Source organism: Pinus tabuliformis, chromosome J, assembly GCF_031772625.1.
Source record: "Pinus tabuliformis cultivar Carrire ecotype Pingquan chromosome J, CPIR1, whole genome shotgun sequence".
Taxonomy (NCBI): Eukaryota; Viridiplantae; Streptophyta; class Pinopsida; order Pinales; family Pinaceae; genus Pinus; species Pinus tabuliformis.
Window position 1 is genome coordinate 1,128,203,622 of NC_142295.1, and position 72,089 is coordinate 1,128,275,710.

Below are 72,089 nucleotides of genomic sequence, written 5' to 3' on the forward strand. Positions count from 1 at the left end.
ACCAACAAATTCCTATTGTCACTCTAAAATCTCTTCATACTCATCTAAGAAAACCCAAGCATTGGCAAACATGGAGTCAGATTCTTCCTATGATAGAAATGAGGAAACAGTCAGTGACTCTTCCAGAGAAATTCATGCACCAAGGAGACCTCATAAGGGTGGAAAACATAACCAGGAGGAGCCTACTTCACTTGCTGAGTTGTTGACCTATCCTCTTATTGTCACATGTTTCCAACATCAATCTTATTACCAATTCTGTGAGATGGTGGAAAGAGTCAAATACTACCATGAGCTTGCTAGACTGTTTGTACTCCATCTTCATAATGGCCAAGTCAATTTGGCAAGTTTGACATTCACCTTGACACCTGAGACTATTGCTCAAGCAACCGGTATTCTGAATGTAGGTGAACAGTGGAATAAGGGGTAGTTGACAGAGATCATTATGAGCCTTATATCAAGGCTGGTTTTCAGAGACATGTCAGTAGGGTCTTCCCCTTCAGGTACCTACAGGATACATATGCTTCCTTGATGAAACTCATAATCAAATATTTTAGCTGTGAGGGCAAATTTTCTCATCTGTACACCTACCATATCAGATTGCTGATGCACTTTACTAGGGTGAGGATGATGAACCTCCCTTATTTAATTTGTTGGAATATTGAGAAGATGACCACATTGGTGTGGAGGAAGCCTCCTCATCAGCAGTATAACAACATCTATTACTTTGCACTAATCAAAATTGTGGTTTTGCATCAGCTTAGTCTACTGAATGTTTCATGGGAAGATTTCATCTCACATGAGGTCTTCACTGGTCCTCAAGTGCCCCCATCAATTTTTCATGAGGCAAGAGAGCCTTCACATTAGCAGGAGGTTCATGAGACACAAACCACTAGTGTGCCAGTGTTTGTCACATAACAAAAGGGCACTAAGAGATTGTTTGCAGCAGCAAAACGAGTACTATCTCCACCCAGGGTGGAAGGGGTCTCGTTTCCTCCATCAGCAGAGTAGGTACAGGACAAGGGTAAGAAGCCCTTGCATGATGAGGGACCTTCAGGAGGTCAAGAGGCAGATTTCATTCTTATTCAGGATGATGACACTTATATTTGAGCTCAAAGCTCAAAGAGATCATCCGGGAGCAACAATATGACATTCATCATTTTTCTCTCAACCTGGAAAGAGCCAAGTGGATAATCAACTATTTGGAGCAGAGAAACAAGAGGATCAGCAAACCATTATGGAGCTCCAAAACATAAAGGCAAAACGGCAAGCTGCCAAGAGAATGAAAACCAAGTTGACAACACTTGAACAAGAAATTCAAGCTGATCGTGAATCTTGGCTTGAGAGGAAAAATTTTCACTTGGAAAAGATGATGGAGAAGGCAAACAAAGAGAAAAGGATGTTGAGGCACATGGCCCACCACTACTTGGTGAGAAACAAGGTGTGTAAAGCGAGAATTAGGATTTTGAAGGCCACGTTGAAGAAAGCATTGAGGAAGAGAAAAGAGCAAGATAGACTCCAGATCTTGGCTGAGGCTTCCTTAACCCAACATAGCACCTGATGAAGGACACTCAGCCCAAATTTCAAGAAATTTGGGAATCTTTTGCAAATTTTGAATTTTTGGCCTAAAAAACAGGTTTTTTTGCCTGGTGCGTTGCGTCACCTGGCGCGCGCTTTTGATACGGAACTCCTTTTGAGGAAAACTAAACATTTTTGGATTTCTCATGGAAAAATATGAATTCCCTCACATGGCCAAGAAATTTTGACAAGTTTTGAGCTTCCAAAAGGGTAAAAAACACCTCAAATTTGACATTTTTGCCCCTTTTTGGCCACACAGGAAGCAGTGTTGGGAGAACTCATTTTTGGAGGGGCAAATGGAGACCAAATTTAGAAATTCCACTTGTTATGGAAAGTAGATAGGCTGACCTTTGCAACATGGCCACTTGGAGAAAATTTGGTGCATGGGAAGGCCTCCAAAATAATCTCCAAAGTAGCGCAGCGCACAGGGACAGGAGCGCAACGCACAAAATGAAATTTTCTCATTTTGGCCAAAAAACTCTGTTTTTCGCCTAGTTTCTTCACAGTTTGACTTTTATATTTATAATAGTCAAAATAATGATGTAATTTGATGTGACTTGATGGATTATGATGTAAATATGCTAAATTTTCACTCATAGAGGTAGATTCATCATCAAAAGGTAGTTTGCAATTGAATGAATCAGTTTCCTAGGGTTTAGAGGCATGTTGTTCCACTACCTACTTTTTAGTTCTTAGTTTATATTTGTTGAAACGGATCATAAACTCATGAATTCTACCCCTAAAGCCTAGCATGGGTTTTTGGTTTCCTATATCTAGTAGTTTTTCAGTCATTTGTAAAGGTTGGACTCTTGTGAATGCTTTGAGAATTATTGTACATTCATTTCAGCAGTTTGGCAAAGGAATAGACCAGGGTTTGTAGCACTTTATGGGATTCTTGTGGCAACTTGATTTGGTATTGTGTTTCCTTCTGTAATTGCAAGTTTACATGTGTTTTATGTATGCCATCATCTCTCTCTATTCATCTTAACTAAATGAAACAAGGATAAAGGTAGAATTCATTGAAGTTGCAGTGCTCTACCTAGGGTTTGTTTAGTTATTTATGTTTTCAGCTGTTTGAAGAGGATACCTGAGACTTTCATGCCCTCTTCAACTCCTCACCAGTCTAAAATCTCTCCATATCACTCAATTTGAAGTGCTAAACCATTTTCCTACCTCGCCCCATAGAGATCTCTGCAACATTGTGCCCATTCCCCGGACCCAAAACTGCCTTTCACATTTGAGCCAACAAACCAACATTAAACTCAATCAAACTCCTTTGTGCACATACCTAGCCTAAAATCAGTCTTTACTTTAGTCATCTCAAGCTTTATTGGCCATTTTTTCTAAGATTGACAAGGAGAGAGCCCTGTCCCGACCTAGTAGCACTAGCTACCAGGTTAAGCGTGGTTTGATGTTACCCTAGATCCTGCCTTTCTCAGCCTGAGGTAGATTTAGGCCCTAAAAAATACAACATGGAAGACAACCACTGTATTTACACCCTATGAGCTGCTCTATGGGAAGAAGGCTTTGTTGTCCAATGAATTTGAATATAACACATTGAGGATGGTAGCCCAACTAGATTTAGATCTCAACCATGTGCAGAAATAAAGGTTGTTACATTTGAATGGCTTGGATGAATTCAGAATGCATGCCCTCCTACATACAGAGATAGTTCAGCTTCAAAGGAAAATATGGCACGACATGCACATCAAGAAGAAGCAATTTCAAGAAGGAGATTGGGCATTGTTATATGATTTGAGGTTTAAAAATTTCAAGGGTAAGCTAAGGACAAGATGGCTCGGACCTTGTGTGGTGGAAAGATGCTATGACAATGGTTCAGTGCAAATCAAAACTATTGATGAAGAATCCATTCCATTACTAGTTAATGGAAACAGATTGAAAATGTACAAGAAGCCTTTATCAAGACAAGAGTTCATTGACAACATTAATAAGACATCGATGATAGTGGAGCAAGTTCTAGCTCCTCCCTCATCCGGTTACTGAAAAAGGAAAAAGAATAAGGATTCAGGTGAAAACCTCTATGAGGTGCCTGAGTCCATTCCTTGGGTTGAAAAAATCATGACGCAGCCCAAGGATGAGAAAAATGAAAAGGATAAGAAGATCCCTCAGTGAAAACCTTCCTAAGGCACCCAGAGCAGATATCTAGGGTTAAAACCTCTCTCAGGCAGCCTAGGTGTTTGTTTATATATATATATATATATATATATAAAGAAAAAAAACATAATTGTTATGTGAAGGTGGGTGAGAAAGACAACTAAGGAGCAAAGAGAATATCCAAAGGGAACCTTGCCTCACATATATTTCATCTCCTCCACTGCTTACCAATGCACCCCTCCATCAATTCTATTGTTTTTTCACTTTATTGCTTCCATTCAGGTGAAGGTTGTGTTTTCTAACAAAATCACCTCAACCATTACCATCATCCTTGCATCCACATACACTCCTACTCCCTCTATCCATTCATTAAAGCATCCTCATAGCACCATCCAGCAACATGATCAAGAATTCTAAAGAAGACACTAAACATTGCCAAGTGGAAATTCAAGAGCTCCACAACAGCAGCAGCATCAAGTCCAAGAGCTCCAAAGCAGCAGCAACATCAAATCCAAGAGCTCCACAGCAGTAGCAACAACATCAGATGTTCAGTCACAGACACCTAAAAAAGCTAATAAGCCATCAGCAGACAGTAGAGGAGGAAGAAGAAGGACCATCAGCAGCTCCTATGATCTTTGACAACTACAACATGGCATTAAGACCATAAGTAAGTATCCTACTCACTCACTCATATGCATCATTTGATCAAAAGTTGTAAAGGTTAAGAGGTAGTTGGTTTACAAGTGAAAATATGGCAAAAAGGAAATTCTTTGTTAAGTCAAAAGAGAATGCAAGAGTCCATAGATACAGTATTGTTATGGCAACCATTTGAGAATGCTTGAAGAATTAAGGTTTGGGGTAGAAACACCAGTTCACCAAAGACTCAACATACCCTATTTCTTAATGCAATAACTCATAGACTCCAACAACAAAGTAAAGTAAGGAAATTCCCAACAGTTAGTTCACCATGGGTTGATCAAAATCCTCATTAAGGATGCCCTCCAAAACCTCAGGATCCCTATAAAATGGCCAGTCTTCAAAGACTTACTAGCATAGGATGACATCAAAACCCTCACCTATGATGATATTCCTCCTGTCAGTGAGGAAGAGGCAAAACAAGAAGAAACTAATAACTTTGAGGCAGTCAAGCGCATCTTACGTTACTTAAAAGAAGGGGTATGGTCTTCGTTTTTGACGAATCACAAATGCTTCTTGCTTATTCTGATGCTGATTGGGCCGGGTGCCCTGATGATCGCCGCTCCACTTCTGGTGGCTGCATATTCCTTGGCCCCAATCTTCTCTCTTGGTGCTCTCGCAAACAGCTGACTCTTTCTCGTTTCAGCAGGAACATGATGAAACAGAACACAAGGAGGATGATCCTAAACTAGAGGAAGAAACTGATGGAGATAAGAAAGAACAACAAAAGGAAGAATATAAGAAAAACAAAGGAGATAGCTACAGAAAAAGGAAATTAGCTAGCATATATGTCCAACCTCTCCATGGAGGCCATCTAGTGTAGGATTACAGTGATCCAGGTGGAGATTGGTGGCCACCTGCCAATTCCACCTGGACCCCCACCATTGTCTTTCTCAGCATTTTCAGTTTCCTTAATTGTAGCACAACTTACTATTTTTAGCAGTTTTTCAGGTCCTGAACTTCCGGAGCCGTTTTGAGGCCCTAAACAACGTTTTTTGGGGAAATCGGGGGCAACAAGGGTCCAAGGAATGGATCAATGTTGCTCGTTCCAACAATGATAGTGCTCGGATAGATCTTTCTAATGAGCTATTGTACGCGTCAAACGGAGATCATATGCCAAAGTTACGACCCTGGGAAGTTGATGTATCAATTTACCCCAAACAGGGCCCACAGTTTGGCGTTTCATCTCCTAGGGTTAGGTTTTGGAATGTTAAGGGTTTTCCATTGTTTCTCAACAATAAATAGGCCTTCGAGCCTCATTGTAACACAGTTCAGAGGCATGTAGCCATCACATCTCTTCTCAGAGATAAGCTACCATCGCCCTAGATGGTTTATTTCTATTTATGGTTGTAAGCATATTTCAGTATTTTCCATTAATGAAATGAAGTATTATTTCCGCTGCATCTTTGTGTATATGGTTATCTCTGTAATTTGTTGCGTTCCTGTTTAAATCCGGACCAGTGGTATCAGAGCGGTTTGCTTTTTCTCTGTTTTTCTTTGCATGTCCCCAACAAGGTCGGGGTATAAGGAGTTAGGGCTTGAACTGGTTGAACCTTTGCAAGACCAGCCTCGCAAATCCCGACAGCCTCCCATGGCGGACGAGAAGAAAGACGAGGGGGCAGGAGATCCCATCAAAATCTTGCTCGAAGAAGCCCTCGAGCGACAAAGGAACGCGATGATGGACAGCTTCGCCCAGATCCTTCAGCGGCTACCCAGAAGCAACGCATCGGCTTCCAGAAGCTACTCTGGAAACACCACACCCTTTAAGGTACAAGTTAATTTTTAAATCCCCATATTCGAGGGTCAGATAGACACAGATGCCGTAGATAAATGGTTAAATCTACTAGAGGGTTATTTTTCTGTTCATGAATTTTCGAGTCGGGAAAATATTGTTTTTACTCTTCTCAAAGCAGCCCCCCATGTCAAGGACTGGTGGGTAACCTACTGCGAGCAGAAGGATGAAAGTACTGGCTCACTATTTTCAGCCGCACCCACCTGGGATTCGTTCCGGGATGCCATCAAGGAGCAGTTCTACCCTGTCGGAAGCTATGAGGATGAATACATAAAGTGGACCACGCTGCGGCAAGGAAGGGACCAAGACGTGCCGGAGTTCACCAATCTTTTCCATACCCTTCGCACAAAGTTGGGTATCAAGGATTCGGAGCAACATTTGATACTCAAATACCGTGGCTGCCTGCACAAGTACATCCAGGAAGAAATACAATTCCTAAACATCCCCTCGCTCGGCACAACAAACCGATATGCCGTCAAGGTCGAGCAGAAGTTTAAACAAAAGAAGCGAGACTTTGGATCTACGAATCCAAAGAAGGGGAAAGGTGCCCCTAAACCACAGAACAAAGGACAAAGCCAAGGCGGGACAACCCAAGACAACCAGCAGAAGTTGCAAGCAAAGAACAGCGCCGCGAAGCCGAGAAAGGACACTGGAAAATGGTGCGAGTTCCATAAGAGATCCACTCACAACACAAGTGAGTGTCGGGCCAAGCATTCATTGGTGGTTGAGCTAAAGGTTTTAGAATCAGATGCATGTTCCGACTCTAAGTCAGAACCCGATAAGGGGTATGAAAAAGGGACGCAGATCATTGATGCGGATCCCAGCGCCACTGTTGCTACCGCAAAGATCCAGAAAAATGAACCCGAAGATCCAGAGGAGGAGGAGCGTCTCTTCCACTCCCAGATGTGGGTAAAGGGCTCCCCAATACAGTTCATTGTTGATAGCGGGAGTTAAAAGAACCTCATTTCGGCAGAGGTCGTGAAGCGGTTGGGCTTACCGACCACAGCACATCCACAACCATACACCATTGGGTGGCTTCACCAAGGACGAGATCTTCGTGTGAGCCAGCAGTGTCGCCTTCCATACAACATCAAGCCCTTCACGGATGAGGTATTGTGTGACATTGCTCCCCTTGAAGTTTGTGATGTATTACTAGGACAACCATACTTGTGGAAGCGACATGCTGTGTATGAATCAAGGCCCCGTGTTGTTATTATTACATTGGGAAAGAAGTTGTTCAGGATACCAGAGGTAGCACCACCTGTCGCCATCTCTTTGATTACTGCAAAAAAATGCCGTAAGATCATTTCTAAAACCAGGAAATTTGTTTTCCTGATGATACGCCCTCAAGGAAAGAAGAAGACAGTGGTTGTGGCCTCCAAACGGGGTCCCTCTGCACGACAACTACAGATGGACAAGGTTGTGGAGGAGTATGAGGACATCTTCACCTCCCCGGCAGGGGTTCCTCTGCACTGTCAAGTCAAGCACTCCATCGATCTGACCCCAGGTGCACCGCTACCCAATGGACCAATTTATCGGTGCTCCGTTCTGGAGAATGATGAAATCAAGAGGCAGATTCAGGAGCTCCTACAGAAAGGTCACATCCCTCCAAGTTCATCGCCCTGTGGGAGCCCGATCGTGTTGGTACAGAAGAAGGATGGGACGTGGAGACTCTGTATTGACTATCGGGCGCTGAACAAGATCACTGTCCGTAATAGGTACCCGATCCCGCGGATTAATGACCTCCTAGACCAACTAAAGGGGGCGAAATATTTCAGCAAGATCGATCTAAAGTCAGGATATCACCAGGTACCAATCGAACCCTCTGATGTGTGGAAGACTGCCTTCAAATCCAAGGAGGGCCTCTTCGAATGGTTGGTCATGCCTTTCGGATTGACGAATGCTCCTGCAACCTTTATGAGGCTAATGGATGACATCGTGCGGCCATTCACCAACTCCTTTGTAGTAGTATACTTGGATGACATTCTGATCTTCAGCCAGTGTTGGGAAGAGCACCTCCACCACATCCGACAGGTTCTCCAAACACTGCGGCAACACAAGCTATGTGCCAATTTGGAGAAATGCACTTTTGGCATGACCCAGGTTCAGTATCTGGGATACATCATTGATGAACAGGGGGTGGATGTCGATCCAGCCAAGATCCAAGTCATTCAGGATTGGCCCTCTCCAACCACTCTAACAGAGCTCCGCAGCTTTCTAGGTCTTGCCAACTTCTACCGCAGGTTTGTGTTGGGGTTTTCTCATATTTCTTGGCCCTTGAGTCAAGTCACCAAGGGCAGGGCGAAAGAAAAATTGTTTTGGTCTGAATCTCAACAGAAGGCATTCAGGGAGTTGAAGGATCGCCTCTGGACGGCACCAATGCTCGCGTTACTAGATTTACAACAACCATTTGAGGTCGAGACAGATGCCTCTGACTATGCTATTGGGGCAGTAGTTACTCAACATGGACATCCAGAGGCATATCACAGTGAAACACTTTCAGACACAGTCCGGAAGTACCCCACTTATGATAAAGAGATGTATTCCATTGTACAAGCCTGCTGACAATGGAAGCATTACATTTTGGGGAAGGAAACGGTCATCCACACAGACCACCGACCTCTGCAGTTCATACAGACCCAAGGGAAATTGCAGAATGATCGCCATCAGAAGTGGTCTACATACCTGCAACAGTTTCACTTGAATATCAAGTATAAAAAGGGCAGCACCAATAATGTTTCAGATTGCCTCAGTCGGCCACTGATCATGGCACTAACCACCGTGCTCAACTCTTGTGGGCACGAGACTTCTGATTGGCCACTTCTCTACAAAAGCGACCCAGAATTCGGCCACACATACCAGACACTCTTGGAGGATCGGCATGTTGCAGATTTTCACCTCCAGGATGCCCTATTATGCCACCTCGGTCACCTTTGTGTTCCTTCAAGCGAGCGTGCCAAGATGATTTGGGAAGCACACTACAGTCGGGCTGCTGGGCATTTCGGGGTCGAGAAAACAGTGGCAGTACTGCAAAATTATTTCTATTGGCCGAATCTTCGACAGGATGTTGGGAAGTACATCCGATCATGTACTGCCTGTGCCATTGCCAAACTGACCATTAAGAAGCACAGCCTCTATACCCCGTTGCCTACCCCTAGTCGACCTTGGGAATCCATCTCCATGGATTACATGTCAGGCCTTCCTTCCACTAAGCATGGAAATGACTATGTTTTTGTGGTCGTCGACAGGTTCTCGAAGATGGCCATTATGATGGCCTTTAAGAAGAATAGCACAGCAGAAGCCACTGCTAAACTCTTCTTTGAACGAGTGTGGGTGCACTTTGGGATCCCACAGTCTATCATCTCAGATCGGGACAGTCGGTTTCTCAGCACATTTTGGTCTAGTCTCTGGTCAATGTTGGACACCAAACTCACGAAGTCCACAGCCTTCCATCCTCAAACTGATGGCCAGACAGAGGTTGTCAACAGGATGATTGTGCACATTCTGCGCATGTATAACTCAAAGCATCCACGCACATGGGACGAGAGCCTCCCCTATGTTCAGCACAACTACAACCGAGCTCTTCACAGCTCCACTGGCCATAGCCCTTTTCAGGTGGGTTTGGGATTCCAGCCACTATGCCCCATTGATGTGGCCATGCCACTTGCAGCTACTCACATGAATTCAGCTCATGTCCAGTCCGAAACAGATAAGGGCACCAGCTTCATTGAGCGCATCCAACATATTTGCCAGCAGGTCCATGACATTCTTGAGAAATTAAATGCCAAGTACAAGCAGCGACATGATCAACACCGGGTGCCACATAAGTTTCAGGTGGGCGACAAAGTCTGGTTGCATTTGCAAAAGGAACGCCTTACTAGAGCCTATCGGAAATTAAGACCACTCCGATATGGTCCTTACACCATTACTAAGGCTATGGGAGACAATGCATTTGAGCTCAGCATTCCCCCATTCCTTGGCCTGCACCCAGTGTTCAATGTGGACCGTCTTCGGCCATCCTTTCCACCATTGCTAGACACATCCGACATTACAGAACAACTCAAACCCACAGAATTAAATCCAGATTGCATGGAACAAGCTGCAACTGATCGGATCATGGACACACAGATCAAGAACACTCGCCAACAGAATATCCAACTGTATCGAGTTGTTAAAGCAGGCCAACTCCTTCAGCAGGGCAAGTGACTCACCAGGGAACAATTTCAGAAGAAGTTTCCTCATCTCATGGAGGAGCTCAACGCAATGGGGACCATTGCTTCTTAAGGGGGGAGGAATGATCCAGGTGATTGGTGGCCACCTGCCAAGTCCACCTGGACCCCCACCATTGTCTTTCTCAACATTTTCAGTTTCCTTAATTGTAGCACAACTTACTATTTTTAGCAGTTTTTCGGGTCCTGAACTTCCGGAGCCGTTTTGAGGCCCTAAACGACGTTTTTTGGGGAAACCAGGGGCAACATGGGTCCATGGAATGGACCGATGTTTCCTGTTCCAACAATGATAGTGCTCGGATAGATCTTTCTAATGAGCTATTGTACGCGTCAAACGGAGATTATATGCCAAAGTTACGACCCTGGGAAGTTGATGTACCAATTTACCCCAAACAGGGCCCACAGTTTGGCGTTTCATCTCCTAGGGTTAGGTTTTGGAATGTTAAGGGTTTTCCATTGTTTCTCAACAATAAATAGGCCTTCGAGCCTCATTGTAACACAGTTCAGAGGCATGTAGCCATCACATCTCTTCTCAGAGATAAGCTACCATCGCCCTAGCTGGTTTATTTCCATTTCTGGTTGTAAGCATATTTCAGTATTTTCCATTAATGAAATGAAGTATTATTTCCACTGCATCTTTGTGTATATGGTTATCTCTGTAATTTGTTGCGTTCCTGTTTAAATCCGGATCAGACAGCTAAATCATATGCTCCCTGCCTTAGAAAGCAATGGATGCAATTACAGATTAAAACCTTAGCACGAAGGAGCACCATGTTATTTCAAGATTGCATATAGTTTGTTAATATTTGTGATCAAAGTGCACTAAAGGATGGGGCCAAAATGGCTAAGTTTTACTTGCATAACATAGCCCTCACAGATATGAATATTTGGGACCCTAATGCATAGCTAGGAGAGCTACAATTAATGGCTTTGGCATCATGGATAAACCATGAGAAGTCAAGGGCTACGGAGATAAAAGAATATTGGCCAGAGAGCAAAATGAACCTCTTTTCATCAGAGCTGAATAATCAAATCCCATGGACCTAATCAACACCCATAATCTAATTGCAAATGATCCTCTGCTGGCAATTAGATATCTTGCTGCCCAAGGGCAAGCAATTTCACATTTTGAGGATATAGTTAAGCTGCTAAGAGATGATAATATACATGCCTACTAAAATGGAACACACTACCACACAGTTTGAATATCAGAGAAAAAAAGAGGAAAAGAGGCAGTGGGAAGAAGCAGAAAGGAAAGTAGGCTTCTATGAAAAAAAATAAGAGACCACAGCAGAAGCATGGGATGTCAAAGAGGCTACTAGAGCCACTAAGTTTCTCAGAGGATGAGCAACACTTTCAGTAGGGGGGTGATGATGAGCCTCATTATTGAGTAATTATATGGGCCTTAATTGGCCTTAATTCACCTCCTAGCTTAGTCAAACCAACTATTCTCACAACTTATTGCATACTTTTGATTATATTTTGTTAATGAAATGAGTTAGAGTTTGATATTTGGCTTTGTGCTCTAAAGTGCATATAATGCAGGAATAAAGGATAAAATCAAGGAGAAATGCAAGTATAAAGGATAAAAGCAAAGAACTATAGCAAAGACCTTGGTTAAGGCTCGAATGGGACAAGGTAGAGGAATTATAGGAGGTTAATCCTCCTCATTTACTACCCCTCCATTCAAATATTCGTCCACCAGCTCGGAGTGCCAACAACCGCATCATGAGGACTAAAAGACAACCAAGCAAGTGAAAAGGACAGAAAACAATTTATTTTGAGTTGGGAGCCAAACCACCCTAATTTGAGAGGAAGTTGTTGGAGATTTCATATGTATAAATAGAGAGGCTTAGGACCTCACTAGGATTCATTTGTAAAACTCTATTTTATTTTTTAACTGGAAAGACTTGTGAATTTGCTTTTTAATCCATGGTTTCTATAATGAAGATGAGTTCTGTTTAAGCCATCTCTAAGTTAAACTTTGAGGGCTGAAACTCTTGGGTTAGGGCCCGATCCAAACAGCCACAACTCCTCTTTACTATATTTTTATTCTAGCATATTGTTCTATTTTGTTTATTTGTTAAGTAGTTTCATGGTTTGTTGATGCATTTTCTCAAGAAGTTTCTGGTTTTAATTCATTTGGTTAAGCAGCTTTCTGGTTCTGTTCACTTATTTGAATAGCTTCATGTCTCTGTTCATCTGTTTCTGTAGTTGCATCTGTTGTAGGTTACTTTCATTTGTGTTTTTAATTCATAGGTTGGATTAGAGGAAAATATTACTATTAGGTTGTGCACAAGTGTCTCAGCCTCATCTCCTCCCTCTAGGACCATGACTTGAGGCAGAGACCCTCCAACAACCCCAAAAACACAGTTTCTGGTTCTCACATGGGCCATGGAGTTCACTGTTTAAATACAATTAGTTGTTTACCCGCACTAGAGAAAATGACAGAGAAAACTAGTGTGGGTAAACAACTAACTGTATTTAAATAGCGGACTCCATAACCCATGCGAGAACTAGAAACTGTGTTTTTGGGGTTGTTGCAGGGTCTCTGCCTCAAGTCATGGTCCCAAAGGGAGGAGATGAGGTCGAGACACCTGTGCACAACCTGATAGTAATCTTTTCCTCTAATCCAACCTGTGAATTAAAAACACAAATGAAAGTAACCTACAACAGATGCAACTACAGAAATGGATGAACAAAAACAGGAAGCTATTCAAATAAGTGAATAGAACCAGAAAGTTTCTTAACCAAATGAATCAGAACTATAAACTTCTTGAGCAAGTGCATCAACAAACCATGAAACTACTTAACGAATAAATAGAACATAACTCTATGCTAGAATAAAAACACAGTAAAGAGGAGTTGTAGCTGCTTAGGTCGGGCCATAACCCAAGAGCTTCACCCCTCGAATTTTAACTCAGAGCTCGCTTAAACGTAACTCATCTTCACTATAGAAACCATGGATTACAGAGCAAATTCACAAGTATTTGTAGTTCATAAATAAAATAGAGTTTTACAAATGAAGTCTGAATCCTAGTGAGGTCCTAAACCTCTCTATTTATACATATGAAGTCTCCAACAACTTCCTCTCAAATTAGGGTGGTTTGGCTCCCAACTCAAAATAAACTATTTTCTGTCCTTTTCACTTGCCTGTCTATCTTTTAGTCCTCATTTTGTGGTGGTTTGCACTCCGAGATGGTGGAGAAATATTCGAATGGAGGGGTAGTAGATGAGGAGGACTAACCTCCTATAATTCTTCTACCTTGTCCCATTCGAGTCTTGACCAAGGTCTTTGCTATAGTTCTTTGATTTTATCCTTTATATGTACATTTCTCCTTGCTTTTATCCTTTATTCCTACATTATATGCACATTAGACCACAAAGCCAAATATCCAACTCTAACTCATTTCGTAAACAAAATATAATCAAAAGTATGCAATAAGTTGTGAGAATAGTTGGTTTGACTAAGCTAGGAGGTGAATTAAGGCCAATTAAGGCCCATATAATTACTCAATAATGAGGCTCATCATCACCCCCTACTGAAAGTTTTGCTCATCCTCTGAAAAACTTAGTGCCTCTAATAACCTCTCTAACATCCCATGCTTCTGCTGTGGTCTCTTCTTTTTGTTCATAGAAACCTGCTTTCCTTTCTGCCTCTTTTCCTCTTTTTTCTTTGAACTTCAAACTGTGTGGCAGTGTGTTCCATTTTAGTAGGCATGTATATTATCATATCTTAGCAGCTTAAATATTTCCTCAAAATGTGAAATTGCTTGCCCTTAGGCAGCAAGATATCTAAGTTCTAGCTGAGGATCATTTGCAATTAGATTATGGGTGCTGAGTAGGGCCATGGGATTTAATTATTCAGCTCCAATGAAAAGAGGTTCATTTTCTCTCTAGACAATATTATTTTATCTCTGCAGCCCTTGACTTCTCATGGTTTATCCATGATGCCAAATCCATTAATTGTAGCTCTCCTAGCTATTCATTAGGGTCTCAAATATTCATCTATATATGAGCTATGTTATGCAAGTAAAACTCGGCCATTTTGGCCCCATCCTTTAGTTCACTTTGATCACAAAGATTAAGAAATTGTCTACAATCCTAAAATAGCAAAGGTGCTCCTTTGTGCTAAGGTTTTAATCTATAATTGCAGCCATTGTTTTCTGAGGTAGCGAGCATAGGATTTAGCTATCATCCTACACTAGATGGCCTCCAAGGAGAGGTTGGTCATATATGCTAGCTAATTTCCTTTTTCTACAGCTATCTCCTTTATTTTTCTTATCTTCTTCCTTTTGTTGTTCTTTCTTATCTCCATCAGTTTCTTCCTCTAGTTTAGCATCATCCTCCTTGTGTTTTGTTTCATCATGTTCCTCTATATTAGTTTCTTCTTGTTTTGCCTCTTCCTCACTGACAGGAGGACTATCATCATAGGTGAGGGTTTTGATGTCATCCTTTGCTGGTAAGTCTCTGAAGACTGGCCATTTTATAGGGATCCTGAGGTTTTGGAGGGCATCCTTAATGAGCATTTTGATCAACCCATGGTGAACTAACTGTTGGGAATTTCCTTCCTTTACTTGGCTACTGGAGTCTATGAGTGATTGCATTAAGAAATAGGGTATGTTGAGTCTTTGGTGAACTGGTGCTTCTACCCCAAACCTTAATTCTTCAAGCATTCTCAAATGGTTGCCATAACAATACTGTATCTATGGACTCTTACATTCGCTTTTGACTTAACAAAGAATTTCCTTTTTTCCATCTTTTCACTTGTAAACCAACTACCTCTTAACCTTTACAACTTTTGATCAAATGATGCATATGAGTGAGTGAGTAGGATAATTATCTGTGGTCTTGATGCCATGTTGTAGTTGTCAAAGATCAGAGGAGCTATTGATGATCCTTCTTCTTCCTCCTTTGTTGTCTACTGATGGCTTAGAAGCTTTTGTAGGTAGATTGAAGATCTGATGTTGTTGCTGCTACTATGGAGCTCTTGGATTTGATGTTGCTACTGCTGTGGAGCTCTTGGACTTGATGCTACTATTGCTGTGGAGCTCTTGGACTTGATGTTTCTGCTGATTTGGAGCTCTTGGACTTGATGTTGCTACTACAGTGGAGCTCTTAGATTTCCACTTGGAAATGATTAGTGTCTTCTTTAGAATTCTTGATCATGTTGTTGGATGGTGCTGTGAGGATGTTGTAATGAATGGACAGAGGGAGTAGGAGTGTATGTGGATTCAGGGATGATGGTAATGGTTGAGTTGATTCTGTTAGAAAACACAATCTTCACTTGAATGGAAGCAATGAAGTGAAAAAACAATAGAATTGATGGAGGGATGCATTGGTAAGGATTGGAGAAGATGAAATATATGTGAGGCAAGGTTCCCTTTGGATCTTATCTTTTCTCCTTAGTTGTCTTTCTCACCCACTTTCACATAACAATTATGTTTTTATATATATTAAACAAAACATCTAGGCTTCCTCAGAGAGGTTTTAACCCTAGATATCTACCCTGGGTGCCTCATGAAGGTTTTCACCTAGGGATATTCTTATCCTTTTCATTTTTCTCATCCTTGGGTCGCATCATGAGGTTTTCAACCCAAATATGGGACTCAGGCACCTCATAGAGGTTTTCACCTGAATCCTTATTATTTGTCCTTTTTTAGTAACCAAATGAGGGAGGAGCTGGAACTTTCTCCACCATCATCACTGTCTTTTTAATGTTGTCATTCAACTCTTGTCTTGATAAAGGCCTCTTGTACATTTTCAATGTATGTCCATTAACTAGCAATGGAATGGATTATTCATCAATAGTTCTGATTTTCACTGAACCATTATGGCATCTTTCCACCACATAAGGTCCAAGCCATCTTGTCCTTATCTTGCCCTTGAAATATTTAAACCTAGAGTCATATAAAAATGCCTAGTCTCCTTGAAATTGCTTCTCCTTGATGTGTTTTTCATGTCAGATCTTCCTTTGAAGTTGAACTATCTCTGTATGTAGGAGGGCTTGCATTCTGAATTCATCCAAGCCATTCAAATGAAACTACCTTTCTTTATGCGCATGGCTGAGATCTAAATCTAGTTGGGCTTCCATCCTCAATGTGTTATATTCAAATTCAATGGACAACAAATCCTTATTCCCATAAACCAGCTCATAGGGTGTAAATCCAGTGGTGGTCTTCCATGTTGTATTATAGGCCCAAGTGGCCTCAACTAGTCTTTCTGCCCAATCCTTTCTTTTGTTGTTCACTACCTTGGTTAGGATGTTCTCCAGTGCTCTGTTGGTCACCTCCACTTGCCCATTAGCTTGTGGATGATAAGGAGTGGAGGTCCTATTCTTGATTTTGTGATGCTCGAGCAGTTCTTCAATCATGCTAGAGGTAAATTGGTTGCCTTGGTCTGTGACTAGCTCTCTAGGGTACCCAAAATTGTAGAATATATTCTCCCTTAGGAACTCAGCCAACTTTCTTTTGTTGCTTCCTTAATTGCCTTGGTTTCAGACCACTTAGTTAAGTAATCAGTGCACACAATGATGTGTTTTTTTTGCTTTGAAGGGGGGTTAATAGGCCCAATGAAGTCCATGCCTCACTTATCAAATGGCTCGAAAGTCACTTGAGGTTGTAGGGGAATTTCATCTCTTGGAGTAGGCTTTCCCATCCTATGGCATTGATCACAATGATTAATGCAATTCTTCACATCCCGATGAAGAGTAGGCCAATAATAGCCTGCTTGCAACACTTTGAATGTTGTCCTCTTTGCTGCAAAATGATCTCCACAAGGGCCATCATGATAGGTCAGAAGGATGTCAAATACTTCCTCTTCCCTTACACATCTTCTCAAGATTTGATCTGGGCCATGTTTGAAAATATTGCCCCCAATCCAGGTGAAGGGGGCACTCTTTTTTATTATCTTACTCTTTTCTTTGGAGGACAAGTTTGGTGGGAACTGTGATGATACCAGATAGTTTGCTATATCAGCAAACCATGGGGAGAGAACTGGAATATCAAACATATGCTCATCTGGTAACTGGTCATCCACCATTCCTTCTTCACCTACAGGCAGATTTATTCTAGATAGAAAGTCAGCAACAACATTTTCCTTACCAGGCTTATTAATAATGGTTAGATCAAATTGTTGTAATAGAAGAAACCATATTATAATTCTAGCATTTACATCTGGTTTGTTAATTAAATATTTGATTGCCTGGAGAAGGGGGATTTTTACACATAGATTTTTCAATTCTCCCAAAAGTTTAGTTTCTTCTGGGGTAGGCTGGAGTGGTTGGGCTAATCATTGAGGAAAGGGTGGATTTACATTTAGATTGCTTTCCTCTCTTTCTTTCTCAACCTCCTTATGTGGAGAGGGAGGTTGGTTATCAGGGAGAATTCTCCATGATCTTAGGTTGATCTCTTGGATTTCTACAGCATAAGCTGGGTATGATGTCTCTCCACTGTATGCTTGCTGAGCCTACCTATTGTTTGGGTTTGGATTTGGTTGGGCAGGCATATGGGGTTGCTTCAGTGGAGCAGAGTGTAGGAGTTCTGGTTGTGCAGGTGGTGGAGGAAATAGAGGTGGAACGTTGTTGAATTAGGGCCTCCACCCCTTGGGTAGGGCATTCCACTAATGTTGTGGCTTAACATAAGGTTGAAATGAATGGATGGTTGGTTGGGATTGATACTGAGATGGATAGGACCAAAGAGGGGGTGTAGACTAGTAAGCATGAGTAGGGGGTCCCCAAGAAGGTATAGTTGTGGCTTGGTTGGGGTTGTAGTATGCATGGGATGGCCCTTGCATACCCTGATGGTATGGTATAGGCCCAGGAGGTATCCTTTGGTTGATGTAGCAAAGCTGCTCAGTCACCCCTTCAGCTCCTTGATATATAGCTTTGAGTCCAGGTAAAGAAGGGCACTTTGTTATAGACATTTTTGTGCCTTACAGCCTCGAGCATGAAATGTCCATAATCTAAGGGATCCAAAGTCCCTAAACATGTTGTTCCTACCCCTAGAGGAACAAGGCAAACTAACCACAACAATTCACAGAAGTTCTCCACCTGAAAACACTCAAAAAAAGGCCAATTCTGGATCATGTCAACTGCTCCACTGAGCATCTGCGCTGAATGTCAACTGCTCCACTGTCTACCTGCGTTGAATGTCAACTCCAACAAAGGCTACCTATGCTGAGCGAGTTTGGACATGTGGCAGAGTCATTCCTCAAGGTGTCAATGCCCAGGAAGCTTCCAAAATGACACTTGCATCAAGGAATTCTACTGGTGATGAGTAAGAGGTTCCAAATCTCCAAGTGGAAGCAAGAACCTCCAAGTGGACTCAAGAACTGAGAGAGGGAGAGGACACTAGTCAGATCTCAAGCTGACTCATCCTCTCTCCAAATATCTATATATAGATCTCTCCTCCATGGGATCTAAAGGCTGGAATTTTGTTATTGCAAAGAATTGTTGTTGGTTTGTGGCTAGAGACATTGGGTGTTTAATGCTTTGAAGGGAGCTGAAGAAGGAATTCCATTCTACTGGGAAGGAGATGCTGGATTGGAGCCCTATGGGTTGTATCTCTTCCTGAACCCTGTTATCAATCAATAAAGCTATCTTGATTCTTTCCTATATGCTGGTGTACTTTGTATGATTGCATTAGTGTATTTGATTTACTTCTAATCCTAAATCATTTATGAATATGTATATTTGCCTTTGTGTTGTGTTCTTCTCTTGTCGCAAGTAGCTGTTCTCTTGTCACAGGTAGTTGTTCTCTTGTGATCTCGTGGGATTCAAGTAGCTGTTCTCTTGAGCAAGCGAGGAGACAAGTAGCTGTGAACACACAAAGAGAAGAGGATCTAGATCGAGGGACAGCCGGAAAAAAAAGGTAAGTCTGCCGATCTCCCCTCTTTCACATTTCATAAAGGAAGAAATCATAATAGCTATATTCGTTTGTTGCTAAGGCGCTGTCACACCTTAGGTGGATAGGATCGTCCTGCATAGGCATTTTTCCCCACAACAAATTGGCGACTCCACTGGGGAAGAACTTGTTTATTCATTTCATTTGTGTTTCCGTCATTTGTTTACTTCATAGACTTGACAGCAACTATTGAACTGCATCTTTCCCGGATGCAAAGTAGAAAGTTGCTGCTTTGATCCAGTTTGCTGGACTTGTCTATGATCTAAACTAGATCCACAAATGATTTTATGATCCTTGTGATAGTCTTTTAGTACCCTCTCAAAGCATCCCTCTGTTTATACCTTGCTTGTGTTTCTAATTTGGCCTGAAACAGTTGATTTTTGAGCATTTTGTGACCCAGAAACCAAGGGAAACGAGAGTTTCTCTTTCAGCGCAGGCACTGTGAAGGCAGTCTGCATTTCAACGCAGGTCCCGTGTGGGCTACCTGCGCTGAATGTCAACTCCACAGTGTTAGACTTGCGCTGATCCAGTGTGGCTTTGTGCAGCTCGGGTTCTTTGCTATCTATTGCCCTGTTTTGATCTCTGTTTTTTGTAGCCTTTAACCAGCATAGGTACCAGTCTGATAACTCCTTTTCTTTGCTTAGATTCCGCCTCTCTTTTGTACAAAAAGACTGTGAATGTTTTGATGTGTTTGTGCGTCATTTACAGTTTTCCTTTGCATGAGTAAAGTAGTCATCCTGCAGCCTTTGATTCAGATCAGATTTTATAGTGATCTTAGAAGAGAGTTCATTGGCTATTTTCAGATTGATTATAGATTTACTTTTGCTTATTGGTTTGAATTTGTCTCTTTCAAAGTGTTAAAACAAGTCTTTATTTCGAAAATCGCAAAGTGATTGTAATCTCTTCTACCCTTGTTGATTTTGAAGAAAGTGAACTTGTTTGTATTGATCTTTTTAAAAGCAAATTCAAAGTTGTGCAAAAGCTTTCTTTGTAGGCATTTATACTAAGAAAGTGGAAAACAAACACCTGCATTGTGCATTTTGCATTTGATAGTTTGCATGTTGGATTTAGGGAAAGTGCATTAGAGTGTGCTGATTGCTCTTTGAGAAAAGATAGTGTTATTCTTTTCCCTTAGTAGCTAGGATTTTCAAAGTTGAAAAGATAATAAAGCTTGCTTATCATCTTAGACTGCATTTAGGAATTTGTATCATACATCTCATGGTGAACCTTGAAAGGCAAACTTTAAAAAGATCAACCTAAAATAAACTGAATGAACCTAACAACGCTTTGTAACATAACGCACAACATAGAGGTCTAGGCTAGAGACGTGTTCCGGCGTCGTTAAGCCTAGTGACTGTCGATCTCGTGGCAGGTGGGTGATTCCTCCTGAGGGACGATAGCGCTAGTACGGATTGTGCTCCCACGTACCGTCGCGTATATATTGGGAGACCCCTATAGGCATATATTGTAGAAATTTTGAATAATATGACACATATTCAACAGAGATTATCCTGATCATACAATTTAAGCGGAACATGTATAATACATAATCTCCTCTACGTTGATCATCAAATTACAGAAGCAGAAACATCCACAGGCACACATAGAAGCATCAATCAAACTCATAAACACAGTATGTATCCCGGGGAAAGCATCTCGCTAAAAACCCCACACTATCTGTATATTATATTGATTGAATCATGTAACAATACAAAGCATAATACTTCTCACAAGTATCTCCACCTGTTACACACAATACAGCTCAGATTTGATCTCCAAATCTCTCCCGCTGCTTGCCTGCCTCCACTGCTCAAACCTGCTCGAGAACTGATGAGAATAGCTTCCCAAACTCGATTTTACACTGCAAAATAGTCACCCACACTATGTTGGACGTGAGCAACAGCTATAATATCATGAAGATACGTGAGCAAACTCATTGGCATACTCAATCCTTTGATTGTGCAAATCATCATGCACAGCTATAGTCACAACTGATAGCAATCTGATCCTCTAACACCTGTCCCTGTTGAACTGAACATGCACTGACATGCAACTGAGTTAACTGATGTATTCTATAGTTGCATTATGAGTTAATAACTTGTGAATTAATTAATAACTAATTCACCCAACTCATCTTTAGTCTATTGATCAGTTAGACTAAATACAACCAGTTTAACAAAGCTAAACTGAACACAACTCCATCAACTGTACCTCCAGTCCACTAAACTCAACTCACTTGAGTTCTAACTGAAGTCATGCATGCAACAACTCAACTGACTCACAAGAAAAACGAATTTCCTTCTGACAGCTGCATGTGCCACTTCCGTAGCTCAAACTGAAGTGCTCCAAGAGAATAAGATTAAGTTTATAGTCCAAATATTATTGTGAGATAATAATATTTGACTTTTCTATTTTTGACTTTGATCACTCACACTGTGATCACTCACACTGTAATCACTCACACTGTGATAAAAAATAGAAGTCCATCTATTTTTCCCAACTTGATCAATCATCCATAGACATGATCCATATGTCTAAAAATAGACATAGTCTAAAAATAGACTTGCGCCAAAAATAGCCTGCGGGCCCACTTAGTGAAGGCGAATCTTTTCACTAAGCTCCATCACCTTGTTGCACTCTCAACAAGCATTTCTTGTTGCACACTTTTCAACACTCCCTCTCAATAAGAAAGGCTTCCTCTCAAACCCGATCCTGTAACTCTGGAATGTTCTCAACACATTTGGCCGGTCCACTTGCTCTGTCATCAAAGTCTCTGACTGCTATTGCCTCTGTCAACTGAAACTCTGCATCTCTGTGCTCTTCAGTATCTGACTGCTCTAGCCTCTGTCACTTTGATCTCTGACTGCATCCGTGCTGCTGCTGGTTCTATCTCCCAGCATTGCATCCGCACTGCACCTCCCAACTGACCTCCCTGTTGGGATAGAAACATCCTCTGATGCTGAAGCTCTACCTGCTGCTGACAAGTGCTCCCTCTCTGACATCTGCGCTACTGCAACATCTCCATGCATCTCGCACCATTGCACACCTCTCTGTGCCACCTAGCACTGTGCAAAACACTTGTGCCTCTCGCATTGCTACAGCCTGCTAGCTATGCGTTGTCCTGGGATTCCCTGCACTGTCGCTCTCTCTGCCGCTCTATCCACATCTGTCTCTACCCAATCAGTCAGTTCCTGCTACTACACATCGGGGCTCCCATAGCAAGGTCTCATCCAAGAGGTTGGGTACCTCAAGGATCTTGCCCCTCCTCCTTGGGACAATCAATCCACATCACCCCACCTCCTACCTGGAGGTATGGATGCATGCGATCCCTCAGCCCACCTGGCTTGAAGTTTCCCCCTACTGGAGGTCTCTGGATGAGTAGATGTCTCTACTCGATCTCCTTTCAGCTTCCCTTGTTGTGGCTCCTCCACAATCTCCTGAAGCTGCTGCACCAATCGTGGCTCCTCCACAATTGTCTGAGACTTCTTCTGGCTCTGCATTTTGAGAGGTAATATACGCTCCCTCTCAACCACCAAGTCTCCATCAGTTGCCTCGCTGCTCAAGGCTTTGCATGCATCTTGAACCTCAAGAGCATACAGGTTCCTGACCCATGAACCAATCTCATGACAATGAAAGCATCGCACCTTCGACTTGTCACCTTTCTTCCCATCACTGGAAGAACAAGATTCGAAAAGAGAAACCTTCTCCTTCCCCTTCTTCGCCTTACTCGCTAAGGCACAGTTCTCCTCATCATGCATAGATGAAGAACTGTCTCTAGTGCTCCGTCTAATCTCCTCCTGCATCAAATCCGACCATGGTTGTTCCCAATTTGGCAGTTTCTCCCTTCCATTCACCGAGTCCTGGTAGCTATGCCAACTCTTAGGAAGGTCAAGGAGTCCTAGACTCACCATCCTCATCATCAACAGTAACCCCCACACTTCCCAGCTCATCTCGACACTAAGTGAACCTCGTGAGATACTGGGGCATACTATCTCCATTCTCGAACTGAATGTTTCTGAGTTTTATCTCTTGCTTTGGAATTAAATTCGAATTCCACCAGCACAAAACTCAACTGCTTCCGATCTAGAATTCGTGAGAACAAAATATTTCTCATACAGAGATCGACTGTATGGGCATTCACCGGATATCTCACCTTCCAAAAGAAGGATGAATCCAGAGGCTACCTGGCCCGATTACAGACTCTGCCTGAAGAAATAAAATGTAAACACTTCCTGAATAATAGACCCGATGATCAATCCTCGCTTGATGTCCTGTAAAAATCTCTTCTACAAATCAAGCAGCTCCGATACCATGTAGAAATTTTGAATAATATGACACATATTCAATAGAGATTATCCTGATCATACAATTTAAGTGGAACATGTATAATACATAATCTCCTCTACGTTGATCATCAAATTACAGAAGCAGAAACATCCACAGGCACACATAGAAGCATCAATCAAACTCATAAACACAGTATGTATCCCGGGGAAAGCATCTCGCTAAAAACCCCACACTATCTGTATATTATATTGATTGAATCATGTAACAATACAAAGCATAATACTTCTCACAAGTATCTCCACCTGTTACACACAATACAGCTCAGATTTGATCTCCAAATCTCTCCCGCTGCTTGCCTGCCTCCACTGCTCAAACCTGCTCGAGAACTGATGAGAATAGCTTCCCAAACTCGATTTTACACTGCAAAATAGTCACCCACACTATGTTGGACGTGAGCAACAGCTATAATATCATGAAGATACGTGAGCAAACTCATTGGCATACTCAATCCTTTGATTGTGCAAATCATCATGCACAGCTATAGTCACAACTGATAGCAATCTGATCCTCTAACACCTGTCCCTGCTGAACTGAACATGCACTGACATGCAACTGAGTTAACTGATGTATTCTATAGTTGCATTATGAGTTAATAACTTGTGAATTAATTAATAACTAATTCACCCAACTCATCTTTATTCTATTGATCAGTTAGACTAAATACAACCAGTTTAACAAAGCTAAACTGAACACAACTCCATCAACTGTACCTCCAGTCCACTAAACTCAACTCACTTGAGTTCTAACTGAAGTCATGCATGCAACAACTCAACTGACTCATAAGAAAAACGAATTTCCTTCTGACAGCTGCATGTGCCACTTCCGTAGCTCAAACTGAAGTGCTCCAAGAGAATAAGATTAAGTTTATAGTCCAAATATTATTGTGAGATAATAATATTTGACTTTTCTATTTTTGACTTTGATCACTCACACTGTGATCACTCACACTGTAATCACTCACACTGTGATCAATCATCCATAGACATGATCCATATGTCTAAAAATAGACTTGCGCCAAAAATAGCCTGCGGGCCCACTTAGTGAAGGCGACTCTTTTCACTAAGCTCCATCACCTTGTTGCACTCTCAACAAGCATTTCTTGTTGCACACTTTTCAACATATATCTTTTATCCTTAGGAAGCCATGTCGGCCGCCCTACTGATCGCAATGCAGTGAACACAGTAGTCATGAAGATTGAACGCCCATACCCTAAAAAGTATTCTGCAGTTTTGCGAAAAGTTTGGCACACCCTCTACCTAGATCTCCAGAGCAGTTTCTTTTGGCCTTTTTCAGACTCTATAACAGAAAAAGTCCATCCGAGCATTTGTCACTTCGGGCTCGTTAAAACATCAAAGGAGACTAGAGTCATCTTTAGCTTTTTCTCGACTCTTTAAAACTGAAAAAGCAAGTTGTGTCTAAAGCGTCTAATAAAATTCATTCAATTCAGAAACACCAATTTCCCCTTTTTGTATTTTGGTTGATCGAGTAATCCGCAATCATGGAAGAAAGTCAATTGAAACCCCGTCGTTCGCGGAGGCTTACGAGTCAACCGTCTTTGTCTCCGGAATCGAAAACAGTACGGACAAAGCGAACTCGTTTAACCGGTTCGAAATATCCTATCAAAGTTAGAACAAGTGTTCCAACTACATCCGAGATTCGGTTACTCCAAACATTTCTGGAAACCCTGCCTCTATAGAAGAAGTTCAACAGCCACAGAGGGACAGTAATACTGATCCTAGTCTGGGGGCAAATACTTGTGTTACTGAACCAGTTCCATCTGTAACCGGTCCAGAGAGTTTTGTTCCTCAAACAACTGTCGTTGTCGAAACAACCCCTTCTTCGGCACCAGAAATATTTTATGGACCTGACGGTCTTCCTCTTCCACCTGGTTTGATTGCGATAGAGGAAATTGTAGAGGATCCGCAAGCAAGTACTCCAACCCATTTTGGAGTCGGGGTCACTCTATTTCCTTCATCAGAAGTTAATCCACCACAAGTGGAAGTTCCTGTAGAATCGTTAGGCAATCTATTGGATAGACTTAAAATGTCTGAACAACCGTCAACATCTAGGACTGTGTCAAATGACACAGCGACAACAGAAGCCCCTGCTGTCACTCCGACAATGTTTGCCGGCATACCATCTGTCCCAACTAGCTCACAACAGCTAGAAGGAGTCCACCAAGGGACTATTTCGACAGTGTGGTCTGTTCCAGTTTGTTCATCCGGAATAATATCCGGCAACTCTTATGTTGAGACTCGCCAGATTGATCCATTTGGAGGTTAGTTTGGGCAATCCAGTCCCCAAGGACAATCAATCCCCTTGAGTTCCGGATTGCTACCGTATGGGGGGCAGTATGCCCTTTCATTACCCCCTCCGGGAGGGTATCCATACGGGAGTTCACAACAGTATTCAGGTTATACTGGAATTACATCAAGTGGTTGGGTACCTATGATACCTCAACAACCAAGGGTTGTATATTCTATGCAACAGTGTGTACCTATGACGAACATCCCAACCACACCGGCTATTGTAACAGTGTCACAAGTTCAAGCGATGCCTGTTGCATGTCAACCTCAAATTTCTCAGGTTGTAATGCAACAGCCCCTTGGCCATGAGTCACAACCACAATCGCCAACTGGTGGGACGACACAGGTCCAAACGGGTACAATTACCCCACACCTTGGTCCAACGGTTAGCATAGCGTAACAGAACATGGCTTCACAACCATGGCTGGTGCAATACTAACAACCACAATTCCAGCAAGTGTACCAAGGTTCTAAGCAGCAGATCTTTGCGAACAGTGGACAACCGTATATTCAAAACGGTCAAAACCAACCGCTTTACAGTGGTCAAGTCCACCAACCGTATCAGTCGTACCAGCATCAATTACATTATGCTGGTATGCAAAGGCCCACTGCTCAAGCGATTCCGTCGTACCCTGGTTATGCTTCGCCTAACCTGAATCAGCAGTTACCATTCGTGGCAACTTTAGAGTTACCCGATTTACACCGGTTAACCAATGATCCGATTGCTTACGCCCCTTGGTGGCCAGCGATTCCTCACAAACTTCCGTCTGACATTCCTAAATTCAATGGAAATCCAGGTGAAGACCCATCGAATCACGTGATGACTTTTCACCTGTGGTGTTCATCGAACACCCTAAATGATGATTCGATAAGGCTTCGCCTTTTCTAGAGGACATTAACGGGTCCAGCGGCAAAATGGTATATTGAATTACCTAGAGCCTCGTTCGACAATTTTAGCTCCCTAACCACGAATTTCTTAACCCATTTTCAATTACCAATAAGGTATGAAACGGGAACAGAAATATTAACCAACTTCAAGCAGACAACTGCCACTCATATATCTGATCATATACATGAGTGGCGTCGTCGTCGTAGGATGTTGAAAACATACGTTCCCGATCAGCTGTTAGCTGAATGGTTTATAAAGTTGTTACTTCCTGTTATAACGGAAGATGTGGCGAAGGGGGGAGTCGTAACAGAGGAGCAAGTTATTGCTCGTGCACAATATCTAGACTTAGTTTATACTCAGTCTGGCACGCTCTACGACAAAATACCTGACGCCCCTAGACCGGAATTTTCAATTCCTCCTCCTCCTAAATCCAATAGTCACTCTCATGCCGGTGATGGCGTGATTGGCACGGCAAACACGAAATCGATAAAGGCTTCGTCTAAGAAAGCCCGTAAGAATTCGGATCAAAATGCAAAAGAAGAAATTCTTGCTTCGGAAGTAAATGTCGTATCAGCAGATAAAGGCAAAGAAACCAATCAACCAGGAAGCAAGAAGAAGAAAAACAAAGGGAAGAAGAAGAAACAGGGTGAGTCATCCCCTAGAAAAAATTCTTCAAACCCTCCTGGGAAAGGGAAACCAAATAATCAATGTCACATATGTGATGAGGAGGATCATTGGACAAGGAATCGTCCCTATAAAGCTGAGCTTAAGAGGTTCTTTAAAAGTTCACAAACCTCAGTTGTGTTAACTAATCCATTTCCCAATCCAGGTCAAAATCTGGTTGATAGTGGAAATGCTTCCCCGTCACAAGTGCTTATGTTGTCAGTTTCAAAACAGTAGAATGATGCTTTGATTTCGACAAGGAACAAAGATTACGAGAATCCGCAGCTGTCGAACGACAAAGGTAAAGATCAACCGAGTAGTTCGACAACAACTTCGACAGAAGTTGTACCGCCCATCATCTCTGAATTAACAATAAAACCGCCAAAGGGAGTAGTACACAAGTCGACATTTAATCCTCACGCCAGAGCGGCGTAGCATTATAACATAGTGGAAGATTTGGCCCAATCGCCATCCGCTATGTCGACTCTTGAAGTACTACAAAATTGCCCATCCCAAAGGCAGGCTTTGTTATCGGCTATTGGTGGAGTTGATCCTAAGGATTCCAATCTTGTATCTTTTGATCACAAAGGATACGATCCTCAGTTACCAGCTCAACTAGCTTTCCTTATTCAAGTGAAAGCCCTCTACAAAACTGTTCACCGAACAATTATTGATGAGGGGGAATCTACATGTATTATGTCAATGAGTTGCTGGAAAACTTTAGGATCTCCAACCTTGTCGCGATCTTCGACGACATTAAAAGCTTTCGACGGAAGGACTTATACCCCATACGGTATCCTTAATAACTTGAAGGTTGAACTGGGAGGAAAAACAGTAGAAATAGATGTTGAAGTCATCAATGGGAATCTTGACTACAACATCCTACTGGGAAGACCATGGATCTATGCCATGGCAGCTGTTGTGTCGAATTATTTTAGGAAGATCGCATTCCCATTTGAAGGAGGGATTACGATCGTCGACCAACAAAACTTCCTCCCTAATGGTTCACAAGTTACAGGAAGCATTCCCATGATCCATGGAAGCAATCATTCGCTCCAAAATATCGGAGTAGGTCTCCTAAAAGACCCTTCCTTAATGGGTACTTTTGCCCTACTTCCTCCGAGTAATCTGGCGGAAGTGGCCACAGTGGAATATGAAACCTTCTATATCTAATGGATTTGGACTCCGAGGACGGTTCTTATCTCGTGTCAACCTCGTTAAAAAAATGAAACAAGGAGTCATGAGGATAGTTCTTTTACTATGTCAAACTCATTAAAAAAATGAAACAAATCCCCTTTTCAAATCTCAAAGGTCAACCTTCATTCCAACCACCGATTTGAATGCAATGCAGGTTATAGAACAAGCATATGTTATCCTCCTCAAGCTTGACAAAAATAAAGAGGTACTGGTCAGCAATGACTGGGGAAAAATTGGGAAAAATCAAGAAAACTTTGATGGTAGCAGGTCGCTCTTGAACACGACACTTTTCCTCCGTATCACAATCGGGTTGGGTTGTTTCATTCGCCGGTCACATCACCATGGTCTCGCCATACCATCCATATTTGGGGTAATGCTACCGATCCATCGCATCAATGTCGCCATATGTTCAAGAGAAGTCGTTCAGAAAGAGTCAACCGGGTCCCATCCACTGCCATACATTATCCTTCATCCATTCATGACCGCCACCCTGAATCATATGTCACAGATCGTTTTCACCTCCATTAAAGTCATTAGCTCCGTTCCGTGTCACTGATGTGGGATTCATCAAGGCCCTCCTTTGATGGATCGCTTCTTGTCGACATCAGCTCATTATCCAAGAAGTTGATCTAGGAACAACCCCTTCAGTACTTTGAAGCTTGCATGCCTCAATGGCAAGTTTCTCACTTCCGGCGACAGGTATACATCAATGACCTTCGACCAGAAGATTTTGCGTGGTGTTCGACGCCAAGTCCTTTATTCACACCACGTGAATTGTACTGCAGTACCTTAAGGGTCATTATCATTATCGGTGATTCCTCTCACGCTTGTTAACGGTTTACATCATTGACCGGTAATCAAGCGATGTCTTTCCATGTTCAACTTCAGCGCAATTCTCACATGGATCGACTTGTACTTAGAGTGAAGATTGAATGAGTTTGAAGACCCCAGATCTAGTTTCATCCATCCGGGCTGCGATATATATTCAGGAGAAATAAAGACATTTGACATGTACATCATTGCAGCAGATGATCATCCTACTCAAAGGATGATAATTTCGCCAAAATTATCAGTCTACCATCAGACGATCATTTGTTCTATGTACAAAAATGAATTTATAAAGCTGAGCATGGGAATGCCCGCCTCAGCTAGATCATGAAAGCAGTATGAATCATAATGTATTGTATTGTATTTTATTACAGGTCTCCTCCCAGCAGATGGATGAACTTCGGACCCTCCTGGATAAAGCATTTCACCCGATAAATGACCTCATACTTTAGGGGGCAACTGTTATAGACATTTTTGTGCCTTACAGCCTCGAGCATGAAATGTCCATAATCTAAGGGATCCAAAGTCCCTAAACATGTTGTTCCTACCCCTAGAGGAACAAGGCAAACTAACCACAGCAATTCACAGAAGTTCTCCACCTGAAAACACTCAAAAACAAGCCAATTCTGGATCATGTCAACTGCTCCACTGAGCATCTGCGCTGAATGTCAACTGCTCCACTGTCTACCTGCGTTGAATGTCAACTCCAACAAAGGCTACCTGCGCTGAGCGAGTTTGGACATGTGGCAGAGTCATTCCTCAAGGTGTCAATGCCCAGGAAGCTTCCAAAATGACACTTGCATCAAGGAATTCGACTGGTGATGAGTAAGAGGTTCCAAATCTCCAAGTGGAAGCAAGAACCTCCAAGTGGACTCAAGAACTGAGAGAGGGAGAGGACACTAGTCAGATCTCAAGCTGACTCATCCTCTCTCCAAATATCTATATATAGATCTCTCCTCCATGGGATCTAAAGGCTGGAATTTTGTTATTGCAAAGAACTGCTGTTGGTTTGTGGCTGGAGACATTGGGTGTTTAATGCTTTGAAGGGAGCTGAAGAAGGAATTCCATTCTGCTGGGAAGGAGATGTTGGATTGGAGCCCTATGGGTTGTATCTCTTCCTGAACCCTGTTATCAATCAATAAAGCTATCTTGATTCTTTCCTATATGCTGGTGTACTTTGTATGATTGCATTAGTGTATTTGATTTACTTCTAATCCTGAATCATTTATGAATATGTATATTTGCCTTTGTGTTGTGTTCTTCTCTTGTCGCAAGTAGCTGTTCCCTTGTCACAGGTAGCTGTTCTCTTGTGATCTCGTGGGATTCAAGTAGCTGTTCTCTTGAGCAAGCGAGGAGACAAGTAGCTGTGAACACACAAAGAGAAGAGGATCTAGATCGAGGGACAACCGGAAGACAAAGGTAAGTCTGCCGATCTCCCCTCTTTCACATTTCATAAAGGAAGAAATCATAATAGCTGTATTCGTTTGTTGCTAAGGCACTGTCACACCTTAGGTGGATAGGATCATCCTGCATAGGCATTTTTCCCCACAACACACTTGTCTGTGGAGTGGTTTTCTTCACAGACTAAGCAAATCTGAATACAGTTTAATGGACAAGCGTTCCTAGGATGCCTCTTAGAGCATCTAAACAAAAAATGGCCAAGGATCTCTTTGATTCCTCTTGCTTCTTTTTGATGTTCATGGTGTCCAATTGTAAGGCAATGGTTTGCATCATGTCACTTTTGAAATCTTCCAGCATATTTCCAATTTCACCTTTGATGGATAAGTTAGAGGTTGATGTCCTGGCCATAGGTTGACTACCCTTACCCTTTTTCCTCGCTGTCCTAGAATGGTTTATAAAGACAATCTTAATGTCTTCATAGGGTAACTAGTAAACATATCCTCCTGCTATCATATGTAAGGTATCCAGAAGATCTTCCCTTACTCCTCTAAGCAAGACCAACTTTAGTGACTCAAGGTCAAGTGTGCACCTGGCCCTTCTGTAACTAAGCTGGAATCTTTCTTCATAGTCTTCTAGGGATTCATCCTGGCCTATGGTCATCCTGAAAATCTCGTCTTTAATGTATTTTGACCTACAATAGTCCCTATATTTTTTGTTAAAAGCTTGCTGCATCTGAGCCCAAGTTGTGATGATATCTCCAGGTAAACCCATGAACCAACGCAATGCTGCATCCTTGAGGGTAGATAGGAATAGTTTTAACTTTTTCTCATCATTTGTATAGTCATAGGTTTGGCATATAACAAAAAATTAAAATAGAAAACTGTGAGGGTCCTCTGTGGTCAAGCCATGGAAATGAGGTAGAGCAGAGGGGCTTATATTCTTCATCTTGGTGTCCCCATTGGTTTCCTTGATGGGGAAGGCACTCTCAATTCTCTCTCTATCTCTCCTGTCATTTTGGTTTCTAGCCATTGGTTTAGTAGGAATGGGTTCTTCCACTTCTTCTTCTTTTGTAGGCTCCCCAAATAGGTAAGTTTGCTCACCTAAAGGGTCTTCCAATTCACCGTCACTAAAGAAGAGAGAAGGTTGCCTGTTAGATGCAGTGGGGGTATTTGACAAGAATTTTCCTGAATTGTCCCTAATCCTATGAGGCATGAAATGAAATGTTTTTGGGTTGGTTTTTGTAAGATTTTGTTTTAAAGCTAGAAAGTACTTGTAGAATGGAACAGAAAGGAGCTGATTATAACTAGAAGAAAGAAAGAAACTAGATTACTTTTGCAGAAATAAACTAATGGAAGAAAGTTTGAAGACTATAAGTAGAAGAAAAGAAAGTAGGAGACTACAAATAGAAGAAAACAGTAATTACTTCTATTTAGACACCTCCCCAGAAATTACGCCAAAAAGTGATGAGCCTAGGTATTGCAACAAGAATGCTGCAACTCCCAGGGCTACCATCTTTACTTATCAACCCGGGGTTCGTACAAACTTGGAGGTGACAGTGCTATATGCACAAGTAGAAGTGAAGGTCATGCTTTTTGTCACTGTTTATCTAGCAAGAGACCCCAGGGGTTCCAAGCCAAACTTTTATAGAGTTAGAAGAAGCTTAATTCTTTGATGGAAGGAGAGAAAACCTTATTCTAAGAGAAAGCCATTCTACTGCAAGAATGAAGAAAATAGCATGAAATGCTAAACTTGCACCATAACCTAACTTAATCAATCAAACAACTATGCTAATCATAATTTCTAATTTAACATTAACCTAATGCTAATTATCTATGTTGCAGAAGAAAAAAATATTAAAACTAGACTAAGGGGTAAATAATGGAACTTAAGCTAAATCGGGTTTCAGGCAGAAAAAACAATCGAAGGTTGAAATTAGTGAGAGGAGGACGTGAGGGAGAAACAGTGCGTAAGAATCGTTCGATTAGTCAGGTGAAAGGTAAATGAATGGCGGGGATTTGAGCGTAGGAGGTTATGTAGGTGGATGGGCGAACAAGGGAGCAAAGGAGATGAATCGCTGAGATTTAATCGCGTGGATAAGGCCAAGAGATGGATGGGTGAGGCTGACAAGAGCGATGAACGGCTAAGATATTATCGCGTGGGTGAAGGCAAGAGATGGACAGATGAGGCTAGTCAGTATATGGATGGTGGAGATTAGATCGCAAGCAAAAGAACATGCGGAAATGGTGGAGTGGGTTTAGAGGGCGGTAAGCTGTTTATCGCGCACCCTCAAGGTTGTAAGTGGATTTCTCAAATTTTATGCAATTAGCCTCCCCGGGAAACATGTAGCATGGGGAAACCACCCATTTTGCGTGCTCTCAGGTGGATAATGATCAAACAGAAGTCCACATGATATGGCACGATAGCTGTTGGATCAGGCGGGGCTGATCAACGGTGGAGATCAGCCAAGCTAGTTGGCGATCGGGTGAAGCGACAGTTGTTGGATTAGGCAAGGCAGATTGATGGTGGGGACTTAAATTTCATAAGGTGAATAGTGGACTCCACGAGAGGTGACAGTTGAAGAAAATAGTGAATCGAATAGTGATTGTGAAGGTTTGTTGGTGATCGGACGGCGAGGAAGCGATGGAGGGGGAACGTGCTGGAGGTGGCTTAAAAGGAAAATGACAAACAAAACTAGTGCGAGTAAACAACTAACTATATTTAAACAATGAACTCCATAGCCCATGCGAGAACCAGAAACTGTGTTTTTGGGGTTGCTGGAGGGTCTCTGCCTCAAGTCATGGTCCCAGAGGGAGGAGATGAGGCTGAGACACCTGCGCACAACCTGATAGTAATATTTTCCTCTAATCCAACCTGTGAATTAAAAAGACAAGTGAAAGTAACATACATCAGATGCAACTACATAAATGGATGAGTAGAAACATGAAGCTATTCAAATAAGTGAATAGAACCAGAAAGTTGCTTAACCAAATGAATCAGAACCAGAAACTTCTTGAGCAAATGCATCAGCAAACCATGAAACTACTTAACAAATAAACAGAACAGAACTCTATGCTAGAATAATAATACAATAAAGAGGAGTTGTGGTTGCTTGGGTCGGGTCCTAACCCAAGAGCTTCAGCCCTCGAAGTTTAACTCAAAGCTAGCTTAAACAAAACTCATCTTCATTATAGAAACCATGGATTACAGAGCAAATTCACAAGTCTTTGTAGTTCAGAAATAAAATAGAGTTTTACAAATGAATTCTGAATCCTAGTGAGGTCCTAAGCCTCTCTATTATACATATGAATTCTCCAACAACTTCCTCTCAAATTAGGGTGATTTGGCTCCCAACTCAAAATAAATTGTTTTTTATCCTTTTCACTTGCTTGGTTGTCTTTTAGTCCTCGTGATGTGGTTTTTTTCACTCCAAGTTGGTGGAGGAATATTTGAAGGGAGGGGTAGTAGATGAGGAGGATTAACCTCCTATAATTCCTCTACCTTGTCCCATTCGAGTCTTTACTAGGGTATTTGCTATAGTTATTTGCTTTTATCCTTTATACCTGCATTTCTCCTTGATTTTATCCTTTATTCCTGCATTATATGCACATTAGACCACAAAGCCAAATATCCAACTCTAACTCATTTCATAAACAAAATATAATCAAAAGTATGCAATAAGTTGTGAGAATATTTGGTTTGATTAAGCTATGAGGTGAATTAAGGCCAATTACGACCCATATAATTACTCAATAATGAGGCTCATCACATGGGTTCATTTCGGACTTAATTCCCACCCATTGTTAATTGTTCAACAGGGCGCAATCTTGCAATTTGGAAACAATAGAATTCACAATATAAAATTAAAATAAGCTTGTACAAAGTATAGTAGTTTCGAAGACATGCAATGGGATTCAAAAATGTAGATAATAGTTGTCTGTCAGTGCAAATTTTCCCCCCAAATTAGAGTAGAGGTTGTTTGTGGTTGTTAATAAAATTTGGACAAGATGGCAGATTTGGCACATTTGGAAGATAATGGTACATTAATGCAATGTAATAAATAGACCGTCAAAAGGATAAATAGAAATCATGATATATCTACGGTACATGAGGAAATGATTATGATTTGTGTGCGGTAATAACAGTGATATTTATTAAAACCCACGGAGTATGTGGAAAAAACAAAGGCATGGGGAACTATGTACAAAGGACTAGATGGATGGAAGTAATAGTTATATCAAGTGTATCATTAGAGAAAAAAATGGAGATTAATTTAGAATGTTTATTTTCTAGAAAAAGAGTATTTATAATATGTAGAATTATAGTAAAGTGCTCATAAAGAACCAAACATCACCACATTCTTGGAAGAGTGTAAGTATGTCCATAAATAGGTTTAATGACCGTTCATGTTTTAATTTTGAAGGAACAAAAATCCAAGCTATATTGTAATTCTTGGTTTTACTTCAATACCACACGCGTGGCCTCTACTGTCAGCAAGCATCCATAGCCTCAACAGGGTTTCATTTTTAACCCTTTGAGATGTTAGTGTCCCAGTTACTAAGAGATTTTCTGAATTTTGTTCTTATAATTTTTTTTTTAGTATTTACAGAAGGCCATTGTTCTGACATGCTGACTAGTTAACAACAATTCCATTCACCAGAGCTAATGACGTGAACAAGTTGGCTCGTGATGAGAACTCTTGTCCTTCGACTTAAAAGCCAAAGGCCATTATCCTTCCTTGGTGACCAGAAATGGTAATGTCACTCTACTAGATCCTATGATCATGCTAGACTGACTCGTGATGAGACCTCCTATCCTTTTTTAACTTATAATTTTCATCAATCTTAATAGGTTACTTAGTAAGTGGGGTGGAATGTCAACTCCTTAAGAGCTAGGGATGGTGTAATAAGTATTATAGTAATTACTCTTATAACTTGCTAATTTTTCCTAAAAAATTTTATGGTCATTTATCGTTGGAAGATTGGAATTAAAAGATATTTCATAAGTGGTGATGAAAGGAATTCAATATGGGAATTATTTTAATTTTTTAACGATTGTAGAAAGAATTAAAAATTCATGGAAATTTCAAAATTCTGATAATTATTTCTCATAAAATATTCTCTAATGATAGCCATAAAACAAATTAGTTTCCCATCATATAAGGAGACACCTAAAAATGTTCCTTTCCCTAAAGGAATAAAGATACCACTAAAAAAATGATAATCACATGTTAAATATCAATTACTATATTTAAAGGAAAAAATGTTGTGCATAAAGAAACAATAACATAATGAAAGAAAAAACAAATTTGACTGAGGAAACAATGGTTGCGACTAAGGGAACAACAACTGTAAATGAGGAAACAACAGCTATGACTAAGGAAATAACAATTGTGATTGAGGAAACAATGGTTGTGGCTAAGGAAACAACAATTGTGATTGAGGAACAATGTTTGTGGCTAAGCAAACAACAACTGTGATTGAGGAAACATCGACTGTGGCTAAGGAAAAAACAACTGTGATTGAGGAAACAACGATTGTGGCGAAGGAAACAACAATTGTGACTAAGGAAACAATGACTGTTACTAAGGAAACAATGGTTGTGGCTAAGTAAACAACAACGGTGACTGAGGAAACAACAATGATTTATTTTTAATTATTATTATTATTATTATTATTAGTTTTTCAAGAAATAACAAAAAGAGAATTATTTACATTATGTACAAAATAAGGAAAATTTGTTCAAAAAGATTTACTTGATTGTTGTCACTGGGAAATTTCCCTGATCAACTACAACCTGCAAATTAGCATCATTATCGATTTTGTGAAGAAATAAACCTTTGGTAAGTGGTCAATGGTACAGACGGAGACGATGCCCATTGGCAAGGAACGAAATGCCAACCTTATCAATTGTAGTAAGGCATATTATTCCATTGTCATAAACTTCGGTAGTTCCGTAAGCACCAAGCCACCTCGTTTGAAGTTTACCTGGGAAATATTGGAATCTCGAATCGTATAGCAATGGCCAATCTCCTTTCTAGAAATTTTTCTTTTTAATCAAGCTATCATTCCATTTATCCCTATGCTGCTAAATTACGGTAGTCCATTGTAAATCAAGAAGACGCATTTCATGTAATTCATTGAGTTATTGTAAGCACTATGTTTGTGCTTCTATGAGGTCCAATCCGACTTCCTTGGAAGTTTGAGAGTATTATCTTCAACTTTAATTGGAAAAATGGGTTCCTTATCGAAAACAAGTTGATAAGGTGAATAACCCGTAATATTGCGCAAGGTTTTCCGATAGGCCCATAAGGCGTCTAGGAGTTTGGTAGCCCAGTCTCGACAATTCAAAGATATTGTTTTAGTTAAAATCGCCTCTAAGACTTTATTAGTGCTTTCCACCTACCCATTTCTTGCATATGGTAAGGAGAATTAACTCTATCTTTAACATCGTAATTTTGTAGCGTGGTTAAATTTTGTGAGCAGTGAACTGTGGACCCCCATCTGTTACAAACTCCAAAGGAAACCCATATTGAACAAATAGTTTGAACAAAAAATTAATGACTTCTATTTTCGTGGCCCTTGGGAGTGCTACTGCTTCCACCCATTTAGTAACATAGTCTGTATAAACCAGAATGTATGCTTTCTGATTTGAAGGTGGGTTAAAGGGGCCGACAAAGTCTATTTCCCATCTTTCAATGGTTCTAGTACAATTTGCAGTTGAAGGGGAATTTTGTCAGAATGAATGTGATGACCCATCCTTTGACAACTATCACAACTACGGATATATTTCTTTGCATCTTTAAATATTATGGTCCAAAAATAACTTGTTTGTAATACTTTGTGTCCAATTCTTAGATCAACAAAGTGGCCCCCACTAGGCTTATCATGGCATTCCCTGAGGATATCATAAATTTCATCTTATCTGACACATCTTCGAATCTGAAGATAATCCCCTGTATGAAAAAGGTAATTGTTCATCCACGAAAAGCATGCCCTGCTCTATATAATAAGCTTATTTTCCTGAGATGACAAATGTGATGGCAATTTTCTAGCTGGCAAGTAATTTGGTACATCAACATACCAGGGTGTTTTGATAGTTACAACAAACAAATATTCATCAGGGAATTGGTCTTCAACTAGGAAAAAATTGATTATAGCTGGAATTATTGTCAAAAAGTCTGCAACAATGCTTTCCTTTCCTGACCGATATTTGTTGGGAAAAATACTGAGAGGGGATGGGGGTGAATCAATATTTAAAACTCACTTAAACTTTTATTTTCTTACTCATATTTCTGTACATGTCTTTACTAAAAGAAACCTGCATATGTATGTGACTTTAATGTAGACAACTAACATATATCCAATCAACATAGTTTTTAATAAATTTTATCTTGAACCTGTATGCTAGTACTTCATAAGCGTTAGATATACAGTAACCATGTGCAATAAGAACAAAATAAAGCATCACGCATAAGAAACACATATGAACACCATGATTTTTAGGTGGAAATCTAATGTGGCAGAAACCCACCGTTGTTGTCGTCTCTGTTTTCTTTTATTATTAAGAAAAAATTCTTACGATCTTGTAATGGTGCAGATTCATACCAACACGCAGGAACCCACCTATAGAAGGCTACAACATTCTCTCGTTCTCCAGCACCTACTGGAAGGGAGCTCCAACCCCTTGATCTTTTTTAGTAGCACCCACTGGAAGGGAACTCCAACCCCCCAATATTGTTTATCAACACCCACTGGAAGGGAGCTCCAACCCCTTGATCTAATTTATCATCTACCATTGGAAGCAAGCTTCGACTTCCTCACTGAAGGCTCCAACCCTCAACACCTTCGTGGACCACACTTCATAAATTTTCACACTGGATCCACTCGTTACAAAACATCAAAACTTTTAGGCCACTTTTCATCAAAAAATTTAGACTGGACCCATTACCATCATTTAAGCCCAATACCAAATATCAAAACTGAAACTGATCACTACAACAAATCACTCAATCATTGAACCAACTGAGACCCAAATCTATCAACTTATTCTCAAACAGTGAATTCTCAAATAGCCAAGGCAATTAGATCACTATAACCATAATACTAGTATTGAACCCAAACACTGCATCAACATACTGAGCCAACTAAAACCCTGATCAATAAAATTTCAGAATATATACGCTACTTTACTTTAGCAATTATACATGACTTCCTTGAAGCATCACTGCATACAGATCTCAAAACATTGAACCCTAAAACTGAATCACTATCATTATGAAACACACGTTGATTTAAACCCTGAACCACTGAATCATTATGAAATAATAAAAAAACCATCACATATATTCAATAATATATATAGATAGAAACATAATCACTTATTCAATCAATCATTTCAACTTCAATCATTACTGTTAAACCCAAATCATCGAGTAAGACTTCATTGAAAGATATTAGGAACAAATCAAGACTGATTAGACTGACCAAACATCTTATTTAGCAAAACCCTAGCTTATATACGCGCTTTCCGCAAAACACTTCCATGTGTATATGATCTTTCTAAAAATAAAACCCACGTACAAATCTGAATAGATACATGACTTACTGGCATTAAACTTGCATGTGAATGCACCTTTCAAGTTATAAAACCAGTGTACAAATATGCAATTACTGACTTATAGCTTTGCTGCACATATGACCTCCAGACATAAATATTACACATAAAATAAATCCATTATCACATATAGTCATTTCAGATCTATTAGATATAATCCATCATCAAATTCTCAGGTGCATACTTAGTTTTAGATCAAATAAATCAATAATACTTAGTTACATGCACACTTTCTTCATATCTAACTATTCATGAAATATTCATCACTTGCACACACATAGTACTTTGATCTTCATCTCCTTATATAGCTTATCCCTTTTCCAATACCAAGGTCAAAACCAAACTATTGGAAATGGTATTCTTTTGATGGGATCAAATATCTATTATCAGGCTCAATAATATGGATTCATACCATGGTAAAGACCCTTGGTATTTAGAATAACATGGTGCGAAAACTGTACGCACTTTCCTTCTCCATACCCACGTATGCACGTGGCTTTGCTTCACATAACCCACGTATAATTATTCAAACTTCATCTTTATCATTCCTTTGTCTATGAATTTCTATGCCTTTGACCAAACTCTTCGTCAAATGTAGACACATCTTGTTGTCATCTTCATTAATTAGGTTGCCATCAAGGACAACACATTAGTCATAATGCCAATAATCTCCCCCTTTGGACTTGATGGAAACTTCTTTGGTGTTTGCTCACCACAACCTGTAAATCCCTATAAAACACACCAATATTTTCAAACACCAAGTTACTCTCCCCCTTTGACATCAAGGGAAAATGGTTGACCAATGTTGAATGAAGTCTTCTCTCCCTTTGTTGACATGAGCACTGTAGATCTGATTTGCTAAGTATGAACACCAAATAGTAACCATGCTCCCTTTGAGCACATGTTGAAACTTGTGAAGGATGTGCAATGAAGTACATGACTCTATGACTCAACTGAATATTACTTTTCCTATTACTAAGGACTCAAACTTACATTAATCACCCAATCGTAATGGAGTTGCATATTTGACCTCATTATTACATCAACCATCCAAAATGGGATTACATTCATAATAGATTTGACCTCAATAGTTCAACCATGACTGAATATTACAATCACATCATAGATATTTACATGACCTTTACATCAAAAGACACATATGGCATTTATAACCGTGACCAAAGAGACCATGATGATCATTAGTAATTATCATACACCATATAGGATCTGCACTATAATCATCTGTCTGATCTGAACTTAAACATGAATGCAACAACTTACATATATAAGCATAATCATAGAGATAGGAGAAAAACACTTCATTTCATTAATAGAAAAATATTGAATTATTCTTACAATCAAAATGGAAATAACAGAGCTCGGGCGATGGTAGCTTATCTCTGAGACAAGATGTGGTGGCTACATGGCTCTAAATTGTGTTACAATGAGGCTCAAGGGCCTATTTATTATTGGAAAACATGATAAAACCATAAACAACCTAAACCCTAACCCCGGGAGATGTAACACCAAGATTTTTTTGGCCCCGTTGTGGTTAGTTGGGCAGTCATCTTCTAGGGGTTGTGAATTGGTCATATTATCTTTGTTTGGCACATATGATACCTTGTTGGAAAGGTCTCTTTGAGTACTACAGATTTCACTGCATGCCCCTTCCTATGTCTGCAAGCCTGCTGTGAACCCAAAAAAAAATTATCGTTTAGGGGGTTAAAACTGCTCTGAAAGTTCAAGACTTGAAAAACTGCTAAAAATAGTAAATGTTGAAATGAACAAGGAAACAAATGAAACTGACTGGGGGGTCTAGGTGGAATAGGTGGGTGGACACGAATATCCACTTGGGTCATTCCTTCCCCCTTAAGAAGCAATGGTCCCCATTATATGCAGGGCCTCCATGAGGTGAGGAAATTTCTGTTGAACCTGATCCCTAGTGAAGAAGTTAGCCTACTTTAACAAATCCATATAGTTGTATCCTCTATTGGAAAGTTTTCTTGATCTGTGTGTACATGATATGACCAGTTGTGGTCTGTTCCATGCAGTTCCGGTTGAGCTATGTTGGTGTGAGTTGTTATACAATGTCAAATGTGTTCAACAATGGTGGAAAGTATGGCCGAAGGTGATCTACATTGGACACTGGGTGTAGACCAAGCAACAATGGGATGATGAGCTTGAAGGAATTGTCACTGACGACCTTGGTAATGGTGTATGGCCCATATCGAAGTGGGTAAAGCTTGCGGTGGGGTCTAGCAAGGAACTTCTTCTGCAAATGTAGCCAAACTTTTTCGCCCACCTAGAACTTGTGCGGAACTCGATGTTGATCACGAAACTTCTTGTACTTAGCATTGGCTCTATCCAATATATCATGGACCCGTTGGTGGATGTGTTGAATGCGCTCAATGAAGTTGTTAACCCTTTCAGCTTCATATTGAATGTGAGCCGAATCTACCTGAGTGGCTGCAAATGGTATGGCCACATCAATGGGGCATAATGGCTAAAATCCCATCCCTACCTGAAAGGGGTTGTGGCCTGTTGAGTTGTGGAGAACTCTGTTGTAGCTGTGTTGGACATAGGGGAGAGTTTCATCCAATGTGCGTGGACGCTTCGAGTTGTACATGCGTAAAATGTGTACGATCATTTTGTTGACAACATTTTTCTAGCCATTAGTTTGGGGATAGAAATTCATGGAATTAGTGATTTTTGTATCTAGCATCGACCAAATACTTGACCAAAATGCACTCAGGAATATGTTATCCTGATCTGAGACAATGAACTGTGGGATCCTAGAGTGTACCCATACTCGCTCAAAGAAGAGCTTAGTAGTGGCCTCTGTTATGATACTCTTCTTGTAGGCCGTCATGATGGCCATCTTAGAGAATCTGTTGACGACCACGAAAATGCAATCATTGTCGTGCTTAGTAGAAGAAAGGCCCGACATGTAATCCATGGAGACAAATTACTAAGGTTGGATAGGAGTTGGTAGAGGAGTATACATGCCTTGCTTCTTGATGGTTGGTTTGGAAATGGCATTGGCGGTGCAAGATCTAATGTACTTCCCAACATCCTGACAAAGTTTCAGCCAATAAAAATACTTTTGCAATAGCGCCACTGTTTTCTCTACTCTGAAATGTCTAGCGACCCAACTGTAGTGCGCCTCCTAAATCATATTGGCATGCTCACTTGAAGGAACACATATGTGTCCTAGGTGGCATAAAAATGCATCCTAAAGGTGAAAATTTAGAAATTGCTTCCCTTCCAGGAGTGTCTGGTATATGCTACTAAATTCTGGGTTTCTCTTGTAAATATGTGGCCACCCCAATGTCTCATGCCCATAGGAGTCGAGCACAGTGATCAGTGCCATGACTGGTGGTCAGTTGAGGCAATCAAAAACATTATTGGTGTTTCCATTCTTATACTTAATGTTCAAATGGAATTTTTGCAAATAGGTGGCCCATTTCTGATGGCGATCATTCTGCAACTTCCCTTGTGTCTGTATGAACTGTAGAGGTTGGTGGTCTGTGTGGATGACTGATTCCTTCCCTGGAATGTAATTCTTCCATTGGTGGTAGGCATGTATAATGGAATACATTTCTTTTTTGTAAATTGGGTACTTTCAGACTGTGTCTGAAAGTTTCCCACTGTGATAAGACACTGGATGCCCATGCTGAGTAAGAACCACACCAATAGAATAGTCAGAGGCATCTGTCTCAATCTCAAATGGTTGTTGCAGGTCTGGTAATGTGAGCATTGGTGCAGAACATAGATGATTCTTCAACTTAGATAATGCTTGTTGTAGGGTTTCCAACCAAAAAATAAATTCTTTCGCTCCGCCCTTGGTGACTTGACTTAAAAGTCCAAGTGATATGAGAGAACCCCAACACGAACCTACGATAGAAATTGGCAAGGCCCAAAAAGTTGCAGAGCTTTGTTAGAGTGGTTAGGGGTAGCCAATCTTGAATGAATTATATCTTGGATGGGTTCACATGTACACCCTGCTCATCTTTGATGTACCCCATATATAGAACCTAGGTCAATACAAAGGTGCATTTCTCCAAGTTAACACACATCTTATGTTGGTGTAGGGTTTGAAGGACCTGTCGAATATGGTGGAGGTGCTCTTCACAACTTTGGTTGAAGATCAAGATGTCATCTAAATACACCACCTTGAATGCATTGGTGAAGGGTCGCAAGATGTCATCCATCAGTCTCATGAAGGTTGTAGGGGCATTCGTGAATCTGAACGACATGACCAACCATTTGAAAAGGCCCTCCTTGGATTTGAATGCAGTCTTCCACACATCAGAGCGTTCGATAGGTACCTGGTGATAACCTAAATTCAAGTCAATCTTGCTGAAATATTTGGCCCCCTTGAGCTGGTCTAGAAGGTCTTCAATCCAGGGGATTGGTTACCTATTCAAGACCGTGCTCTTATTCAACACCCGATAGTCAATACAGAGCCTCAAGGTCCCATCCTTCTTCTGTACCAATATAACAGGTCTCCCACAAGGTGATGAGCTTGTCTTGATGTGCCCTTTCTACAATAGTTCCCAAATCTACCTCTTGATCTCATCATTCTCTAGAATATTGTGTGGATAGATCGGTCCATTGGGTAGTGGCGTGCCCAGGATCAGATCAATGGAGTGCTTGACCTGACAGTGGATGGGTACCCTTATGGGTTGTTAATCTAGGTTGTCATTGATGTCAATATGGCAGTGTTTGTGATGGAAAATTCTTGTGACATGTGTGGTTGCCCATTGATGCCCATTAATCATAATATTGCTCATAGAGGACCCAAGTGGATTAAATATATATACAGACAGAATAGAAGAAGAGCAGATTCGTGAAGCAACAGGAGCAGGAAGAGTTCATCAAAATCCATCAAAGAAGAGCTATCGGAAGAAGAGTTATCAAAGCATAGAAGAACTATCGGAAGAAGAGCTATCGGAGCAGTGTATCGAATAGGAGTAAAGAGAAACCACAAAAGCGATGAGCTAAGACAATGCAGCTATATCGCATATGCAAAGAATAACAGGAAGAAGTCATTGAAACCCAGCAAAAGAAGAGAAGCAATTTATTGGAATCAGTTTATAGGGAGGAGTTAAGATATCGGTGCTTTATCAAAGAAATTATATTATCGCATTATCGACAGTTCTATTATATTAAGGTATGTAAACATTGCTCAAATCCCTGATTGTAATATAATGGAGTCCAGAAATGAACGGTGGAGATCAAACCCAAGTTCTTGCGGAAGAAGAATGGTGGAGGAATAGATCTGGATCGTCCGATCGATAGATCTGTTAGATTGATAGTGATTAGCATCTACCGAGGTAGGAAAGTATGGATTTCCTTGATCGTGGTTGAAGTCCTGCACTCAATCCTAGTCGTCGATCTTAAAGTCAACTCTTAGATCATAGTCAACTGTGGGGTTAAGGTTGTTTTAATCCATGTGCCAGTCAAAGTCCCGCAAACCATAGATTGCAATATGCATTGCGGACCTGATCACTAAAATACAGCACACCTCAATACAATATCACATCCTTTGCATCGCAAGTATTGAAGCCTTGTTACATTGAAATATTCGATTGCGATATAAGTTACAAAACCAATGGTCCTAGTATGACATGCCCTATTGTAATATTGCATCCGTTGTATCAGAACCTTCACATCGCAAGTCATAAAGGAATGTCACAATAAAAACTGTGATTTTGATATAAGTTGCGGACCTGATAGCTCCATAGAATATACTTTTATGTTATATCGCGTCCAGGTACCAGGGAAGTTATGAAAATCATAAGGGTTGACACCGCTGGACTGCCGATTGTGATAAGTCTTGTGAACCTGACTGTTGATTGCGATATTAGTTGTGGACTCGACGGATCAACTGACAATGGTTTAATATTATATCACGTCCGTTTCATCGGCAGTGTGAATATCAATGATGTTAAGAGTTGCGATTGCAGACCACCGAAAGTTGCGATTGCGATTGATGACACGGATGTGGGACCTCCTTGGGTACAGTCTCTCCTATGAAATCCTCCGTAAATAAACAAGTTTATGAGTAATTGGATGAATATCCATAAGTCATCCTCTCCTTTCAAATGAACATGTCTTTTGAGTATTGGTGAAACTCGTATAAAAATGAGTTAAAACGCTTCACTTCTGAGCATTGATCTCGAGCATAAAAACAGAGTATAAAGAAGTTCACAACTCATGAACTTGAAGAGACAGAGGAAGCCAAAGGTCGAGCGAGAGAAAAAGGAAGCCAAAGATCAAGCGAATAAAAGTGGAAGCCGTAAGTCCAGCAGGACAGAAGGAAGCCAAAGGTCCAGCAAGACAGAAGGAAGCTAAAGGTCCAGCAAGACATAAGGAAGCTGAAGGTTCAGTAGGATAGGAGGAAGTCGAAGGACGAAGCAATTCTGTTGATTGGGTTAATCTTTGAAAGGCTCATCCCTGTGATAAATTATTCTATGGAAGAAGTACAGAACGCAATTTGAAGAACAATTATGTGAAAGCAAATAAAGTTTCATCTGTCATCATTTGAAGGGAGCAGTAGACAGCACTAGCATTGAAGTGTTTGTGAGTTTTTTTCTTGGAAGTAAGATATTGCGATAGTAAGAGGTAACTTTGCAGACTTTGTGTGGGAAATATGAAGAGTTGTGAAGACTCCTTCATATGAAGACAGGTTGTCATTAATGATGTAGCATGGAGACTACAATGAAGCTGTAGATTGACAAAACTCAGTGAAGAAGATTTTGGGAGCAGAGAATTACTACCAAACATATCTTGACAAGATAGGGTCAGAGCCCTTGGGGTTGGTGCCTCAGAATTGGAAGGATTGGTGTCCTTGGAGTTGGTGCTCCTAAATCCAAGGTTGGTGCCTTGACAAGATAGGGTCGGAGCCCTTGGGGTTGGTGCCTCAGAATTGGAAGGATTGGTGTCCTTGGAGTTGGTGCTCCTAAACACAAGGTTGGTGCCTTGAGAAGATAGGGTTGGTGCCCTAGAGGTTGGAGCCTCACAAAAGACCAAGTTGGTGCTTGGAAACAGGTTGGAGCCTTATATATATTGTACCTGATTTATTGTAAAGATTATATTAATAAAAACATTTATTCCTATTGTTCATTTTGTGTTCTAAATATATATGATTTAACTGGTAAAAATAACAATTGAAAAGAAATACTAATTCACCCTCCCTCTCAGTATTTCCAACAATTAGTATCAGAGCCAGTACCTTCACTCAAAGCCTAACAACTTGAAGGTTGATCATTATAACACAAATGGCAAGGACAAGGAAGAAAGTCTCCAATCCTCTTAAAGATGTGTCTCCCTCTACCACTGAAATAGAAGTCAATCAATTTGTGAAGGCTCCATGGTTCAATGGAAACTTTGATATATGGGAAGCAAGAATGAGGAATTTCTTAAAGACTCAAGGCATTGAAATCTGGAAATCAGTGATTGTTGATAGCATGATGGATGGAGAATCCAAGGAGTACAATGCAAAAGCAATGAAGGCAATCTTGAATGGGATACCAAATTCTATAAAGAACAATTTAGGAAAATGTTCGTCAACGAAAGGCATGTGGGACAAACTTCATGACCTTCACTCAAAAGGAGCATTAACCATGACCACTAGTCAAGAAGATGATGGAAACCAAGAAGGAAATCTAGAACCCATCATAGAAGCTGAAAAAGAGAATGAAAAATATTTTGAAGAAGATATCCTGACTAAACTTATGGCTGCCATAGAAGAGATTATCAATTTGAAAAAGGAAAATGAGGAACTTAATAAGAAATCACTAGTTGGTGACCAAGACCAAACAAGGAAGAAAGTTTACCTTGTCAAGCTTCAAGTACAAGAAAGGGATGAAGAGCTTGCCAAGCTTAAGAAGGAATTTCATCAAAGCAAAAGAAAGCATCATGAAGAATTCATATCCATGACAAATCAATTAGATAAAGCAAGAAATGGGAAGATAACTTGTCAAGCCACCTTGGACAAAGGCACAAGAGCCTGAACAAACTTGAAGCAAAGATTGATCAATACAAGGAAGAGGTCTCCTCCCTTAGATCACAACTAGAAGAAGCAAGGAAACAAGCACAAGGAGTTGAGAAGACAATGGAAACATTGGAAATCATAGAAGGATAGGTTGATGAAGCAGAAAAGGAGATAAACACCATGATATGTCAACTAAAAGTAAAGGATAAAGAAATATTCAACTAAAATCCGACCTCAACCTTCTCAAGGCCAAAACATGTAAGGCTACAAGGATCATGAAAGAAATGGAGAGAAGTCTAGCTAAGGAAAATGAAGAAATATTCATAATGAAATCAAAAATCATCTCCCTTAAAATAGAATCAAATGAAGCAATACGTATCAAGGAAGAGTTTGAGAAACAACTTGCTAAGAAGAATAATGATTGTGAAAGATTGGAAGAAGAGATTGTCTCCCCTAGGAAAAAAATTTGAAGGAATGGACAAAATATTGAAGAGCTCTCAAGCCTTGGATGACGTGCTCAACCATCAAAGACCTCCATTTGATAAATCAGGTCTTGGCTATGAAGGTGAATCCTCAAGCAAGAATGATAATGCTTCAAACAAAAAGGATGTGAGGAAGCCAGAAAGAAATGTTGATGCTCCCAGTTCTAGCAAAGGCAAGGAGAAGAGTCAAGGCAACAATGGAAGAAATCCTGTTCCAAGAAGAAATGTAGATGATGTCAAGGATGTGAGAAGCAATGGTTATCATCAAAGGATCTCAAGGCAGAAAAACTTCAGAAGTACATCAAGGAAATCTCCATCTGCCAGGTAACAGAGTTTATTTCTTGGTTATTGTTATGCTTGTACAAACTTTGGACACATGACAAAAGATTGTAGGGCATATCATAAAGATAGATATTATGGTCCCCAACAATCTTCGAGGAACAATTTTGCAAGAAGAATTCATGAATTCTTATTCATGAACAACATAGAATGCTTCAAGTGTCATAACATTGGTCATATGGCACGTAATTGTAACTTGATTTGGGCACCTACTCAAGCTATAACTATGCCAAATAAGAAAGTTACACAAGTATGGAGAAGGAAGCAAATACAATTCGAAAGTCCCTTGAACTCTCCAGCCAACAACACATGTTGTTGACCTGATCTTCGACAATCTAAGCATTTGATGGGGAGACTCTGCCAAAAGGAAGATCATGCATACAGTTAGGGGGAGCTTATGATGATTAAGCATTCTTGCAGAAGCCATCTATGAATGGGCCTTATGTAATCCTTGATGAGCTATATTGACAATAATTCTTTGATGGATCATTTTCTCAGGAACACTCCTTTGAAAGAACATGATCTCTTAACTATCCAATGGACTGTTGTTGAAGATGTTTTTTCACTTGATCACTAAGCAGAAATTGGAGCAACAAAGAAGGCCATCTAATGCTAATAAGGAAAAGAACTATGTTGCTATTATTACAGAAGTTGAATGTCTAGACTCAGGGATATGATGTAAGAACATGTAAATGATGGACACAAATAGAAGCAACCTTCAAACAAACAGATACATCTGGGAATGGAGCTTGAAGCAAGAATAGTTGTCAATCAGTAGAAAGAATTTAAAAGATAGTCACAGATTGGATATCAAAATCTGCTAGTGGAGATAACTTTCAAGAACACAAAAAAAAGGCTCATCAAAATGACTGTAGCAAGGAGAATGTTGTGCAGTCAAATATAACTCAAGTTGATACTGGTCACTTAGAAAAATAGCAACAGTGAGGCACAACCTCTCACCATTTCATCCAAATGCAATGATGTTGAAATGTTGGATGGCAGTGACTTGAGGAGAAGCACAGAGACACAAATGAACTCATATCTGAAGAGAGATAGAAAGAAATACAATTTCAGTGTAATTTTCTCTTGATTCGAACTATGAAGCCCTCTTAATTCTGACTGTGGAGACAACAGAATATGGATTGAAGCATAAAAACTTAGACTTGAACATTTTGTGTGTGGATATTTGCAATCTGTTTGGAAGCATTGAAATGGAGAATCTTTAAGCATTGTTGAAGCCATGATAAAGTAGTTTTTGAGACATAAAGAAGGGATAATTTGTTAGCTGATGATGACACAACAATCCTTCTATCTTGTGTAAAAATATTATATTCATAAAGAACAAAAGCATTTTGACAGGGGGAGCAGTTCGACAGGGGGAGCCTTTGTGCACTCCTTTTCCATTGATGTCAAAGGGGGAGAGAAGAAGAATATTTCCATCAATGACAAAGGGGGAGATTGTTAATCTAGGTTGTCATTGATGTTAATATGGCAGTGTTTGTGATGGAAAATTCTTGTGGCATGTGTGGTTGCCCATTGATGCCCATTGACCATAATACTGCTCATATAGGACCCAAGTGGATTGAATATATATATACAGACATAATAGAAGCAAAGCAGATTCATGAAGCAACAGGAGCAGGAAGAGTTCATCAAAATCCATCAAAGAAGAGCTATCGAAAGAAGAGTTATCGGAGCATAGAATAACTATCGAAACAAGAGCTATCAAAGTAGTGTATCAAATAGGAGTAAAGAGAAACAACAAGAGTGATGAGCCAAGACAACGCAGATCTATCACATATGCAAAGAGTAAGAGGAAGAAGTCATTGAAAGCCAGTAAGAGAAGGGAAGCAATTTATCTGAAGCAGTTTATAGGGAGGAGTTAAGATATCAGCGCTTTATCAGAGAAATTATACTGTCGTGTTATCGGTGGTTCTATTATATTAAGGTATGTAAACACTACTCAAACCCCCAATTGCGATGTAATGGAGTCAAGGAATGAACGGTGGAGATCAAACCCAAGTTCTTGCGGAAGAAGAATGGTAGAGGAATAGATCTAGATCGTCAGATGACAGATCTGTTAGATTGACGATGATTAGCAACTGCGGTGGTAGGAAAGTATGGATTTCCTTGATCGTGGCAAAAGTCCCACACTCAATCCTAGCCATCGATCTCATAGTCAACTCTTAGATCACAGCCAACTACAGGGGTTAAGGCCGTTTTAATCTATGTGTCAGTCGAAGTCCCACAAACCATAGATTGTGATATCCATTACGGACCCGATCACTCAAATGCAACACACCTTAATATAATATCGCATCCGTTGCGTCACAAGTATTGAAGCCTTGTTACACTAAAATCCCCGATTGTGATATAAGTTATGGACCCGATGGTCATAGTATAACACGTCGTATTGTAATATCGCATCTGTTGTATCAGAACCTTCGCATCGTAAGTGTTGTGGGGAAAAATGCCTATGCAGGACGATCCTATCCACCTAAGGTGTGACAACGCCTTAGCAACAAACGAATACAGCTATCATGATTTCTTCCTTTATGAAATGTGAAAGAGGGGAGATTGGTAGACTTACCGTTGTCTTCTGGTTGTCCCTTGATCTAGATCCTCTTCTCTTTGTGTGTCCACAGCTACTTGTCTCCTCGCTTGCTCAAGAGAATAGCTACTTGAATCCCACGAGATCACAAGAGAACAGCTACCTCTGACAAGAGAACAACTACTTGCGACAAGAGAAGAACACAATACAAAGGCAAATATACATATTCATAAATGATTCAGGATTAGAAGCAAATCAAATACACTAATGCAATCATACAAAATACACCAGCATATAGGAAAGAATCAAGATAGCTTTATTAATAAGTAACAGGGTTCAGGAAGAGATACAACCCATAGGGCTCCAATCCAGCATCTCCTTCCCAGCAGAATGGAATTCCTTCTTCGGCTCCCTTCAAAGCATTAAGCACCCAATGTTTCCAGTCACAAACCAACAACAATTCTTTGCAATCACAAAATTCCAGCCTCTAGATCCCATGGAGGAGAGATCCATATATAGATATTTGGAGAGAGGATGAGTCAGCTTGAGATCTGACTAGTGTCCTCTCCCTCTCTCAGTTCTTGAGTCCACTTGGAGGTTCTTGCTTCCACTTGGAGATTTGGAACCTCTTACTCATCACCAGTCGAATTCCTTGATGCAAGTGTCATTTTGGAAGCTTCCTGGGCATTGACACCTTGAGGAATGACTCTGCCACATGTCCAAACTCGCTCAGCGCAGGTAGCTAGTGTTGGAGTTGACATTCAACGCAGGTAGCCAGTGTAGCAGTTGACATTCAGCACAGATGCTCAGTGGAGCAGTTGACTTGATCCAGAATTGGCTTGTTTTTGAGTTTTTCAGGTGGAGAACTTCTGTGAATTGCTGTGGTTAGTTTGCCTTGTTCCTCTAGGGGTAGGAACAACATGTTTAGGGACTTTGGATCCCTTAGTTTATGGACATTTCATGCTCAATGTTGTAAGGCACAAAAATGTCTATAACAGTTGCCCCCTAAAGTATGAGGCCGTTTATCGGGTGAAATGCTTTATCCAGGAGGGTCCGAAGTTCATCCATCTGCTGGGAGGAGACCTGTAATAAAATACAATACAATACATTATGATTCATACTACTTTCATGATCTAGCTGAGGTGGGCATTCCCATGCTCAGCTTTATAAATTCATTTTTGTACATAGCACAGACGATTGTCTGATGGTAGACTGATAATTTTGGCGAAATTATCATCCTTTGAGTAGGATGATCATCTGCTGCAATGATGTACATGTCAAATGTCTTTATCTTTCCTGAATATATATATCGCAGCCCGGATGGATGAAACTAGATCTGGGGTCTTCAAACTCATTCGATCTTCACTTTAAGTACAAGTCGATCCATGTGAGAATTACGCTGAAGTCGAACATGGAAAGACATCGCTTGATTACCGGTCAATGATGTAAACCGTTAACAAGCGCGAGAGGAATCACCGATAATGATAATGACCCTCAAGGTACTGCAGTACAATTCACGTGGTGTGAATAAAGGACATGGCGTCGAACACCACGCAAAATCTTCTGGTCGAAGGTCATTGATGTATACCTGTCGCCGGAAGTGAGAAACTTGCCATTGAGGCATGCAAGCTTCAAAGTACTGAAGGGGTTGTTCCTAGATCAACTTCTTGGATAATGAGCTGATGTCGACAAGAAGCGATCCGTCAAAGGAGGGCCTTAATGAATCCCACATCAGTGACACGAAACGGAGCTAATGATTTTAATGGAGGTGAAAACGATCTATGACATATGATTCAGGGTGGCGGTCATGAATGGATGAAGGATAATGTATGGAAGTGGATGGGACCCGGTTGACTCTTTCTGAACGACTTCTCTTGAACATATGGCGACACTGATGCGATGGATTGGTAGCATTACCCCAAATATGGATGGTATGGCGAGACCATGGTGATGTGACCGGTGAATGAAACAACCCAACCCGAATGTGGTACGGAGGAAAAGTGTCATGTTCAAGAGCGACCTGCTACCATCAAAGTTGTCTTGATTTTTCCCAATTTTTCCCCAGTCATTGCTGACCAGTACCTCTTTATTTTTGTCAAGCTTGAGGAGGATAACATATGCTTGTTCTATAACCTGCCCTTTGGGCAAGCCCATCGCTATGTTTTAACGAGCTTAGCGATAGTGAAACTCGTTCTCGTCTAAAGACAAGTTTGTCGCTATTTAATAATTTTAATGAGTCTAGCGACAAGGATAACTCGGTCCTTTTCATTTTTAGAGAGTCTGAAAAGGTACATAAAGTTAACTCCAAAGTTCCTTTTTCGTCATCTAATCCCTTAAGTCCGAAAAAGTATAAAACAATACAAAAGGGATAAGTTTTCGATAATTTTAATGAGCCGAATAAAACAAGCGCTCGACCTTTTTGTGCAATAATCCCTCAGGTCCAAAAAGATTAAAATCTAGAGGAGGGATAGCTCTTCTTGTCCTTTAACGAGCTGGAAGGCCAAAACTCGGCAATCTTTTCATATTTTACGAGTCAATTGAAAAGAGCTTAAAGAAGACTTGTCTTTTGAGGAACGAGTGATAAACAGGGATAGCAACTGATTCCAGGTACAGGTTGGAATTTTCCAATCACGGCAGTGTCACAAGGATGGCTAGGTGAAATCACTCTTCGCAGCTGTTCCTCAAAATGGGTAAACAATCATATGGAGGTGAACAATCGGCCAAATGAAAAGTGGAGGTGGCAGGTGCAAACACGACCAACGCTTTAACGGCTGATAAATTACATTCACAATGGTTATTTACCGGGATAGGTTCATTTTTTAGTTAAAAATGAGCTTAAACACTGGAGGAAACTCTGCTCACTGCTTATATTTATTTTTTAACGAGCATGAAGACCGCGTTAAAACTGCTCAGATCTTGCGTTTATTTTTTAACGAGCATGAAGACCGCGTTAAAACTGCTCAGATCTTGCGTTTATTTTTTAACGAGCATGAACTTTATGCTAAAACTGCTCGATTACCCAGTCATTTGATAAGAGTGTCTCATCAAGATTCTATTTTTTATGGAGCTTCATCTCACTAAGCTTTGCTCCCCATCCTTTCTTTATGCAAGTTCGGAAACGGCTAATCCTACGAGTTTAAAGGGTTAGACCTACAGGTTTAAAGGGAGGATCTAAAAATTTAAAAAAATAAATAGTCGTCCCTTGCTTGCACTCCAAAAGGTTTGCATGCCCCCAGGTATAAAACAGAGTTTCAAGGTTACCTCTACTTACCCTCCGCCAAAACATTTGTTTTAATCGAGAGAGGCTTACCTCTTTCAGGTTACCCAAAGATTGTCTCGTTAATCTTTCAAACAAAACACTTCCTCGGCAATGTCTACCGAAATAGACAGAGGTGAGTGACGACCCCCGCCTCCTCACATAACTTTGACAAAAAAATCTTATTCCAGAACAACCCCTCTTCCAAATAACGGACGGGGTACGGACTAGTCATATTCTCCCGCGGAAACCTACTCTATACCCAAAGTTTTCCTGCCGAAGTAGGCCAGGACGCATGCCCCCTGGGTTCCAATCATATCCTCCCGGATTACTCGCGCTCATCAGGAGGATGGACTGTGGGTTGAGACACTTCTTGCATGAATAGACCATTTAGGGATGGTACATGACTATTTGCGATGTGTGATCCGGGAAACGAAAGTTGGTCCACGAGCTTGACCATTCTTCCTTCATGCGGAAAACACATTACTCTAAAGAGTGAGGAGACTATAGCTCCCATGCCATATATATAGTCTCGTCCAAGGAGTAGGTTATAATCCAAGAGTCCTTGAATGACCATCACTTTCATTTGAACGGTCTTCCCTTTCAATGTTATAGGCACATTGGGGAGGATCCCTAAAGGTCGACTGGTTCCTTTATCAAAGCCCGATAGACTTCTCATCTCAGGCAAAAGCGCTGGCGAACCAAGCGCTTTCCAAGCAATAGAGGAAAGGATACTCACAGATGACCCCTCATCAATGATAGTGCCAGCCATTACCATTCTGTATATTTGGCAAATAATTCTGAATGGTATATTGGCTAGCAACCGGGGTCTGCCTAGTTGGTTCCAATCAAAGGACACAACCAGGTTGCTTGGTGGTGGGACCGAATATACGGTCGGATATCGCTCCGATGAACTTCCTTCCTGCGATAAAGGAATGGTGGCATTGCCCCCTTGATCATCAGAGTCAGTGCTGATGAAGAGAATCTGGACGGTGTCGTCTTTATTCTCCTCTGTGATGTTGTCATTCGAAGATGGAGCCTCTGAAGGCCAAAACGGGTCAACTGCTGTATCAACCTTTTGACTTTCATCAGGCATGGATCCAGACGGTTCTTCTTCAATGACAGGTGCTTCGGCTGACCACCTAAGTGGCTCAGCCGGATTCTCAACTAGTGAGGGACTTGGCAGGAGTCTCTGATATCCAGGAGGGAGATGCGCTCGTAAAATCGGGCGATCTTCCAGAACTCTTTTTGCCTCGTCTAAGAAGGGACAACTGTGGATGGCGTGATCGCCTTCACACAGCCTACAGGGAAATTTAGCTCTCCCGCTCTGTCCTGGAGCTTCACTCCCACTAGTTGACGGTGAGCAGTCGACATGGCTATCAGAGGTCGATGCTACCGAATTGTGCAAACGGGGGGACCAGTCCCTTAGTATCCGGGGGATACAGGGACAATCTCTATGGAAATGGTCTCCCTGGCATATGACGCATGGTGATTTAGACCTTACGAGTGTGGTGTGTGGACTTTTGATAGACGACACTTGTTTGCCCCCAGTCGCCTTAGGCTCCTTCTTCTTCTTCTCTTTCTTCTTCTTCTTCTTCTTCTCCTTCTCCTTCTTCTCCTTAGGAACCTGGTTTTTAATTCGACCAGTTTCGTCAAGCGAAGAGGAAGGAGGGGAGGAAGATGAAGTTGAAGGCTGGGAGGCAACTCTTGACTGATCTAACTGTTGACTCGACTGTTCAGGAATGGTGGTGTTCTGAACGACATTGGTTGAAAAGAGCCAAACTGGTAGGCCAATTGTCAGTCCTGGAAGCGACAATGTGGCCATGTGGGGCGCACCAACATCTCCCCAAGAGGAGAAGGGACTAGGATTTCCACCCAAGGGAACTCCTTGGTTGGTGTGCTCCATCTTTTCAACCTAAAGATCAACGCAGGAATTAAAGGGTGATTGTTCCGTTTAAAATAAATTGTTAACGATGCTTTTAGACACAACTTGCTTTTTCAGTTTTAAAGAGTCGAGAAAAAGCTAAAGATGACTCTAGTCTCCTTCGATGTTTTAACGAGCCCGAAGTGACAAATGCTCGGATGGACTTTTTCTGTTATAGAGTCTGAAAAAGGCCAAAAGAAACTGCTCTGGAGTTCTAGGCAGAGGGTGTGCCAAACTTTTCGCAAAACCACAGAATACTTTTTAGGGTACGAGCGATCGATCTTCGTGAATGCTGTGTTCACTGCATTGCGATCAGTAGGGCGGCCGACACGGCTTCCTAAGGATAAAAGATATATGCCTATAGGGGTCTCCCAATATATACGCGACGGTACGTGGGAGCAAAATCCGTACTAGCGCTACCGTCTCTCAGGAGGAATCACCCACCTTCTTTGAGATCGACAGTCACTAGGCTTAACGACGCCGGAACACGTCTCTAGCCTAGACCTCTATGTTGTATGTTATGTTACAAAGTGTTGTTAGGTTCATTCAGTTTATTTTAGGTTGATCTTTTTAAAGTTTGCCTTTCAAGGTTCACCACGAGATGTATGATACAAATTCCTAAATGCAGTCTAAGATGATAAGCAAGCTTTATTATCTTTTCAACTTTGAAAATCCTAGCTACTAAGGGAAAAGAATAACACTATCTTTTCTCAAAGAGCAATCAGCACACTCTAATGCACTTTCCCTAAATCCAACATGCAAACTATCAAATGCAAAATGCACAATGCAAGTGTTTGTTTTCCACTTTCTTAGTATAAATGCCTACAAAGAAAGCTTTTTGCACAATTTTGAATTTGCTTTTAAGATGATCAATACAAACAAGTTCACTTTCTTCGAAATCAACAAGGGTAGAAGAGATTACAATCACTTTGCGATTTTTGAAATAAAGACTTGTTTTGACACTTTGAAAGAGACAAATTCAAACCAATAAGCAAAAGTAAAACTATAATCAATCTGAAGAACATCCAATGAACTCTCTTCTAAGATCACTATCAATCAGATCTGAATCAAAGGCTACATAATGACTACTTTACTCATGCAAAGGAATACTGTAAATGATGCCACAAACACATAAAAACATTCACAATCTTTTTGTACAAAAAAGAGGCGGAATCTAAGCAAAGAAAAGGTTTATCAGACTGGTACCTATGCTGGTTAAAGGCTGCAAAAACAGAGATCAAAACAGGGCAACAGAGGACAAAGAACCCCAACTGCACAAGGCCAAACTAGTTCAGCGCAACCTCAACACTGAGGACTTGACATTCAGCGCAGGTAGCCCCTTCGGGACCTGCGTTGAAATGCAGACTGCCTTCACAGCAGTTGCGTTGAAAGAGAAACTCTCGTTTCCCTTGGGTTCTGGGTCATAAAATGCTCAAAAATCAACTATTTCAGGCCAAATCAGAAACACAAGCAAGGTATAAACAGAGGGATACTTTGATAGGGTACTAAAGACTATCACAAGGATCATCAAATCATTTGTGGATCTAGTTTAGATCATAGACAAGTCCAACAACTGGATCAAAGCAGCAACTTTCTACTTTGCATCCGGGAAAGATGCAGTTCAATAGTTGCTGTCAAGTCTATGAAGTAAACAAATGACGGAAACACAAATGAAATGAATAAACAAATTCTCCCCAGCAGAGTCGCCAATTTGTTGTGGGGAAAAATGCCTATGCAGGACGATCCTATCCACCTAAGGTGTGACAACGCCTTAGCAACAAACGAATACAGCTATCATGATTTCTTCCTTTATGAAATGTGAAAGAGGGGAGATTGGTAGACTTACCGTTGTCTTCTGGTTGTCCCTCGATCTAGATCCTCTTCTCTTTGTGTGTCCACAGCTACTTGTCTCCTCGCTTGCTCAAGAGAACAGCTACTTGAATCCCACGAGATCACAAGAGAACAGCTACCTGTGACAAGAGAACAGCTACTTGCGACAAGAGAAGAACACAATACAAAGGCAAATATACATATTCATAAATGATTCAGGATTAGAAGCAAATCAAATACACTAATGCAATCATACAAAATACACTAGCATATAGGAAAGAATCAAGATAGCTTTATTAATAAGTAACAGGGTTCAGGAAGAGATACAACCCATAGGGCTCCAATCCAGCATCTCCTTCCCAGCAGAATGGAATTCCTTCTTCAGCTCCCTTCAAAGCATTAAGCACCCAATGTTTCTAGTCACAAACCAACAACAATTCTTTTCAATCACAAAATTCCAGCCTCTAGATCCCATGGAGGAGAGATCCATATATAGATATTTGGAGAGAGGATGAGTCAGCTTGAGATCTGACTAGTGTCCTCTCCCTCTCTCAGTTCTTGAGTCCACTTGGAGGTTCTTGCTACCACTTGGAGATTTGGAACCTCTTACTCATCACCAGTCGAATTCCTTGATGCAAGTGTCATTTTGGAAGCTTCCTGGGCATTGACACCTTGAGGAATGACTCTGCCACATGTCCAAACTCGCTCAGCACAGGTAGCTAGTGTTGGAGTTGACATTCAACGTAGGTAGCCAGTGTAGCATTTGACATTCAGCATAGATGCTCAGTGGAGCAGTTGACATGATCCAGAATTGGCTTGTTTTTGAGTGTTTTCAGGTGGAGAACTTCTGTGAATTGTTGTGGTTAGTTTGCCTTGTTCCTCTAGGGGTAGGAACAACATGTTTAGGGACTTTGGATCCCTTAGTTTATGGACATTTCATGCTCAATGCTGTAAGGCACAAAAATGTCTATAACAGTAAGTCATAAAGGGATGTCATAATAAAAACTGCGATTGCAATATAAGGTGCGGACCCGATAGCTCCATAGAATATACCTTTATGTAATATCGCGTCCAGGTATCGGGGAAGTTATGCAAATCATAAGGGTTGACACCACCGAACTGCCAATTGCGATAATTCTTGTGAACTCGACCACCGATTGCGATATTAGTTGTGGACCCAATGGATCTATTGACGATGGTTTAATATTATATCGCATCTGTTTCATCGGCAGTGTGAATATCGGTGATGTTAAGCAGACCACCAAAAGTTGCGATTGCAATTGATGATGTGGATGTGGGACCTCCTTGGGTACAGTCTCTCCTATGAAATCCTCTGTAAATAAAACAAGTTTATGAGTAATCGGTTGAATATCCATAAGTTGGCCTCTCCTTTCAAATGAACATGTCTTTTGAGTATTGGTGAAACTCGTATAAAAACGAGTTAAAATGCTTCACTTCTGAGAATTGATCTCCGGCATAAAAGCAAAGTATAAAGAAGTTCACAACTCGTGAACTTGAAGATACAGAGGAAGCCAAAGGTTGAGCAAACGAAAGTGGAGTCGAAGGTCGAGCAAGAGAAAAAGGAAGCCAAAGGTCGAGTGAATGAAAGTGGAAGCCAAGGTTCAAGAGGACAAAAGGAAGTCGAAGGTCCAGCAGGATAGAAGGAAGTCGAAGGTCCAGTAGGACAAAAGGAAGCTGAAGGTTCAACAGGATAGAAGGAAGCCAATGGTCCAGCAGGACAGGAGGAAGCTGAAGGACGAAGTAATTCTGTTGATTGGGTTAATATTTGAAAGGCTCAGACCTGTGATAAATTAATCTATGGAAGAAGTACATAATGCAATTTGAAGAACAATTCTGTGAAAGGAAATAAAGTTTCATCTGTCATCATTTGAAGGGAGCAGTAGACAGCACCAACATTGAAGTGTTTGTGAGTTTGTTTCTTGGAAGTAAGATATCGCGACAGTAAGAGGTAACTTTGCAGACTTTGTGTGGGAAATATGAAGAGTTGTGAAGACTCCTTCATATGAAGACAGGTTGTCATTAATGATGTAGCATGGAGACTACAGTGAAGCTATAGATTGACAAAACTTAGTGAAGAAGATTTTGGGAGCAGAGAATTACTACCAAACATATCTTGACAAGATAGGGTTGGAGCCCTTGGGGTTGGTGCCTCAGAATTGGAAGGATTGGTTTTCTTGGAGTTGGTGCTCCTAAATCTAAGGTCGGTGCCTTGACAAGATAGGGTCAGAGCCCTTGGGGTTGGTGCCTCAGGATTGGAAGGATTGGTGTCCTTGGATTTGGTGCTCCTAAACACAAGGTTGGTGCCTTGAGAAGATAGGATTGGTGCCCTAGAGGTTGTAGCCTCATAAAAGACCAAGTTGGTGCTTGGTAATAGGTTGGAGCCTTATATATATTGTACCTGATTTACTGTAAATATTATATTAATAAAAGCATTTATTGTTATTGTTCCTTTTGTGTTCTAAATATAAATGATTTAACTCGTAAAAATAACAATTGAAGAGAAATACTGACTCACCTCCCCTCTCAGTATTTCCAACAAGAGGCGAAAATATCCCTATACTCCTCCATGATATTGTCCATCTGTTACTACTATGCAGAGGAACCCTGCTTGGAAGGTGTGGCCACAGCCTTCTTCTTGCCTTAGGGGTGAATCATAAGTATAAAAAAATCCTAGTTTGGGAAATGATCTTATTTCATTTCTTTGCAGTGATCAAAGAGATGGCGGTAGGCGGGGCTACCTTTGGTATCCTACACAACTTATTAGCCAAAGTAATAATCACAGAGCGAGTCCTAGACTTATATAAAACATGTTGCTTCCACAAGTATTGTTGTCCTAACAATACATCACAAACTTCAAGAGGAGCAACGTCACACAGTACCTCATCCGTGAAGGGCTTGATGCTATAGGGAAGGCGACACTATTGGCTGACATGAAAATCTCGTCCTTGGTGAAGCCACCCGATGGTGTATAATTATTGATGTGCTATGGTCTTTAAACCAACCTGCTTCATGACCTTTGCTGAAATGAGGTTCTTTTGGCTCTCGCTTTCAACAATGATATGCAGTGGAGAAAGCTTCACCCACATTTCTGAGTGGAAGAGGCATACCCCCTCCTCAGGATCTTCAGGCTCAATATTTTGGATCTTGGTGGTGGCCACGGTGGCAATTAGCTCCATATCAATGATCTGCTTCCCTTTTTCAGTTCCCTTATAGGGTTTTGATTCAGAGTCGAAACTTGCGTCTGATTTAGAATCCTTCATCTCAGCCACCAGTGACTGCTTGGCCTAACACTCACTTGTATTGTGAGTGGAGCTCTTATGGAACTCACACCATTTTCCTATGGCCTTATTCATCTTCGGGGTGTTTTTCTTTGCTTGCAGCTTCAATGGGTTGTCCTGGGTAGTGTCACCTTGGCTTGGTCCTTTGTTTTGTGGTTTGGGGGTGCCTTTTCCTTACTTTGGATTCGCATATCCAAATTCCCGCTTATTCTATTTACAATTCTACTCAATCTTAACAGCGTATCAATACACCTTGCCGAGTGAGGAAATGTCCAGGAACTCCATCTCATCCTGGATGTACTTGTTTAGACAGTCAGAGTACTTGAGCACCAAATTCCGCTCAGTATCCTTGATACCCAGCTTCATGCAAAGGGTATGGAAAGTTTTTGTGAACTCTGGCACATCTTGGTCCCTTCCCTGTCATAGCATGGTCCACTTTATATATTTGTCTTCATAGCTCCTGACATGGTAAAATTGTTCCTTGATGGCGTCTTAGGAAGAATTCCAAGTGGGTGCGATTGAAAAAAATGAGGGTTCACTCTCATCCTTTTGTTCATAGTAGGTTTCCCACTAATACTTGATGTGTGGGGTGACTTTAAGAAGTGTAAAAGTAATATTTTCCCAATTGGAAAAGTAATATTTTTCCGATTTGAAAAGTCATGAACTGGAAAATATCCTTCCAATTGATTTGACCCTTTATTTATGGCATCTGCATCTATTAGGCTTCAAATATGGGAATATCGAAGTTAACTTGTACCTTAAAAGAGTGGTGCCTCCAGAGTGGTTGTTGGATGAAGATACATCGCCTATGGGTAGCCATCGAAGGATCTGGGCAAAGTTATCCATCATTTCTTCGCTCTGTCACTCGAGGGCTTCCTCGAGTAACATTTTGAAGGGATCTCCTACCCCCTCATCTTTCTTTTCTTCTTCAGTGAGAGGTCATCGGGTTTTGCGAGGATGATCTTGAAATGGTTCAATCAAATCAAGCCCTAACTCCTTGTACCCCTCGTTGGGGACATACAAAGAAAAATAGAGAAAGAGACGACCCCTCTGATACCACTGATCTGAACTTAAATGGGAATGGAACAACTTACATATATAATCATAAACACAAATATGCAGCAGAAAAAACACTTCATTTCATTAATAGAAAAATATTGAGCTATGCTTACAAACAAAACGGAAATAAGATAGCTCAGGCGATGGTATCTTATACTTGAAACGAGATGTGGCAGCTACGTGCCTCTGAACTATGTTACGATAAGGCTCAAAGGCCTATTTATTATTGGAAAACATGAGAAAACCCTAAATAACCAAAACCCTAACCCCATGAGATGTAACACCAAGAGTTTGTGGGCCCCATTGGGGTTAGTTGGGCAACCAACTTCCCAGGGTCATAACTTGGTCATATTATCTATATTTGGTGCGTACGATACATTGTTGGAAAGGTCTCTTTGAGTACCACATGTTTCATAGCAGGCCCCTGCCTATAGCCACGAGCCTACCGCAGACCCAAAAAAATTCCATCTAGGGGATCAAAACTATTCCGGAAGTTCAAGACTCGAAAAACTGCTAAAAATAGTAAATGCTGAAATGAACAAGGAAACAAATTAAACTGACTGGGGGATCTAGGTGGAATAGGCAGGTGGCCACCAATATCCACCTAGATCACTGTCAATAGAAACATGAACAACAACATGCACATTTTTCATAATCAATTTGCAATATAAGACAATTTAGCTTCAATATCATCAACCTGTGACCAAGTATACAACATTAGCATCATAAATCATCCTCTTGACCTTATCAAAGTCAAATTGCTCTTTCCCTTTATAGGAATAGCTTCAATCATTGTTCATTAAATCAACATATATTTTCATCCATCAACCGACATATGTGAGATCCAAGCATATCATCATAAAGTAAGATAGGGAAAAGTAGTATCATTTCTTAATATCATCAATATATGACTAAGGATGCCATGTCTCCAAGTATCATTTAGAATATGTCTTCATAAAACCTGCAGCAACATCATTCTCTTGGCCCATTTCTTTATGCAAGAAGAACTATCACACCAACATGAGCATCATTAATATAAGCATCATTATGTAACAAGAAATTCTCAAGCAAACATAATGCACACAATGCATTATTAGAAGCATAACAAATGTTCCATGTGAACCTGTGCCAATTGTTCACTGTCAAATTTGATCATATCATCTCATATATCAGTAAGGACATCAAAGTATATTCATCAATTAGCTGTCCATCAAGGCATAAACAACTTATAAAAAGCCAAAGCCACTTCTAAATAGCATCAATAGACTGTAATCATCAATCATCGGAACAAGAAAACCAAATAATAATTGTCTCAAGCATATAAAAGACTTTTCCTGAGTTTGTCCCATTATTTCTTCGTCATAGAAAAGCATATGCAATTGTTCGTATCAAAACTCACGTATATACATGACTTGTCTTCATAGGATCCACGTACAGAAAGTAAAATACTGAAATTTTATAACCACAACTCCCCCTTAGCATGTTATGTTTGTACATGTTCATTGTTACTACACCAGATGCATTGTCAATAATATAAGAAACATGAATATCAAAACAACCATGGGAATCATCATCAATACAAAACATGTATTGTTCCCCCTGATATTATACATCAATGATCCTCAAGACCTAATAATAATTTTATTCTTTTATGAGGTCATGTACCTCACATCACTTTTGCAGTCACTATGAGAAGTATTCATTTATGAATAATGGACTGTAATGGTAACCATATTCTTTTACTCTAAATCTAAATCCTCCTCATATCTGTGAGAATTTTGTTCTTCCAGCACGTATAATTTGTCTGGGTTTTTATATCTTCTTGCTTTGACTTTTCCAGTTTCTTCATTCATAACCTTGCACTTGGTTGACATAAACACAATTATATTTCCTCTATCTGCCATTTGACGTACACTTAGAATATTTTGTTGCAGCCTTTAAACTAATAAAGTATCAGTTGCTCGTCTATGTTTATTAATTCTGGCTCTACTCTTTCCCAAAAATTTTGTTGGATCATTATTTCCAAGAATAAATTACCATATTGGTTTTTTTTAGAGACTCCATCTTAACTTTATCTCCATTGATGTGATGAGATCACCCTCTATCTATGTACCATTCATCTTCTTCTTCAACTGAGAAGAGAGAAATACCACACCTTATATGTTCTTCTTCTTTTTGCTTATTATGAGAAATGTTGGTGGATATGTCTTTTGACATCAATATTCTTATCTGACTGCTTGCCATGTTGTCTAAAGTGATCCATAGATTTATTCTGGCATTCTTTTGCTACATGCCCAAACTTGTTACAAGCATAACATCTTATATGAGTAGAAGAATCATAATATTTTTGTTTCTATTCCTTTTATTGCAATCAATAGTTTTGTGACCAAATATATTGCAAGCAAAATAATATCCTTTAAAGAAGCTCGAGTACCTAGAAGCTTATGATCTTTCTATGAAGTGGGTATTTGCTTATGATTGAAACAGTCTACTTCTCCAATTAGCTGCAACTTGTCCATAATTATGACATATCAAACATTCAACATTATTGATTAGAGGAGAGAATCGATTAACATTGGGAGTAAATGAATTTCTTTGAAGATTCACTTTCCTTTATTTTTGATTAGGTTGACTTCTTAGTATTTCAAGTTTTTCATTTTTACACTTTTAGATAATCCTTTAACAGATTCATGAAATCCAAGGCCAGATTTGATGGTGGGAGACCTTTGGACTACTAAGAATATCATCCAAAATATTATTACTATCTTGAAATCGTAAATGTTTTTTCGTTTCTTCTAATTTACCTTTTAGGATGTTTACCTCAACCTCCATTCTTTGATATTTCTTTTCCTTTTTTAGATACTACTTCTTCAACCCTTAACAGAGAGGCGATCTCAACTTCAAGACATTCACAATATTGTTTATATTCCATGATAACATTTATTGATTTAATATGATCCTTGTTATCATATTCCTACAACTTATCTTTAAGATTAACAATATTTTTCAAAGAAAGATAAAGTTATTTTCTAAGATCAAAATTTTCTTCTAACATGTCTTCTTCTTAATAAACAACTCCATTTGACATAACAAACATTGTTTTGTTATCATGTTCATTTATTGATACATTGTTAGACATATGATTACCTAGTAGTTTCCTTGATGAGGAATCTTCCTTTTGGATTTCTTCATGGACTAATTATAGCTTATCCCACACTTACTTTGTATTTTTATAATGCATAACCTTATTTAATGTTAAATCATGTCTGCTACAAAAGATGTCACTCAAATCCTTACTGTTCTTTTGCACTTCCTCGTCGAATGGAGGAATCTTGGTGCAAGCACTGCATACTAGATACCAAACATCAAGATTCATTAGATTAGACTTCATCTTCTCTTTCCATTGTTGATAATTATCTTTGCATAGCATATGCACATTAGCATTGCCTATTTTTTCTGGCTTGCCTTGATCTTCTGCTTCTAGAGGCATCATTTTTTAATCTATTTTCTCTTTAAAGTGATTATTTTCACTTTTACCCATGAGTGCAAGTTATGTTGTTTCACTATCATCATCGCTATCATTATTGCATTGACAAGGAAATGGATTGCAATTCAAACAAAATCCCATACCTAATAACTCTTTGTTACTGCCTTCTTCATTCTTGATTAATAGAAAGCGGAGTGCTCCCAAACTTGAATATTTGTTGACATTTGTAACTGTCACTACATATGATATAACATTGTCAAATTTTTCAATAAAAATATGCTTTTCTTATAGGGAATTAGACTTAATACTACTTCTATATTCAAATTCCATAAGTAATTGACTTACTTGATCAAACTCACCTTCTTCACCATTTGAAATACCATCACTATCTTCATGTGTATAAAAAATTATCTTATTTTCAAACCTTCTCTTATTTATTTTTGCGGCTTCTTTCCCTTTCTCATGATTTTCTCTATCGGGACACTTAGTGGTGTAATGACCAACTCTACCACAAGCAAAACATTTGAAGGGAATATGACCTCTGAATCTTCCAGTACCCACTTGGAGTTTCTTTACGAATTTTGCTTCTTCTTCTACTGATACATAACCTTATTCTTCCTTTTATTTTCCTTTTGCAGTAGATTTGAATGCAACTTCTCTGATATCTGATGGACCCACTTTTCTAATTTCATAGGTTGTTAGAATCCCATGAAGTTGTACAATAATCATATTCTTCAAGTCCTACATTTATTCTATGGAAGAAACTTTTGAATCTAATTTAGGAGTTAGAGACCTTAATATTTTTTCAACTAGTGATGATTCTTTTATTTATTCACCAATATTTCTCATAGAATTTATGATCTCATCTACCCTAAGAAAGAAACTTGTAATACTTTCATAATTGTGCATTCAGAGAGATTCATATTGAATTCTAAGAGTTTGAATTTTGGCACTTTTTACCTTGGTGTCACCTTCATATATTTGGATGATATTGTCCCATATAGCCTTTTCCGTATTCAGTTACATGATTTTGAAAAATTCTGATTTTGTCAAGCTTCCTAATAGAGCATTGACAACCTTTGCATTGGTATCATATTTCTTCTTTTCTGCTTCATTTGTGGGAATCAAGGATGGATATTTATAGACTCCTTCAATGTAAGTTTCAACCCCGCACAGAAATTACCTATATATGAATTCTAAAACACATAAAATAAACAATGCGAGAGCATAAAACACATATACATAGAGATTTTCCCCTGGATCCCAAAGTCGGGACTACCAACTTGATCTTTCATTATTTTTGTTTCAATGTTATAATACATATTTATACATTCCGAAGCATCCAATACCATGGACTGAAAACCATCGCATCCAAAACCATGGACCGAAAACCATCGTGTCCAAAAACATGTGCGAAAATCATGCACAAGACCATAGGTGGGTTTGGCCAACCTAACATAGGTTCCAAAACCAAACTCCCCGTGATCCCCCCTGCTATGCAATCGGCACAACGAAGGGGGGGTTCCGCCCCCCCTCTAACCCCCCGATTAACTACATGGGCTAGTCGTGGAAAGAATATAACACAACCCAACATTCTCCCACTTGTTATTTTCTTTCCACAGGGGGGCACAAGAGAGATTAGTCATTTATCCAGCCCTGCAATGCCCATTGTTTCTCTACACCAAGAGAACTTCTCAGAGCTCACAGATTTTGTCAATGCATATACAATATTCTTCAAAGTTTCCACCTTTACCAGCAACACCTTTTTGTATTCTATCATATCCCTCACAAAGTGGTACTGAACATCAATGTGCTTTGTCTTTGAATGATATGCAGGGTTCTTTGCCAAGAAAATTGCAGTTTGATTGTCACAGTCTATCCTTATAGCTCCCTATACCAACACCATACTTGAACACAATCTTTGCAACCAAATTGCTTCCTTGCTTGCATGTGTGGTTGCCATGTATTCTGCCTCTATAGATGATAGTGCCACTATAGATTGTTTCTTACTCATCCAACTGACTGCACCTCCAAATAGGATAAACATATTCCCACTTGTAGATCTTCTCTGATCCAGATCTCCAGCCCAGTCTGCATCAACAAAGCCACAAATATCCAACACTCTGTCCAATCCTGGTCTTCCTTGATAGCACAAACCATAATCACTAGTGCCACGCAAATACCTGAAAACCTGCTTCATTGTTGTCCATTGCTGCTTTCCTGGTTTTGACATAAACCTGCTCAATACTCCCACTGCATGTGCAATGTCTAGTCTAGTACAGACCATTGCATACATCAGGCTACTGACTGCACTTGCATATGGAACACGAGACATGTCCTCTTCCTCTTCTTGTGTCTTGGGACACTGTTCAACAGATAACTTTACACCTACAGGAATAGGAACCTTCACCGGTTTACTATTCTGCATATTAAATCTCTGCAATATTGTCTCGACATACTTCCTCTAGTTTAACCAGAGCTTCCTCTTTGCCCGGTCTCTTTTAATTTCCATGTGAAAAATGAATATTTGCAGCACTAAGGTCTTTCATGTCAAATTTTAAGGACAATTGGGTCTTCAAATCCTAGATAATTTCTTTGTCATTTCCAACCAGCAACATATCATCCACATACAAGACCAAATAAATAACACAGTCACCAATTAATTTAAAATACACAAAGTGATCTTCCTTGATTCTGGTGAAGCCAAGTCCTCGTATAAATGTATCAAATTTTTGATACCACATCCTTGGTGACTATTTTAACCCATACAAAGACTTCTTTAACTTGCGTACCAGTTCTTTCTTACCCTTCACCACAAAGCCTTCAGGCTGCTTCATTTAGATTTCCTCTTCTAGATCCCCGTGAAGAAATGTTGTCTTCACATCCATCTGTTCTACCTCAAAATGAAAAGCAGCAACAACAGATAAAAGTAATCTAATAGAAGTTACCTTGGCAACAAGAGAAAAAATATCACCAAAATCAATTCCCAGCACCTGGGAATAACCTTTTGCTACCAACCGAGCTTTGTATTTCTCCACCTTTCCTTCTGCATTTGTCTTCTTCTTGAACACCCATTTGCTGCCAATGGGTTTCCTCCCAGCTGGCAACTCCACCATATCGCAAGCCTCATTTTTGTGCAAAGATGCCTTTTCATCAACCATGGCCTCTTTCCAAAGTTTTCCATCCTCTGAGTCTATTGTTTCCTTCACAGTTCTAGGATCATCATTAGTAATAGATAAAGTAAAATTTGAACAGAAAGCAGATGGACTATACCTTTCTGGCTGCCATCTTTCTCGAACTAATCTTCTCACACTCGGAGTTTGTGGCTCTTCATCTTCTAATTCCTCCTCTACTATAGAGTCTGATTCTTCCTCCTTTAACTCAAATTCTATCTTCTCAGGTTCCTTTGGTTGGACTTCATGTTTAATAACATCTTTTACCTCTCTGAACACCACATCTCGGTTGTACACAACCTTCCTTGTTACTGGTTTCCAAAGCTTATAACCCTTTAAACCATCAGTATACCCAATAAAGATGCACTTTTGAGATTTACTATCCAACTTGGTTTGTTTCTCCTTTCGAACACATACATATGCATCACATCCAAATACCCTCAGATGTGAAAGAGAGGGTTTCTTACCAGTCCATACCTCTTGTGGAGTTTTATCCTCCAATGTTGATGAAGGTGATCTATTGACCAGGTAACATGTTGTCTCCACCACCTCTGCCCAGAATTCTTGTCCTAACTCGGCACCACTGAGCATGCTTCTTGCCCTTTCCATCAATGTCTTGTTCATTCTTTCTGCAACTCCATTTTCTGAGGTGTATATGGAGTAGTCTTATGTCGTGCTATACCACACTTCTTGCAGAATTCTTCAAATTCCTTACTACAAAACTCTCCATCATTATCTGTCCTCAACACCTTTATCTTCATCTCTGTCTAGTTTTCCACCAGAGCCTTGAATTCTTTAAACCTGTCAAAGACTTCAGATTTCTTCTTAAGGAAATATATCCATGTATTCCTTGAGAAGTCATCTATAAATGATACATAGTACACATACTTACCCAGTGATGGAACCTTCACAGGTCCAAACACATCACTATGCACAAGCTCTAATATATGTTTCGTCCTCTTACCACCAGAGGGGAAACTCACCTGATTCTGCTTCCCATATACACAATTTTCACAGAAATCAAAATCCAGAGAGATATTACTCATACCTTCTACCATACCTTTAACATGAATTATTTGAAAGCCCTTCTCTCCAATATGTCCAAGCCTTTGATGCCACAACATGATCTTCTCTCCAAAGACAACTATATTTTCTGCTCCACTTTCAGGAACCAAATAATTGTTGCACCCATCAACAATCGTGTTACCTTGTAGCTTGTACAAAGTTCCAATCCAAACTCCCTGCATCAATACCAGTGCTCCCTGAACCAACTTACATGTATCCTTCTCGAACACTATTTTTACACCTGCATCATCCAACTTGCTTATAGAAATCATATTTTTGGCCAATGCAGGAATATGCAGAACACCGTGAAGTGTTCTAACCCTTCCACCTTGCAACTTCAACTTTACTTTTCCACGACCAACGATTCTAGCTTTCCTATCATCTCCTAAGAAGACATCACCACCATCGTATTTCTCATACTCGAAGAACCACTCTCTATGGGGATTGAAGTGAAAGGATGCACCTGATTCAATCAACCATGCCTCATGATCTACATGTGTACTTGAAAAATCCAAGTACACATCCCACCTTCATCTGAGGTGGTTTTTGCCTCTGTAGAAGGAGCATCATCAAATCCCTTTCCTTTATCAAGAGATTTAGATTTATAGTCCCTTTTTTAGTGCCCTTCCTTTCCGCATTTCCATCACACCACCTTTACAGCTTTTCTTGGAGATTTAGATCTCCCTATAGATTTAGATCTCCCACTTGATGACTTATTTTTGTTTCTGTTCTGGGACCTTCCTTGTACAAACAAGGCATCACCATTCTGGCTCTCCATATTTTTCCATCTCATCTCCTCCGTCAACAAGGATGAGACTATTTCATCAAACTGAAAGGTAGTTGCATTGCTACCTATTGCAATAACCAGACTATCCCATGAATCTGGTAGAGAACACAACAAACTGATGCACTTATCTTCATCTGAATTTTAATATCAACAGACGCTAACTGACTTACCATAGTATTAAAAGCATTTAGATGCTCTGTCACCGAGTCTTCATCTTTCATCCTCAGGTTATACAGCTTTTTCCGCAGGAATAGTTTATTCACCAGAGACTTAGATTGGTACAAAGTCCCTTACAATGCCTTTGCCATAACTTCCCCTGATACATTCAACAATACTGAATCTGAGACACACAATCATATTGTTCTCTTTACCTTCCGATCAAACTTCTTCCATTTTTCATCGGACACTCCCGTTGGTTTAGTACCCGGATCTACCACGATCCACTGATCTTTATCTACCAACAGATCCTCCATCTTAAGTTTCCACAACTCAAAACTCTGACCATTAAATTTCTTGATCTCTATCTTTCCACTTCTCGCCATCTTCTTTCACCACCAAAATTAATCTCACAAATCTCCCACTGAACAGGGTCTACCACAGGCCCGAGCGAAACCCCTCAGCAACAAAGGTGTCCCCTTGAATTCAAAACAGCTCTGATACCAAATGTAGGTTTCAACCTTGAACAGAAATTATTTGCATACGAATTCTAAAACACATATAATAAACAATTTGAGAGCATAAAACACATATACACAGAGATTTTCCCCTGGACTACCAGCTTGATTTTTCATTATTTTCATTTCAATGTTATAATACATATTTATACATGTCGAAGCATCCAATACCATGGACCGAAAACCATTGCATCCAAAAACCATGGACCGAAAACCATCGTGTCCAAAAACATGTGCGAAAATCATGCACAAAACCATAGGTGGGTCCACCCACCTAACATAGGTTCCAAAACCAAAATTTTCCAAGGCGCTGCCCCGAACCCCATAGAGTGGGGTTACCTGCACCCCTCAAACCCCCAGTGACCGCCCCCCCCGCTACACAATCGGCGCAATGAAGGGGGGGCTCTGCCCCCCCTCTAACCCCCAGCTAACTATGTGGGCTAGTCATGGAAAGAATATAACACAACCCAACATTCAACAATTCCCCATACATAAGCTCCAAGTGACTGTAAGTAAGCTCTTGTTCTTACCTTCCAGAAAACTAGATTGGTTATGTTGAACAATGGTGGCCCGATAGATGTTGTCCCTTCTTGATTGGTCATCTTGATGA